Below are 72,089 nucleotides of genomic sequence, written 5' to 3'. Positions count from 1 at the left end.
GCTCTGAAAGGTCGTTCTGGCACAGCGTCTAGTGTGGCTGAAAAGGCCGATTCGGGAGTGACAATCCCTTCCACACCGGGAGCAAGTGCAGTCTGTCCCTGGTCTGTCTCCCTGGCTATGGGCCTTCCTTCTTAGCCTCAGACTGTTGGCCAAGTGTCACTTCAAACTGGGAAAGGCCATGTTGCACAGCCTGCCTCCAAGCGGGCCGCTCAGAGGCCAAGGTTTCCCACCTGTTGAGGTCCACTCCTAAGGCCTTCAAATCCCTCACCCACAAAACATTTATTGTGTTTTCAAAAGTTGTAAAGGGAAGGAGGTTGGAGAGAAAACGATTTATGTTTTCTTAATGCTCCTAGTGTAAACTGGCCATTTCTGACTTCCAGGGACCCAAGTTTATGTCACTGAATTTTATCGTATTAAATGAAGAACAAAGAATTTTGACATTTGCCCCTCCTTTGATTTCAACTTTAACGAGCCCCTGAAACTCGATTTATAGGCTTGACTTGGGAGAATTTCACTGGCATCTGCATGCAGGACATTTTTAGGAACTGAATGGGGCTTGTATGGAGGTGTGATGGGTAAGTTACACATGGTAGAAACAAAAATGTAATGCGGACGCAATGAGGGCATTTATACCTGAGAACTGAGAAACTGGAGATATGTAGTTTATAATAAAAACAAGGGGACGGGGGAATCTCTCTACCTGTGAACCTGGAGGTTCATCGGTTCCTGTAACGTACCTTTCTGCCAGTGTAGCTGAGATTCCAGGGCAGCTGAAGAAACAAAAGGAACAGAGAGTAAGCATCACACTGTCCTGCTGGTAACAAATTTTGTAACGAAACTATCAACTCCTAACAGGATCCCCCTAACACTTCACCCCCTGCCCTATTTCAAGGGAAGAATTAAGCAGAAACTGAAAGAGATGATTGGATCACATTATAATAAATACAGAGGTATTTAAATATTCTTAATAATATTTTTATTATTGCTACTCAACCAGCATATTCAGCCGAAAAGCAGTATATAAATATTCTTTAATAAAAATAATAATGACCGTGATAAAAAGCTACATCACTGCCAGCTTCATATGCCAACATTAACGGATGTCAGTGTGGAAGATAAACTGTTTTCCAAGAACATCTGTGCACAAAATGGACAGTTTCTAGGACTCTGGTCTAGCCTTAAACTCTTGTGCATATGATCTCTCCCCCTCCACACACACACAATCGGAAGAAGATAATCTCACTTTGTAATTCTTTCTGTGCACCCTGTCTGTCTTTACATTTTGAATTTGCCCTTAGTGAATGCAACTTCAGTAATCCCTCTATTTTGTATCCAGCCACCTGCACTTTACCTGTTGTACAGCACCTTCATTCTGAGGTTTCGTTATGTAAACCTCATCTGAAACCTTGGCGAGGGCCAGGTTTGCTGCCATCCCAGATTATTACGATAACAATTGGCTTCTAGACTGCAGAAAAGATGGTATTTGGGCATACTTCAGGGGTGTGTGTGTGAGAGAGAGAACCAAAAGCCCTTCCTATGGCAGCAAATCTACCAAGGGTTTTGTGCCCATATCCCCCCCTACACACACACACATAGTGTGCCTCAAGGCTATACTAGACCACCACAAATTCCTACCCTAGAACTTGGCTTTTGCTGTACATTGATGTTTCTAGTGGGCAACCTCAAGATCAACATAGACAAAATCTTGTCTATTACGCACTGATGGTTCAGTGTGCACCTCTGTGTATTTAAATTTAGGATTTCTTACTTACACCTATGTCATCACTCTGCAAGCACTGAAACTGAAACAGATTTCCTATTTTGTTGCCCATTCACCTTCTTGGAAGAGCTTGTTTTGGAAGAGCTTCTTACTTCCCGCCATTGGAAAAACTATCCATCAGGGATGGGCACTCAACTTGGGGTGTCTCAACTTGAGATGCACTTAAATTGCTGCCCTCGAGGATTCAAGTTGACTTGAGTCATGGCTGTCACTGACCCTGACTTGACTGATGACTCATGGACAGTGACTAGAAAATTGGCTATAGACTAGAAATGACTTTGAGTCCCTGTGTGTGTGTGTGTGTGTGTGTGTGTGTGTGTGTGTGTGTGTGTGTGTGTGTGTGTGTGAGAGAGAGAGAGAGAGAGAGAGTATGAGTGCATTCGAGTGTGTGTTCTTGCTGTGATTTATCCATCATTAGGTCTGCTGAAGTGTCAGCCCTGCCTGTGCACCTCTGGGTCATGCCGGTTCACACCTGTGTGCCATTTAGGCTTCAGTGTGCAGTTCTATATCCACAGTTACCTGGGAGGAAGCCTCATTGACTATAATGGGACTTCTGAGTATACCTGCAAAGGATTGTGTTGTAAGTCTTCCAGCTTCTGTGGGCTACCCTCCCACCTGCCCTTCAGTCCCCTCCCACCTTACCGACATCTGATGCCTTCCTGATGGTCTGTGGTGTGCTGCTTGCCGGGCTGGTGCTCCTTCTGAAGGCAGAATTGTAATGTGAAAAGGGGGAGGGGCTGCTGGGGGTCAGGTGGAACCAATAGCTTTTTGGAAACACTATAAACTCAAATAACTGCACAGCTTTGGTTTACACAAATCAGGGTTGAAGTAAAGAACTTCAACACATGGCTGACTAAAATGCAGATGGGATCAGCAGTTGTGTTAAATGACAATTCCCCCCCACCCCTTCCCTTTTTTTGGCTTGAGGACTTGAGACTAATGACTCAAAGTAACCCGTGATTCAACAGACGGGTCAATTTTCTCAGGTCAAGTCACAACGGTTGTGCACTATAACTCGTTAGTTGTGGTCAGTGATTTGCAACTCAAGTCATGACTTGAGCTTATTTGACACATCCTTGCTATCCATATATTTCTCTTCCCTGCTACCTGTTCTATTCCTGGTCCTTAAGAAGAAATATACTTTTCCCATGCCAGATAAGAGTCCAGCAAGATGTGGGCAACAAAAAAGAGGAAACTCAGATGGCCTCTCACTTGAGGAACACTTCAGGCCCAGTTCACATTCAACTTCATTCTTCATTACCTTTGAATTGTTCTATGGCACCTTTCAGAGACGAATTTAGATCACTGATTTTCTGGTTCTCCCAGTTCAGTGTAAGAGAAGCCACAGGATCCTCAACTGTTTTTCTCTTCTCACAGCTGGGGAAGAGAACCACTGTTATCCCTCCATATTTTCAATTCCATCCCATCACATCCAATCCCACCAGAAAAAAAAAAAAAGAAAAACAGAACAACCTTTGCAGGTGTGGATCACTTTAAAACGGCTCTTCTGGCATTTTGAAGACATGCGTTCTTTGAGGTGCTTTATGAAATCTTAGACTTAGAAATGTGGGTTAAGCTTACTAGAGCATCTGGCGAAAAGAAGAACTCGGGTAACACAAAAAGAGAAATAGTTATGGCACAATCCTATTCTTTGTTTATGCCTATTCTTCGTTTATGTCAGTGCAGCAAACATGATGTAATTTTATGAGGAAGAGCCTGCAGAGGCTGTAAATGGACATTTAGAGATTCTTGTAGGTATTAACATCGCAAGCACTTTTGAGACCTTCAGTTTTAAAAAAAGATGAATGTGGCAGAGTAAATACAGGTTGCGTATCATGATTCGTGAGGGTTCTGTTCCCAGAACTCAGGTGGATGGCAAAAACTGCAGTATAGCAAATCAATTTAAAAAACAAAGTCCCTTTGCTCAGGTGACTTAAAACAGCTAATCTTTGTGATGTTAAGATAGAGTCATTTTCTTAATGACTCATTTTCTTGATAGAGTCAAGATAGAGTCATTTTCTTAATGACAGTCCAACAATCAGTCTCTCTCCAGGCGCTTAGAAAGAATTATCTTTCTATCAGGTGATGGGGGGGAAGGGAGGGGGGTCGCTTGGATTGATGGATTTTCTGCTGGCTGCCCTCTAACTATTGTAAAAGACTGTTTCCCTTCAATTTAAAGGGTCCTTCTCATCATGTTGAGATAAAAATCTCTACAACAGTAAGAAAAGCATTTTGTTGGCATCCTTCAGTCTCGGAAGACTATGGTGTCACGCTCTGAATGGTGGTTCTGGAACAGAGTGTCCTCTCCAGTGCGCGAAGCCTGGGTAAAGTAGGTATGGAGGATAGGCTGTTACCCATGCAGCAAATCCCCCCTCTCCACGTCGCTGAAATGGTCCAATGGAAAGGCAGAAGCCAATACAGTGTTCAGCCATGAACTGCCTCAGGGACTCCAGCTCCGGATTTTGCCTGGAGGTTGACTCCTGAAGCCTTTTCCATAACTGGATGTAGCCACAAGGCAGTGGAGGTTTGGGATCAGAGTTTTCCTTCTCTCAGATGAGCTGCCTTCCCAGGCTGACAAGTCCCATCTACCCGGTGGCTGTTTAGTCGCCTCTTACAACAAGTACAGCCAAACTGAGGGCCTATTCTTATCCCCAGCCCCCAGGGGAAGAAAAGCATTTTAAAGGGGTGCATTTTCCCCCTTCTCCAGGGATCAGCATATTTCTTTTCATTTGCAGTGGCCATTCACATTGAGTCAAATCCGTGTATAAAAAAATCCATGTATAACAAGGTTGGACCTGTATATACAAAGAAAAGCAGGTACAGAAGCACCTTCAACTACACTCAGCAGAGGAGAGGAGACTCTGTTCTGGTGGAAGCGATTGACAGTGCACACATCACAAATTCAAAATATCACTCTATATTTGCACTACTGAAATGCTGGAGCAGGGATACCTCAGGGTATAGCAGGCCAGGCACTGGTTGAGGGCTCACACCCAGCTGAGAGATCATCTGGGAGGCCAACCGCTCAATCTTCTGTCTTTGTGGCAACATTAGCACCCAATACACCATCAGGGTGTGGGCAGGGTCAGTGCAAGGCTCTGCTTGGCCCTGGCCCTGTGCTGGAGGGTGTGGAGATGGACCCTTCCTCTGGAGCTAGGAAGACCGGGCTCTTCACTTGCTATTTAGACCATTCATAGAGCATGAAATGAGTGGGCTCCACTTACCTCTGTAAGGTGTTTCCAACATCCTAGAAGGGAAGATAGACAGAGAGCTCAGTGCCTGCCGCAAGCCACATATGGAGACACTTCAGAGGCCCTGGAGGGTAATACCTTTCAGCTCCCTGATGTATTCAGGGAAGGGTCTGCATAACACATGCCACTCAAGAATTTGGAGGAAGAGCATATCATATAGCAAGCAGGGATGGAAAAACCCAGTGCAGCTTGACTCAAGTTGAGTCTAGAGTCACCACTCCCCTGCAACTCGACTTAAAAATGAGTCATAACGGGGGCACTTTCCAAGTCACTCTTTTGTGACTCGAAAAGACTGGAGTCGAGTCGCTCCCTTTAAAAAGCCAGCTGTGGGGGAAAATGGGGCTGCTGGCAGGGTGTGTGTGTGTGTGTGTGTGTGTGTGTGTGTGTGTCAGAGTTCTTCTTTAATACTCCCCTGATGTCCCTGTCCATCTGTAAACAGGACAGGAGGGGTGGGAGGGACTGCATGAGTGTGGGGACAGAAGCGGCAAGAAGGAGGAGGGTCACATGCAGCCGCTGCGAGGCTTCCAGGACAATCCAATCCTTGGCAGCTCTACTCAGAAACAGTCCTACTGCAGCTGGTCATTAAGTGAGGCTTCCCCCTCTCAAGTAACAATGGAGCCCATAAAAGCCACGAGGTTGGAAAGTGTGATTGCTACAAAACGTCCCCCCATCTCCTTTTTCCCCTCCAGCCAATCCTAAGGCAAGAACCTCCTTGGCTCATCCTTCTGCCCTCCCTCAGCCAAAGAAAATATTAGATATCGATCCTTTGTCCAGTGACCATTGGTTCTTTCAGAGATGGGCAAGATGGATGCTCCTGCCTCCCTTGCCCTCCCTGGGCTTCTGGAGCCAATCATAAGGCAAGAACTCCTTTGGCTCCTCCTTCTGCTGTATGTTAGCCAAAGAAAATATCTGAACGCTCATCCTTTGCCCAATGATCATGTGTTTTTTTTCTTCCTATCAGAGATGGGCAAAAGAGCTTGCTCCCATGCAAACATTAACCCTTTTCTCCTTCCTGGCTGGAACCTCCCTGCTGCTTGCCCGGTCTGAATAATGGCCCCATGAGGTTTTTCATGCCACAAAAACAGCATGCAAGCACACCGAGACACAGACAGACTCAAGTCTGCACACATGGGGATGAGTGGCAAGTCAGGGAGCCCTTGACTTGAGTGTTTTTCTGAGTCTTCTTTGTGTGTGACTCATGAGTCAGTGAAAAACGTGCATTTTTGCAGCTTGAGTCCAAGTCACCTGACTCGAGTTTCCATCCCTGAGAGCAAGAAAAAATATTTGCAAGGTAATGTAAGCAGCTGATAAGGTGGAGTGCCATTCAGAATAGCCCGTTGGATGTTAATACATAAAGCAGATGACTACAGATATTGGCTGAAACAATCAAACAGGTAAATCCTAACAAAGGTTTGTATTCTACTCCTTCAGAGGGTGCTGGAGTATTTATGCCACCCTCTTACCTTCAGGAGTTCACTTGGGGGCTGCTGACACTTTTCTTTCACCTTCCAGATGAGGCTGTCAAGGGAGGAGAGCTCCCTAAAGAGTCTGGCCAGGAGCACATCCCTTCTCCTTGCAGTCTCCTCTTCCACCTCCTTCAAATGGGCCAGAAGACGATTCTTTTCTTCTTCCAGAAACTGGTGCAGTTGCATGAATTCAACCACTGTCTTTTCCCTCTCTGCCTCTGTTTGTGCCTGCAATAAATGGGAAGGAAGTGGAGAAAAGAAGATCAATGACAGAAAGAGACATTGTCAGTCCTTGCAGCATTAAGACCTATTCGTTGGATGTGATAGGAAGGTCACTGCTGACTTTCCACAGAGCTTGGATCACCTGTGAGCAGGGAAAGGCTGACAAGACCCACATTTGGAAATATCTTTCATGAACAATTTTACATGAAATTTGATCCTTTTGAGACTTTTGCAAATTATATTTATTTTATTTATGTATCTAAGAAAATTATATTCTGCCTTTCCCATGTTGAAGCAAATGCATAAGAACATAAGAGCAGCCCCACTGGATCAGGTCATAGGCCCATCTAGTTCAGTTTTCTATATCTCACAGTGGCCCATCAAATGCCCCAGGGAGCACAAAAGACAACAAGAGACCCGCATCCTGGCGCCATCCCTTGCTTCTGGCATTCTGAGGTAACCCACTTCTAAAATCAGGAGGTTGCACATACACATCATGGCTTGTAATCCATGATGGACTTTTCCTCCAGAAATTTGTCCAATCCCCTTTTAAAGTAGCTAAGGCCAGATGCCATCACTACATCCTGTGGCAAGGATTTCCACAGACTAACTACACTCTGAGTAAAGAAATATTTTCTTTTGTCTGTCCTAACTCTACCACACTCAAGTTTAGCAAATGTCCCCTGGTTCTGGTGTTATGTGAGAGGGAAAAGAGCATCTCTCTATCCACTCTATCCATCCCCAGCATAATTTTATATGTCTCAATCATGTCCCCTCAGGTGCCTTTTTTCTAAAGAGCCCCAAACACTGTAGCCTTTCCTCAAAAGGGAGGTGCCCCAGCCCAGTAATCATTTTACAATGCATTTTACTATCTTGAGCTGAAACAGGCAGGCCAGGAGGTCTGTGCTGTATCCAATGCAAGACAGGGGCCCAAAGTGGCTCAGTTGGAGGTAAGGGGAACTCTTCCCCTTACCCCCAGGTAAGCCACTGCAGTCCCGATGGGTCTCCTCAGACTTGCGCCACTTCAGGAGATTGCATACATCTGAGGCAAGTGGAGCTATAGATGTTTAAAAGCATGGGGGACAGAATAGAACCCACACTCTAATGGCCAGAGCGCCAAGCAGGTGTCACCCAGTATCACCATCTGGGACCAGTCAGCCAAGAAGAGGAACCACCACAAAGCAGTACCCCCAAGCCCCAAGTCAGCCAGCAGACCCAGAAGGACACAGTGGTCAATGGTATCAAGTGGCACTCCCCCTGTCTAGTCCTCGGCATCCAACAGGGCAACCAAGACTGTCTCTATAGCCTGAAGCTGTCCTGAAAGGGGTCCAGATATTCTGCCTCATCTAGGATCCCCTTGAGCTGAGATACCACCACACATTCAATCACCATACCCAAGAAAGGAAGATTGGAAACCACTCAATAATTATTTAAATTGGTGGAATCCAGTGATAGTTTCCCCCCCCCCCCAGGAGGGGACATGCAATAGGCATCTTCAGGATGCTAGGCATCACTTCCTCCAGCAAAAATGAATCCACAATGGGTTCCACCCAAATGTCCAGACCAACCCATGCAGATCATATCAGCCAAGCTGGACAAGGGTCACGCAGGCATGAAAACAGTCTATCGCTCCAGAGAACCCTGTCCTCCATAAGCTCCACATACAAAATTATGCAGGGGAGACATGATTGAGACATACAAAATTATGCAGGAGAAGGATAAAGTGGATAGAGAGATGCTCTTTTCCCTCTCACATAACACCAGAACCAGGGGACATCCACTAAAATTGAGTGTTGGGAAAGTTAGAACAGACAAGAGAAAATATTTATTTACTCAGTGTGTGGTTGGTCTGTGGAACTCCTTGCCACAGGATGTGATGGCGTCTAGCCTGGACACTTTTAAAAGAGGATTGGAAAGTTTCTGGAGGAAAAGTCCATTACGGGGTACAAGTCATGATGTGTATGCGCAACCTCCTGATTTTAGAAATGGGTTATGTCAGAATGCCAGATGCAAGGGAGGGCACCAGGATGAGGTCTCTTGTTATCTGGTGTGCTCCCTGGAGCATTTGGTGGGCCGCTGTGAGATACAGAAAGCTGGACTAGATGGGCCTATGGCCTGATCCAGTGGGGCTGTTCTTATGTTCTTATGTTGTAAGCTGTCCTTATGCAGCTCAGGCTGCATAACGTGAAAATAATTCATAATAGTGCAACTGACAGAGGCTGTAGGGACAGCTTCTGGAACGGTTAATTCAGAGTCCAAGTCATGGAGAATATAAGCAATTTTATCCGCAAAGTGTCTTGCAAACCTGTGGCAGCAGAGACTTGAGCAACTCACTTGCTAAAGAAGCTGAGTGGGGCAGATCATGAAAAAGCTCCTCTGGTTGTCTTCTTGCAAACACAATGGTGGCAGAGAGAGAAAAAACAACCTTTGTCACTGCCATGGAATAGGCCCTAAAATGGGCTCGAACCCGTATTTGATAAGACTTATGGATTTTGCTCCATCATCACTCTAGGGATCAGGTGATTTTCTCATTACCCACAGCTGCTTAGTAAACCAAGGAGCTGACCTGGCTCTATGGCAAGGTCAACACCATTCAGAGGCAATCTGATCCAAGGCTATAGCATTCTCCCCATACCAAAGGGCAGTGAGAGTATCAGATCAATTGCCAACCTGGGCATCTGGAAAATCCCCCAGATCCATCAATCTCCAGGGACAGACCATATAATTTGGCCCTCTATCTCAGAGGCATAGATAAACCATTTGACACCCAGGCCCCATAAATTTTTGATACCCCCCCCCCCAAGACGGGTGGTTTGCCTATGACCAACTCTCCTTCTCCTGGAATGACCAGGCCAGACCCCATCGCCATATCACCCCTGGCCCATCGCTCTTCAACTTTTCCAGATATTAATTTTAGTAGTTGTTCACCTCTAAGCAACGGTGACACTTACAAGCAGGTTTTCGCTTTCCTCTTCTGTGGCTGCTTGATATGCCAGAATTTTCTTTCTCTCCTCTTCTAGAGCCTCCAGAGATCTCCCGAACTGGCCCTGAAGCAACAAGAAAAAATTCCTTTCTGGTGATGAGGTCATTCCATTTAAATGCACATCAAATTGGTCACAAAGCAGGAAAGAGTAACTGAGATTTGCTCCTGGTCCCATGTTCCTGTGGGGCCTTTTGGGGGTCCCCTGAATTTGCATCTCAGTCTACAAGAGGGTTATTAGATCCAAATACTTTCTACATTTAACACTTCCTGAGATGGGGAAGGTGAAGAATACACCTCACCTTCCTCACATGCCCAACCCCTACACTGGGGAAATTGCTGTATCCAGGCATTTTTGACTTCTAGGCACCTGAAGGGACCCTGCGGGAAACCACAGAAGAGTGTCACAAAGGGAACCAAAATCAGCAAATGACATTCTTGGACAGCTACTGGGACTCAATATCACTATTGATATCTATCCTGACCACCAAAGGAATATGGATCCAGCAATCAACCAGTGGCCACCAGTTGCCTGGGCTCACTATAACATGGCTGCAGATGTGGTGGCAGACATTGGAAAAAAGAGAAACTTGGAGGGGGCGGGGCCAGAGGCGGCTGAGTAGTCGTGTTTTTCTGAGCTCCTGGAAAGCTCTTGGAAAGCACGCTATTTCTTCCCAAAATCGCGGGTCTGATGAGATCCGAGGATCAGTGGTCAGGAGAGGCCTCGATCCTACGGATGGTGTACAGTTTTGGAGAAGAAGGGTCCAGCCAGGGACTGTTTTTCTCCAAGGGAACCCAGCCATCTATGTCGGTGATGGTGAGGATTCAATGTTGAAATTAAGCCGAATGCTCCAAGCAGGGAAGGAAGTTGAAAGAAGCAAGTGAGTGTTGTTCCATTGTGTGTGTCTGGCATTAATTGACTAACTGTCTGCCTGATTAAGCTTTTGCCTGAGAGAAGGAGAAGGAGGGGCAGACTTTCCCCCTCCTGGGAGAAGAGGAAGGAGGGGGAGGCTTTCTCTGCTTATTTGTTTGTTGATGTGAGAAGAAGCTTTGGAGGAGATCTGCTGAGCTTGTTATGGAAATATAAGTGCATAACTTTAACTTTATAAATCTAAAATTTGTTGGATTACAAATTAATTGTCTTGGAATACAATTGTTGTTGTGGAGTGTTCAGTTTTGTTTTCCTGTGGAGAGCTTGTTGAGTGCCTTTGGAGAGCAATTGGAGACCTGCATTTCTTTGTTTTGCAAAAGTGGTTGATTGTTTACATTCCTTTGATTATCTCCTGGAAAGGAATGTGGATGACATAGAAACGGATATAAATAATAGAAATAAGACATAAACTACAGAAATAAGAACCTCAGGGACATCTAGTGGACTAAAAAAGACACTACAAGGACAAGAACAGAACTTGACAAGTGAAGTAAGAAGAAAGAAGATATGAGAAGGAAGAAAAAGGATGACAGGAAAAGGAGCGAAAGTCAGGAGCTCTCCTGCGCCGGAGTTCAGCTTGGGAAAACTAACACAAGAGGAACAGAAAGGGAAAGAATGGAAGCAGACAATACTAGACAATGCAGAGAAATTAGTGGCGATGGGACAGCAACAAACAAATCAATATCTGTGGGTTCAAGCTAGTTTGGATGCATTAACTACACAACTAAATGATCTTAGTGTGCAACTCAAAAATGTTATATCCGAATCACATGAGAAAAAACAAAGGATTATGGAAAAAGTACTGGAAATGGGAAAGCAACAAGCAAATCGATATTTACAAATCCAAATTAGCCTGGAAATCTTAATTCAACAGACAAATGAGTCTAATATGCAACAAACAGGCGAGGATCAACAAAAGAGCAAAGAAATGGAAGATAAATCCAAACCACTGGAGACAGGACAAAACAAGCAATTGGAAGAGACAATGTTAATGGAGATAGCTTGGATGATAAAGACTCAAAAGTCACCAGACCAGAAAGGAGAAGAAATACTTCAAGCAATTGACATAGATTGGAATGATCAAGTGAAGGAGATGACTCAAGATGTTGATTTAGCAAGAAGAGCAAGTACATTAAACTGTGATCTGTTAAGAGGAATTCATGTGAAATTTATTAGAAAAAAAAGATGGAAAATTAAAGTCTAGAGAAGAGATTTGGCAGACCTGTGGCTATTTAGATTGGAGATAAGGGAATAGATAAAAAGAAAGACAGTAATGTGTTAATTTTGTATGTTAGAGATTAAAGTTTATTAGATGTTAATGAGAATTATATAAGCTTTATTGGTGATATGTAATATGTATAAAAATTTTAGTTAGCTTGATATTAATAGATGTTAGAATTTTAGAGGATAGTTTTAATGAATTAGAATTAATTTTAGGTGATATTGTTTTGGATTTTTACGTATATGTTTATGTATTTAGTCATGAGGATATTTTAATTTTGGATGTTACAGATAGAGAAATGATATATGTTAGGATATTAAAAGTTGTTAGAATTTAGTATGTTAGATATTGGATTATGATATTACTTGTGAGGATTTTATATGCTAGATATTGGAAGGACACGAAGATCTCAATAAAAGATGAATTAATAGGGAAAATAACGAATGTGGCGGAAATTGATAGATTTTTAGATCTTTGATCAACAGTGAAACCGATATAGTTTGAGTAATGGAAATTATTTTATGCTTGGTTGAAATAAAGTTGTAGAAGAATAAGATAGGGTATTTAGATGAATGTATTATATATATATGATATATTATATATATGATATGATAGATAAATGATAAATGATATTAAGAGGCTAACGTAGAAGAGGAACTGGATTAGGAAATATGTAATGATTTATTAGTTATAGTGATGTATGATATCTTGCACCCTCTAATATTGTGTTTATGTATTGTGTGTATTGTATTATGTGTTATGTGTGTTTGTTATTTTTGTTATTGGGAAAAAATAAAAAAAAATTTAAAAAAGGAAAAAAGAGAAACTTGCACCTCTGTGACACTGAGGGCACAGTCCTAGCATGCTCTTGGGACTTGCGCTGGCCCAGGAGGATAGCAAACATGCCAAATGGCACTTTGTGCCTCCTCGTAAGTTGGCTGGGCTGGTGTTTAGAGATGCACCAGTCAATGGAGGCTGAATTCAGCCTCTGCGCCAACGGAGAGAGTGAGCCGTACGTCAGCCAAACTTGGCCAACGCAAGGCTCTGTGGAGGGTGGGGAGGAAGCAGGAGGGAGGTGTTCCGGGGTGGACAGAGGGCGGATGGAGGGTGGTCCTGGGGGCAGGCCAGGGGAGCGAGAGGCAGGGCTCGTGCAAGCCTCTCTGCTCTCCTCAGACTTGCGCCACCTCAGGAGGTGGTGCAAGTCCGAGGAGACCCATAGGGGCTACAGTGGCTTACCTGGGGGTATGGGGAAGAGTTTCCCCTTACCTTCAGCTGAGCCACTGTGGAACCTATCTCATGCTGGATACAGTGAAAGCTTCCTGGCTTGCCTGTTACATCACAAGATAGGATTGCACCCTCAGTGGCATGAGAATCGGGGGGGAGGGCACTGCAGCACAACTTGCAAGAGCTCCTTAAAACCAGTCCTCTATCAGGGGAACCGTCCTGAAACCAGCTTTGGCAGGGTGCAAAATAACATCATATATGAAAAAAAATTCAAGTGAAATTAAGTAATATTCCTCTTTATGAACGGAATAGTAAAGCATGTTTCAAATGGTTGATGAAGAGTCGGAAACGAGCTTATTGGGAGACAGCGAGTTGGTTCACACCTTCTTGACTGCAGGCTGGGAAAGGTGAGAATTACGTAATCACTAATGAACATCATTCCTGAGGGAAGATAATTTCTGGATCTTCCAGGAGGATTTGTTCTCTATAGAACAATATTTCTCAGCGTTAGACCTCCACCATTCCACTTCACATGGTCCATCTATTTGAAGTACCACCAGAAGTAACTGGTGATGACATCATCACCAGTTACTTCTGGGTTGGGAAGGCCAGGTGCAAGACAACGACCACTAGTAAGAGGCTCAAGGTGGTAGGAGGGCTTTATTGAGCACAGAAAAGCATGCTTTGGAACTCTGCCCACTGAGCCTAGCCTCCTACCACTGTTCGTTGTGTCATGTTCCTGGTCTCACTGCCAGGTGTTTGGTATCCAGCGGTCCTGCGAGTACCACCAGACACCACCTCAAGTACCACTGATGATACCCATACCGCTGGTTGAGAAACACTGCTATAGGAGAGAGATCTTGGGGTGGTGGTGGACAGGTCGATGAAAGTGTCGACCAGTGTGCAGCGGCAGTGAAGAAGGCCAATTCTATGCTTGGGATCGTTAGAAAAGGTATTGAGAACAAAACAGCTAATATTATAATGCCGTTGTACAAATCGATGGTAAGGCCACACCTGGAATATTGTGTCCAGTTCCGGTCGCTGCATCTCAAAAAAGACATAGTGGAAATGGAAAAGGTGCAAAAGAGAGCGACTAAGATGATTACTGGGCTGGGGCACCTTCCTTATGAGGAAAGGCTACGGTGTTTGGGCCTCTTCAGCCTAGACGCCTGAGGGGGGACATGATTGAGACATACAAAATTATGCAGGGGATGGAGAGAGTGGATAGGGAGATGCTCTTTACACTCTCAAATAACACCAGAACCAGGGGACATCCACTAAAATTGAGTGTTGGGAGGGTTAGGACAGACAAAAGAAAATATTTCTTTACTCAGTGTGTGGTTGGTCTGTGGAACTCCTTGCTGCAGAATGTGGTGACAGCATCTGGCCTGGATGCCTTTAAAAGGGAATTGGACAAGTTTCTGATCCATTACAGGTTACAAGCCATGATGTGTATGTTCAACCTCCTGATTTTAGAAATGGGCTATGTCAGATGCAAGGGAGAGGGCACCAGGATGCAGGTCTCTTGTTGTCTTGTGTGCTCCCTGGGGCATTTGGTGGGCCGCTGTGAGATACAGGAAGCTGGACTAGATGGGCCTATGCCTGATCCAGTGGGGCTGTTTTATGTTATGTTCTTAAGGTTTTGGTTATCAAAGAACTAAATGATCCTACCTTGTATTCCTTGGCAGCCTCTTCCAAGAGAAGGGTGGTATGTAATTTATGTTCTGGGGATCGGTCACAATACACGCACACCAACTCTGCATCCTCTTTGCAGAACAGATTGAGTGTTGCATTATGTCTCCCGCACTTTGCCTCTGTTTCTGTCTTGAATGACAAACCTTTAATTTTTTCTGCTGCATTTGCCATTTGCCAGTTTGGTCGAAAATTTACTTTCTTGATTTTGGCTTTGCAGAGGGGACATGTCAAGTCCTCTTCCAACAGATCTTCCCATTTCTCATAGTAGATGGTGATGCAGTTCTTGCAGAAGTTGTGGCCGCAGTCCACGGACACCGGATCTGTCAGGTAGTCCATGCAGATGGGGCACAGGAGTTCTTCTTTCACGTCTGTCAGCGAAGCTGATGCCATGGCAGATTAAGCCTCTGTGGAAAGGTTCAGGCCCATTGTGAGACCAATACAAGGACAGCAGGAGGAACATGGGTGAGAGAAGGAAGAAAGCCTCTTGAGGAATAACAACTGCACTTCACAAACTTTCCCTTGCAGAAGATCTGTGAAATCTCACCTGTGAAAATACCTGTTCATGAAGCTAGTAAATATCCTGAATGCTGCCAACTGCTAAGGAGCTCACTATTTATTATTACTAAGTATACCTATATGTGCCTTTTCAATTATAAAATTCACAGAACAGTTTTCATAGCAAAAGAAGTGAAAAGATGATTACCTGACTCAAAACATACTCACATCAGCAACAATTCAAAAGAGAAACACCACCACTAGCGGGGAGAGAGAGAGAGAGAGAGAGCTGGGGGCTAGCAGCCCTCTTTAGGACATAACAAAGACTGCCTCTCTAGGAATCTGATTTAACCTGTGGTGGCAATGGGTAGAAATGCTTCATCTGCCGTTTACCTTTTTTACCTCTGGATGAATGACTGACTGAGTCGATGGTGTTGTCAGGAGAGATTCTGGAACTAAAGACTGCACTTCCTGGATGAAGAACTGCTGGCAGGAGATGGCCTACAGCTCACAAAGATGGAGAAGAACCTTTTTGGCAGAAGCAGGGTGAATCTGATCAGGAGGGCTTTACACTGAAGGCTGGGGGGGGGGGGTTGGAGACATCAGTCCAAATCTTAATACACCGGTGTTCCAAATGGGAACCCTCAAGAAACCTCTGCAACTAGGAAGCATTTGTAGAAGCCCAGCCTAATTTAAAGGAGCTTCATGAGGTCATAACCTCCAGGGCTTGCATTATGTATGTATATAAATGCACAGAGTATGGGAAATAAGCAGGTGAGCTGGAACTTCTAGCAAGCGAAGGCACATTTGACTTGATAAGAAAAACTGAGTCCTGGTGAGATGACTCTCAGGATTGGAATCCACAAGTGGAAGGCTATCAGTCGTTCACGGCAGTGCACATGAAGCATGGTAAGGAAGGAGATGATTTACTTCTGGCTCGAGCTAGCAGGACACATCATTGTGACTTGCATTGATGGTGGGTTGGACGAATGTGGTGGCAGCAGACTCAAGTGGAAAGCACCTGAAATTTGTTACCCCCTTGAACTCCTTTTAACCATCATAAACAGTGGTGGACCTGCCATTCACTTGATGGGGCAAATGCCCCGGGGGGGGGAGCCCTGCAAACCTTTAGGACCCTGTAGACGCCTCTCCGACGCTCCCAATGGGGTCAGAAACTTTACTTCCGGTTTGCCAGAAGCACAGTTTATTTATTTATTTATTTATTTATTTATTTATTTATTTATTTTATTTTATTTTATTTTATTTTATTTGTATTCCGCCTTTCTCCCTGAAGGGCACCCAAGGCGGCCAAGTTTGAAGCGTCGGGGAACCTTCAGGATGTTTCCCTGACATGTCCTGGAGTCACACGAGGCTCTATGCACTCCAAAGAAGTGGGGGAGGGGGGTCGGATGTGTGCATGAGGAGAAGAGTGGCATCCAGCAGGGGGGCACCATCATGGACCTTTGCCCTGGGGCGCAGGGCTAGGGAGTACCGCTACTGATCATGAACGGTTATAGTATGACAAATGTTTCCTACCAATAGGAAGAGATGTTTCCTACCAATACTACTAGAACATGCAATGAGGGCTTCCGATGAAAACGACCTCTCGTAGGTTGCTCACCCAGAACTCTGCTTCGCTGCATCCATACTTTCCTTTGGTCTTTCAGTGCCAGTCCTCTGCATACTGGCAGAAAACTAAACTTTCAAGCAATGAAGGGTGGTGGCCACTTAGCTGCACAACTGCCCTACTCTCTCTCTCTCTCTCCAGCCAATGGTTTGGGCTAGAAAGCAGGGCACAAGCACAGCAATGGAAGGGGCAGGTTGACTGGCAGAGGTTTCAAGGGGCAGTTGGATTAGTATCATTCACAATACTACCTAAATGGAACCTCCATGTGCAGGAGCAGCCTGCTTCTCTGACTGCCAAATGCCAAGCACAGACTAAAGCAGGGGAGCCACTTTCATGCTGGAAGCATCTAGAAGAGCACTCGCAGGAGACAGAACAGAGGCCTCGATGATTGAGTCTAAGGCTGCAATCCTGAACACCCTTACATGGGAGTAAGTCCCATTAAACACGACTGGACTGAGAAGCCATGCATGGAATCATCCTGCAAGGGAGCTCTTTGCAAGAGAAGCGCCTCCTGCCCCCTTTCCGTTCTGTGCTATGCCTGCAGTGCTATCAACAATAGGAGGAATATAGACCCCCAGGAAGGGAACTTGTTTCTCTTTACCTCTTCAGAGGGCAGATCCAGACAGAAACCTGCTAACAAATCTGTTCCGGAGCCTTTTTTCTTGCTAGGAGAGTGGCCGGACCGACATGGCTGACGCTTGTTTTCCGCACCTGGTTGAAAACCAAAACCCTTCCAGTCTGGGAGGGAGCAACAGCTGTGCTTTCTGTCAGTCACAGCCCCCAAAGAGCCCTCTCTCAGCCACCCTCCATACTGCAGTGAAGCCGCTGAATGTGAGAGGGTGCAAGGCACTGGGAAGCTGGAGTTGCAGTGCTGGGAATCCCAACTGCCAGCTGCGTTGGGGATTTCAACGCCTTCTCCTGTGAGGATCCTGCATGAGTTTCCCTGCACACACACACCGAGTCCTCTCAACAACAAGACCCCCACCCCAGTCTTTGGATGATTCAGACATCAGGGGGAACATTATCTGTTCACTGAAGCAGTGACACCCTACTGGCTGCTGGCCAGTGACACCCTTCTGGCTGAGCCTGCTTCCTGACCGGGGGGGGGGGGGCTGATTTGGGCCTGGTTCCTGTTACGAACACCCTCTCCTTCCGAAACATGTGTGCTGTTCAAGCTAACTCCATCTTGGTTTCAGAGCCAAGCAGGCCCCCTGCTCTGTCACAGGGCAGGCTCTGGTCATGCTGACTCTTACAAAGGAAGGCTGTGACCCTGGGGGCATCCAGAGGCCCAACTCTAGAGTCATTCAAATTTGGGTGCTTAATTCTGACTAAAGGACAGCCAGCAAGAACAAAGTCCTGCCTGAACATGAGCTCCAATTGCCCAACTGGGCAGTTCATTTTAGACTCTAGACCAGCCATTTTCAACCACTGTGCCGTGAGTGGTCCATAGGTGTGCCACAGGAATTTGGGTGAAGATCATTTATTAATAGGGCCAATGGGAGATGTGAGCCCCCACTTGCAGCATGGTGTGCCTTGTCAATTGTCAAAAACCTGGTGGTGTGCCTTGACCATTTTAGTGCCTTGTCAGTGTGCCATGAGATGAAAAAGCTTAAAAATCACTGCTCTAGGCTACGAAGTCTCCCAACCTGAACCAGAGGCAACACGCCCTGCCCTGACTGTTGTCCAGTATATTGACCAGCCATTCAGCCTTTTCAGTCTACCTGGAAGAACACATTCAAGCCCAATCAAGCCCAGGAAGCTCAGGCTGCATAGCTAAAGAAAGGATCCAAATTCCTTTGTCCAACCAAAAATTCCTTTGTAAAAAGTACTATAACTTCCCCTGCCCTGGAAGCGGAATTTTTGGTCACTGGCGTCCATGCTCCTTGGAGGTTTTGTTTTCCCTGCTGGAACCTTCTCCATTTTAGGTCACTCCTAGACCCTAGAGGAGTGTCCATTCTGCACTTGGAGGTTTCTTCCCCAGTAGAAAAAATAACCTCTCCATTTTGAATATTTTTCTTCTCTGGAATCTGGACTCTTGCAGCCCTGCCCTGCTGCTCAGAAAGACTTTGAAACCAAAAACTCAACCAACAGACCAGGATAGGTAACCTCCCTCCCACCTTTTGATCTTCATAGCAATTCTCTCTCTCCCCCACCCTCCAAAAAAAGCTTACCCCCTCCAACTAACTCCCAATGTCCAAACACAGCTATTTGCAAGTATCTCTCTTACAATTTTAAAGCTCTGTAACCAACTTCTTGAATAAAGTAATTGAAAGTAAACATGCCTTTTTCTGGTTATTTATACAACTTTAATAAATTTTATCTTCTTTGAAGAAGCTCTGACTTGTGGTTATTCATAACCTATTTTTGAGGCACTTTGACACTTTGCTCCACTCATCCATGTCATCAATCCCAAACCTGTCATATTGCTGAATTTAACCTCTTGCTTGCTAATTTTCCCAATTTCAATTATTTTGTGTGTATGTGTGTGACACAAATAGGACACACATGGACATGGGAATGAGCAGTGTTGGCAACATTCCTCAATGGGACAGGGGAGTCAATGACTCTGCCATCAAACACAGTCTCTCTTGACTGATTTCTCAACCTGGATGAGAGCCCCCTGGAATGGGTCATTTCTTTCTGTACAGTCTCAAAAGAGTAATCAATAGCTAATTGATAGAAAAACCATCACACACACACATACACACACTCTGTGTCAGTCCAACACAGGAAAAGGGATACAGTCAAGAAGTAAGTGTACAGCCAATGTGACTACAAGATGCAGGAAGAGGGTTCGGTGGGCCGCTGGCAAGGGGGCTGCCCCACTGATCAAGGTTACTTGACCTGTTGTTGCAAAAAATTTTGTTTTGGGATATTGGGAGATAGCAAAGGCAGCCAGCAGCTGTGGACACCACACTTGATATATAGATTCAAACATTTGCTGAAGTACATAAACAGAAATGAATAAGTGTGGAACTTTGAGGAGAGGGCTTAGCACTTAAAAGGTAGATTTTAGCCAGATCACAGAATAAACCCCCCTTCTGGTCACTCAGATAGGCATCTTGTACGTAAGTGCTTATTGATGCCAAAACAAGATGAGTGAAGGTCAGGAGAAAGCTCTCCCTGGCTGCCAGCCTGCTCTCTCTGACTGACCCTCACAGCCTGCTCTGATAAACTACTGGCTGGCTGGCTGCCTGCCTCTGCCTGAGGGAGCCGGCTCCTTTTACAGCCCCTCTGCAGGAGCTTCTGGCTAGCCAAACTCCTTCCTAGATATTGACCCCCTTTGCCTTTTCTTCATGATGCCCCTCAGACTGGGTTTTAAATATATTTCTGAGGTAAATGTTTTTTGGGCAACCCTCTGACATAAACCTTTTTCATACCAACTAGAGGCTCCAAGGTTTTCCTTGGGTCAGGTAACTGGGTTTCCGGAAGGGAAAACTTTTCCTGCTGACTGAGGGAGGTATTTGGCATTGGAGTTTTTAATCTTTTCTCAGCACTGTCTGCACAGTTGGGGGACCTGGCTGCAAAAGGCCGGCCTACAGGCCTGGACAAGTGGGGTCTCAGAAGTAGGAAAGGGGCTCTTAGAAGGCCCTGTGTACTGGAAACACGGGGTTAAAGCCTGGGCTTCCAGCAGTAGGTGTGCTGCACAGCTGCAGCCACTAGAGGCAGACACCCCCCTAAGTGGGCTATAAGGCTATAAGGAACACCTGGAGCAGGCTATAAGGAACAGGCTATAAGGAACACCTGGAGCAGGGAGCGTTGTAGCTGGAGAGAGGAGGAGATGGAGACATGCTGGCTAAACTGACGGACTATTTGGCTAACTGACCTACTGGCTTGTTAACTCACGGCTCTGCTTATTGACCTAGATTTTTTCTAGATTTTAAAATTTTAAAGATTTTAGATCTAAAAACTAGATTTTTAGTTGGTATGAAATAACTAGGTCAATAGGGCAGGAGGTCTGGTCTAGAGGGTTGAGCCTCCGTTTGCCTGAAGATAACATCCAAAGGTCGCCAGTTCGAGGCCACCGGCACCGTGTGACCTTGAAGCAGCTGACAAGCTGAAGCCGAGGTATTCCATCTGCTCTGAGCATGGGAGGATGGAGGCCAGGATGGAGGCCAGATCAGAAACATCTGAATTGTTGTAGCTCTTGAAAGATAGAGCCTTCTTTCAATTCTAAAAATCCCTACGGGGATTTAAATTGCCTGCCCATGTAAACCGCCTTGAATAAAGTCTGAGGAGAAATCTGAGGATCAAGAAAGGCGGTATATAAATACCTGTATTATTATTATTATTATTATTAATATCGAGGTCAATAACTTATGGACTGACTCTGTGGGGACCTCCCTCCCTCCCCCCAGCACACCTTCCCCTGCCCTCTCCTCAACATGCCTCCTCCCTGCCCTGTGGTTAAGCTGGGGAACTAATTAGCCTTAAAGTGGGCATAGGTTCTCTAGGCCAAGTTCAAAGCAGGAATTTGGCAAGACACTGAGCATGCAGGGGAGGCTGCAGCCTTGAGGAAAACTGGACACAGGAGCTGGGCTGCCCTTCTTCCCAGAGCAAGTGCCTGAGCAGGCAGCAGTTGGCTTCCACTGAGATTACTGGAGAGAAGAGAGAGATGGAGAAGGAAGCCGGGGGGGGGGGTTGCAGGATGTTACTGCCATGGGTACTGGTTGGCACAGAAGCTGGAGCTGGGCTGCTTGACGTAGCACCTGTGGGCAAGAACTCCCCCAACAGGCAGCAGGGAAGAAAGAACGCCTTAGTACAAGGACAGCCCTTGGCACATCAAAAACAGTCCCAGAACCTGCTCAACAGACACGTGGTGCAATAGGAGAAACAGTGGAGCTCTTCCAAGCTGGGCCACCAGCAACAGATCATCTTGCAGAAGAATGCTGCACCTGGGAGTATTCCCTCGCTTTGGAGTCACACTCCTGTCGGTTGGCTGAGTTTAAGGTGTGTGTACACACAGTCTGGATTTCATTCTCCTGCTGGAATGCATTTGCTGAGGGACTCTGCTAAATGACAAGCAAGTGAAGCTCTCTGAATACAAAGTATTGCCAGGAATGTCACATATGCCTCCTTAAGTGGCAGCAATGAATGCATTTGGAATGTCTACACAGACTTCCAGCTGTGGGGCTTCGTATGGGATTATCACACATTGGAGGTGCAGATTCTACAGCTGCTTCACATGACATCCTCATCCATTCCATCCACGATCCTCCCTAACCCTTTCGGCTGCTACATGGTCTCTTGGATTAACGGAGATATTGACTGTTTGGTCTGAAGGTGGAGCAGCAGAGAAGTCATGGCAGCTGAGGAGGAGTTTTGGCGCTAATGGGTCATTTGGGGGGGGAAGATGCGGCTTTTGCCTGAGGAGTGACCTTTTGGGGGTTGAACGCAAGCCATATCTCTATACTGTTTGCCAGAAATCTGAGTATTGTGACTACTATTGAATGAAAAGCTAGTGAAAAAGTTGGTCTCCGTGGACACTCTGTCAATACTATCTGCTCAGAATCAAAAAACAGACCCCCCTCAATACATACACCCCAGTTCAGCCAAATATTTTTTCCACCATCTGCCCCTGCCAGAAGCCCCTCTCCTGCCCCACCCCAGGTTCTGCCAATCTTCATCCTAAATCACAAAAAGTTATCTCTCGTTGCAACCCTCTTTAGCTCTGGAGTCACTTTCAAGATTTCACCCGCCCTGATCTTTTCCAACATCATTTCACATCAAACTACTACAGCTTCCATCACCTACAGTAGTCCTAGCAGTCAAATGAGCGGCCCCCATGGTGATCTGCTGTGGGATCCGTGCTCCTTTTCGTGGACCGTTCACACTGGACAAGAGATCGCTGGAATATGCAATGATATCTGAAAAATGTAGTTGTGTTGGAAAGCTTTTTCTCTTGGGCTGCTTGAAGGAGATATGGACAGTTCTATCATAAAGTGTTTTTCTCTCCCTGCCCCTCAGGTGCAAATCTTGGGGAAGAGGGTCAATTTGCATTTGTCCTCCACAGTGCAAGAGAACAACAGAGAGGCAGCCCAGGGCTCAGCATGGAGAGAAAGAAAGAGGAAAAAAAATGCAGTTGTTTAATCCCAGTGGAGGGCCAGTGTAAGTGCCTTTCTGATGAAGTTCACATGGGAATCAGTGACTGCCCTATTAAAGTAGGAACAAACTCCACAAGCAGAGGATGGAATGTGCATATTCCTTCACCCTCAGAATGTGGTTTGAATATTGTAGGCCAGGACCCCTTCCCATATGGGTTGTTTCAAGAATATATGGGATGGGGTGCAGTTAAGATCATAAAAAGAGCCCTGCTGGCTCAGACCAAGGGCCCTTCTAGTTCAACTTCTTGCATCCCAGTGGCCCACCAGATGCCTTAGGGAGCACACAAAACAAGATAGAGTACCTGCATCCTGTTGCTATGCATCTGACATTAAGAGATATTCTCTAAGAAAGCCTAGATGCCTTTTGAAGAGGATTGAACAGATTTATGGAGGAAAATTCCATCACAGGTTAAAAGCCATGAAGGGTATCCACAGTCTCCTGGTTTTTGAAACAGGCTATCACCACATCCTGTGGCAAGGAATCCCACAGATTAATTACACACTGGGTAAAGAAATGCTTTCTTTTGTCCATTCTAACTCTCATGAACACTCAATTTTAGTGGGTGTCCCCAGGTTCTGGTGTTGTGCAAGAGGGAAAAGTACAGTTGCCCCACAGATTTATCTCAAAGGGAGAGGGTAAAGAAGGGGTCATTACCATCAAACTTTTGCACAGCCCTTTCAGAGCATGCACAGCATGTCACATGTATTCTCTTACTACTGTCCTGACAACCACCTTGTAAGGTAAGGATTAGTACCTCCATATTGCAGCTGGGGAGCTGAGGCTGAAAGGGAGTGCTGTCTACTGAGTTCTTGGCACAGGAAAGATTAGAACCAAGGAAGTCCAGCTTCACAACTCCTGCTTTTAGCCATGATGCTACACCATCTCTTAGAATGTAGGCAGCAACCAACAGGTGAGTCAAAGAAGTCCTGTTGATGTTTGCAGAGTTTGGAACCTGCAGATTTGTCCCAATGCGGGTTCTGAACCCATTTGGAGGGCCTACAGAGGACCTCCAGATGCAATTGGCAGTGCTGTCCAGTCATGTATGGAGATGCTCCGAGGCACATCAAGGCCTCAGAGATACCAGAAGTGCCTCTCAGAGGCCTTCTATGGAGTGAAGAGGTCGCGTGCCAGCACAATGACAGCTACACCAGGGCAACAACAATATTGCCACCATAGCCTCAATTACATCGACTATGTGCCTCAAACACTGGTGCAGCTTCAAAATAGGTACCATATAAACATCTATTTTCCTCTTCTAAACAAAAGCCAATGATCTGACATTGTAATTCATGTGGCATTTTAACTGTTATTTTTAATTGATGTATGACCTGCAAGTCAAGGGGGTTGCAGCAAGAGGTTTGCACACCTCCAGGTCCTGCTGCCTCTTGATTTCACTCTCCTAGTTTAGTCTGGGGCAGTCCTGTTCCACCTGCAGTCTTCACTCACAGTTAACTGTGGGAAGGGGGCTGATCATCACTGTTGCATAAGAACCTGGGCAAGGTTGTCAGAGAAACTTCAGAAGACAAGGCAAGTAAGACAAAACATTTTATTCAGCCAATTTCACAAACAGAGCAAGATTGCCAGTCTCAGACATTATTACCTCAACTAACATTCATTATTCCTTTATAGACAGGAGACTCTGAGGTATGACAGCAAGAAGTAGAGAACAGAGTAAGTATGATTCCTTCTGTAGCTCTGTTAACTCCAGCAAGTGAAGGATGAAAAAGGCTCCCCCCCCCCCCCCGCAGAGTCAGCTTCCGTATAGAGGCTGGTTTGCACAGGGCCCTGACAGGCTTCTTGCTGGTCCTCATGTGGCATAGTTTTCCCTCTGGTTCTGCTAACCATGAACTCTTTAAAAAGGATATTACTTCCAACATCTTTCATTCACACAATCCCTTGAAATCAATCTGAAGTCCTGTACATCTGGAATTGAAGAAACTGCCTGAGGAGTACAGAAAGGGGCTTGTGCATGTGCCATGTGTGTATGTTTGCATGCAATGGTGGACTCCGGGCAGCATCGGGCGGTATTCTGGGTCACGCCATAACTTGCCACACTGCCTCCTCTAAAAAGAAAGGAGGTTGATCCAGAGTGTTTGAAGAGGCAGACTCTTGTATCAGCATCGACAAAGGCCACTCAACCACTATGACAAATCCTCATAGTCATAAGAACAGCCCTGTTGGATCAGGCCAAAGGCCCATCTAGTCCAGCTTCCTGCATCTCACACCAGCCCATCAGGGGCACACAAGACAAGAAGCTATTTGGCTGCATCTCGCTGCCACTCCCCTGCATCTGGGATTCTCCTCCAAGCAAAGACACCAGACTGCCCTTGGGTTTAACTTGGGCCACTTTATTAAACACAAGTGACCAATTTTTAACTGAGCACACCTTACCTCCCTCATCAGTCTGGGGTATGCAAAAAAATTGCCATTCTCTGCCAATTTGGATGATTGAAGAAAATTCCTACCCAGCCCTTATGATGAGCGACCAGCATGCCCATCATGGCTTCTAACCTGTGGTGGAGTTTTCCTCCTGAAATCTGTTTTAAAGGCATCGAGGCTATATGCCATCACCACATTCTGGGCAAGGAGTTCCACAGACTAATTACATGCTGAGCAAAGGCATTTTCTTTTGTCTGTCCTAACTCTCCCAACACTCAATTTTAGTGGATGTCCCCTGGTTCTGGAGTTATGTGAGAGTGTAAAGAGCATCTCTCTATCCACTGTATCCATCCTCTGCATAATTTTGAATGTTTTAACCATGTTCCCCCTCAGGCGCCTCTTTTCTAGGCTGAGGAGGACCAAACGCTGTAGCCTTTCCTCATAAAGAGAGGTGCCCTGGCCTGTTAATCATTTTGGTTGCTCTCCTCTGCACTTTTTCTAGTTCCACTATGTCATTTTTAAGATTTGGTGACAAGAAATGAACACAGTACTCCAGGTGCAGCCATGGACTGCAACGACATTATAATATTAGCTGTTTTATTCTCAGTCCCCTTTTTAATGTTCCCAAGCATAGAAGTGGCCTTCTTCACTGCTGCTGTACATTGGGTCAACACTTTCATCGAGTTGTCCACCAGTGCCCCAAGATCTCTCTCCTGAGCTGGCGCAGACTGTTCAGAACCCATTAGCCTATAAGTAAAGTTTTGGTTCTTTGCCCCAATGTACATGACTTTACACTTACTTACATTAAAATGCACCTGCTATTTTCCTGCTCACTCCTTGAAGAGTCAGAGGCAGAACCATAGATTCTTATGAACCCAGAACTCCCCTTTATGCTCGTATAGCTATTGGTGCTGTCTTTATTGCTCACAGTGTCTTCGCTGAAAGACAGTTGTTGCAGCTCAGAATAAGATGGGTTCAGAAGATTATATTTTTCAACCTGTTTCACATTTCTATGATCTTCAGGCAGCAGGAATTTGAAATCAGCTGAGTTTGTATCCAGAGCCATAGTTGATGTTAGTGGGAGAAGGACAGAGAAGAGAAAAACAATCAGCTAAGGGTGACAGTTGTCATGATTTTAGAGGCATAAAGAAATAAGGAAAAAAAACACTCCTCATAATTATGACCCAGGTTTAATTTATTTGAGATACTGTATTTATATCCTGTCAAAACACCATAAACAAAAGTTGTGGGGGAAGAAGAACAGACAGAAAAACTGCAAAAAAAAAAAAAAAACCCCTCTAAAGCCAGAGAAGGTGGGGTACCTGGCTAGCTCACCAGCAGGGCGACAAAGGAACATGACTGGCAGGCTTGATACTACTTCACCCCAAGTGCATTTGCTCCCCACAGAATTAATTCCTGGACTAGGCTGTTGTCATGCCTTCATTATAGTCTGGATTTTGGATGGTACCTGTGCAGACCTTGAAACTGGTTCTGCAACTGTTGGGGGCAGCAACTTGGGGGTAATGCTCTTGTGCCCTCCAAAAGCATCTTTTGCGTTTTAAGAAACTTTTGCGAAAGGACCCTACAGAAAGGACCATTGTAATGATGACTGCATTCTTTTTGCACTAATTTTTGGGCATTAGGAGGGCATGACTTGGGCATGATCACAGAAGCAGACTGAGGTCACCCAAATAATCTGATGTCTGGAATATGGAGACAAGATTGGAGTTTGGAGGTTTAGAAATATAAATGAGGCAGTAGAGGGACCTTTCTTTTTCTGTGAATTTGGACCTTTGTCAGTTTATGAAGTTTACTATTGTAAACTTCCACTTAGGTTCAGACTGCAGAGTCTTTGTAAGAGATTTGAAAACATCAGGTCTTGTATGTGAAAAATGGCACCCTGGTTTGACACTGCTTCTGGGAGGGCCACCTACCTTCCTGGAGATGGTGAATCTACCAGGCTTCTAGTGTTAAACCATGTCCCCAAGTTGACCATGAAATTGCACAAAAAACACCACAAATCCCTATCATGGAATTTGCCTTTTCCCACCATTCTTGCCCAGTGAGTTGGGCTGATCTTTCCCCATTACTATCCACTACAACCTCAAGATCTCTTCTCCAATTAGTCTCTGTCACTTCAGACCTCATTTGTTATTTTTTTTCCCCACCAATGTGCATCACTCTGCAAGCACTGACAATGAAACCACTGCCGTTTTGTGGCCAGCTCTCTGCAGTCTGTTTAGATTTTCACTGTTCTGTACAGTCCAACAAGCTGATGGCAGCAAAACCAGGGGTCCCTCCAGGTGGCCTTGCCCAGCTGGGATCTATGAAATAGATCTTCATATTTAACCTAATTATTCATTACCTTTGAACTGTTTAATTTTATTCTCCAGAAAATTGTTTATTAAAGAGAATTCCGAGCTTCTGCATTTCAACCCAACAGAAAAAGCCTCAAGATTCTCAAGTGTTGTTCTTGTTTTGTACCTGCAGGAGAGAAAAAAAGATTATCCCACTAACCCAGAATTCTTGAGTGGAGCCATAAAAATGAATGGAAGAGCAGAAAGTCACCAGACAGGAACAGGACTATAACTGCGACCACAACATGAAGCATCTGAGAACCAAACAAATAGAAGACTTTTCCCCCATCTCCCCAGTAATTTCTAGTGAAAGAACACCTCATTTTCATCATGCTCAGTGATTCCATGCTCTAATGCTACATCATCATGTTGCACATTTTCTTTCTATGATTCTGAAATGTTTTAGCACTATGACCCACTTTTTAGAATGACAGTCTGTCAAGATCCACCAGAAGTGACATCATCAAGCAGGAAAATATTTAGCATCCCCCATATGACAAAATCAAATTGATAAGGAAGTTCACAATGAGTTTAAAAATTTATTTAAAATAAAGAAGAACCTTCCCAATCCTCCCAAGCAGTTGCTGATCTGTTTAAACAAATTCCCCAAACATCCCAAAGACTGCAATTCTATCCACACTTACCTGGGAGTAAGCCCCATTGACTATCATTGTTAAAAGCATATACGTATATAGTAGCCTGTTCAAAGTACAGGTCTGAAACATTTCCCCAAACGCAAGCACATACCATGGCAGCATCAAGTCCAATCATATTAAAAATAAAATACACCTTGAAATGAATGGGCACCCACCTGAAATTGGCTTGCAGTCCACCTAGTGGGTGCCAACACATAGATTCAGAAACACTGCTTTAGATAGAGTTCTTCACCTGGGGGATCCATGAACTGGGTGCCAAAAAGATTGTGTGTATCTATGTTTATGTGCATTTTTCTGGGGAACTTTAAGAATCACTGCTCTAAATATTCCTGGAGAGACTTGGAAGAGATAGAGGGTTGCCACTGTTGATGACAGCCAAATATTCCTCATAATTATATATTTTGATTCTGAGCAGCACTTTTCAGGCAATGAAGTAGCAAGAACAGGGCACGCCCACACCATCAGTCCTGCTGAATAGCTTCAAGGGTGCTTCACACAACAGGCAGAGAACCAACAATAGGAGGTGAGGCTGTCATCATGGTGTTCAGCACTATTTATTACCTTTCCTTCTTCTGGGGGAAAAATAAAAACCTGAAGTTCTTTAGATTTTAAGGCAAAACCATGTCAGGTACAGAAAACCCTAGCCCGGATTTTCTCAGTCTTTTTTGACTGGCAGCTCTCTTGACCTGCTGGGCCATTGGCAGGGGCTCCCCTTTAGTGTTACTATCTTATACATTGTATAGGGCAGCTGATTTTTTTGCAAGGATTCTGTGGCTCCACTGGCTGGTTGCGACAGCTCTCTGGGGAGCCATTTCTCACAATTTGGGAACCATTGCCCTAGCCCGCCTCTTCTCTCATTCTGAAGACATGAGTACTTTGAGGTATATAGTGAAATCATATACTGGTAACCAAGGGATAAGCTTTCTGCAGTGTCTGGTTAAAGCAGAACTCAAGCAACAAACAAAAGAAAAACCTGCACTGAGAGAAGGTCACTCAAATTGTCCCTGTTTGCCAGGGACACTTTTTATTTTCTAGTTCCTGGTAAGTCGATGTCCTATTTTGTCTTTTCAAACACGGGGGAGGGGGAGATGCCTTTCACTTTTTTAAATAAAATGTGTGTCATGTATAAGTACATGTTAGGCCTAGGTTGGCAGTGGAAGCCTGAACCAAACTAACACAGTGTAACTGAGAAGTTGCTAGCAGTTCCCAGCTGCAGGAATGTGAGTAAATAAACAACCACTGATCAGAAATGAGAGCAATCCTCCCAAAGGGAGACAGGAGCACCTTCAGTCTAGTGCATATGCCATTTAACACAGAGACAGACATGCCAATATTCCACTTTGATTCCATCCCTTCAATTACTGCCAATCTAGTTACTACGCCTTGATGAATATGTTTGAGCTACAGCTGCTTTGCAATATGCACATCCAGATCCATCCCCAAGATGAAAAATACCCTTGAAGGATCAATAATATTACTTATTATTGCTGTGGTTTGAGACTTCATCACCTGGCAAAGTTTAGTGGATTGAGTGAGATTCACTTACTTCTGCAAGGTGCTTCTAACATCCTAGAAGGAAAGAAGGAAAGAGAAGAGGGGAATAAGTGCCTGCTACATATGATGCTGTGAAAACCCTTCACAGACTCCAGAGCCTAATGATCTTTCTCTCCCTGATGTGTCCCAGGGTGAGGGCCTGCATAGCACACAGCACTTAAGGACTTGGGAAAAGAGGGTATAATCATCAAATGGGCTTGGCAGGGGGGTTTGGAGACACTGGGCATGGTTACACAGGTGACAGGTAGGCAGACACACAAGGTTTAACTTCCTTCACAGGTCAGATCAGGGAAGGGAAGGGGGAGAGAGGAGGCCTTCCATTATGGAATGGGTATGTATGTATGCATGCATGCATGCATAAATAAATAAAGGCATCAGGAAAGAAATCATTAGCTAAGCAGTGTGTTTGACCACAGATTCCATCAGCATTAAAATGAACCCCAGGGGACAATAAACTGAGTCCTTTTGGTTACTGCATAGGCAAAGGAGACACCCTGAGGTCTGTGTGCTCCTTTAAAGGAATCTGGGTATTTCTGCTGACACCTTACCTTCAGGAGTTCACCTGTTGGCTGATGAAGCTTTTCTTGCATCTCCTGGATGAGGCTTTCCAGAGAGGACTGCTCCTCTGAGAGTCTGGCCAGGTGCTCATCCCTTCTTGCAACAATCTGCTCCTCTTCCTCTTCCATCTGGGCCAGCAGAAGATTCTCCTGTTCTTGCAGAAATTGCTGGAGTTGTCTCAACTCAGTCATTGCTCTCTCCCGCTCTGCTTTCACTTGCTTCTGCAATAAGCAGGGGGAAAGGAGATAAAAAGCAGATCAGAATGTGGTATACTGAGCCTTTGTAGCATCAAAAAGCAGGACTTGGAGGTCTGACAGGAAGGTCTCTGCTGACTTTCTGCAGAGATCAAACCAGCTGCAAGCAGGAAAACACTGCCCACCCTTTCAAAAGTCTTTCATGGACATTTTAATGGGAGATCCATCCATCTGGTCTCCCCTGCATTTTACAATAAGGTTTTCCAGACACTGGTTCTAGTAGCCGTTCTCCTCCAGATAATAGTGGCACTTACAAGCAAGTCTTGACTCTTGTTTTTTGCAAATGTTTTCAACTCCGGAATTCTCTCCTGCTCATTCACCAACATCCTCAGGTGATCCTGGAATTTGGCCTGAAGGAAAACAAAACCTTTTGGAGGAGAGCGTGTTGGCATAACATAACAGACTGAGTTTCCTCTTTCCCCACATTCCCTTCAAGGAGGTTACTTTAGAGCAGAAGATAATTAGCCTCAACCCTCAAGGGAGTCGGTTTCTGGATTTAGCTGGAAGAATATTCATATTCCACAGAATTCTGTTCAACCAAACAAGATTCTCATAACAAATAGCTTAACAACTTAACAACAACAACAACAACTTAACAAATAACTTAACAAATAACAAAGGAACAAATGATCCTACCTTGTATTCAGCAGCAGCCTCTTCCAAGAGAAGGACAGTATGTGACTGATGTTCTGGGGATCGCTCACAAAACAGACACAACAGTTCCTTATCCTCTTTGCAGAACAGATGGAGTCTTTCCTTATGTTTCAAACATAAATCCTCTTTTCCTGGATTAAGTGGTAGAAGTTTGATTTTTTCGACTATATTTGCCAGTGAAAAGTTTGACCGGAAATTCCCTTTCTTGATTTTGGCTTTGCAGAGAGGACACTCCAAGTCCCCCAGATCTTCCCACTTCTCACAGTAGTCAGTGATGCAACTCCTGCAGAAGTTGTGGCCACAGTCCAGGGTCACTGGGTCTATCAGGTACTCCATGCAGATGGGACACTGGAGTTCCTCTTCCACTGAGGCCGATGCCATGACAGGTAGTTCCCCTACTGCTTTGTTAGAAGAGCAGTTTGCAAGACCTGAAGGAAGACATCAGGGTGGGAATGAGAAAGAAGAAATGCCTCTTGGGGAATCACTATTTCACCATCCATCTACTCCAGAAGCTGCATGTTTTCTCCGCTATAGCATCCAAACCAAATTAGATCCTTCCAGCCACTCCAGTGACTAACTCTACCTGAAGCCGAAGACCTTCCTATACCAGAAAGTGGTTCTGTATGACCTCAAAATTGTTTTCAGCAAATACTTTTTTCAATGTGCTCTCAAAAAAGGACCTTTTGTATATTATGGGTGATTTCAATACAAAAGCAGGCCAAGGAGAAGTTGAAAGAACAGTAGGAAAGTTTGAGTTAGGGGAAAGAAATAAAGCTGGTGAACACCTACTGCAATTTTGCAAGGAAAATCATCTCAGCATAATGAATACGTGGTTTACACAACCAAAGTGACTTTTTAAGCCCTCCCTGCACATTGTATTAGATAATTACCGGCCAGTCTCTAACCTCCCATTTCTGGGCAAGGTGATCAAGCAGGTGGTGACATTTCGGCTCCAGAGGTTCTTGGCTGAAGCAGATTCTGGATTCATTTCAATCTGGTTTCAGGCTGGGCTTTGGGACAGAAACAGTGTTGGTCGCCCTGCTAGATAACCTATGCCGGGGACTGGACAGGGTCCCTGTTGGTCCTGCTGAAATGTTCTGCCCAATTAACCAGAAACTGAAAACACAACTGCCTTATGGAACAAAAAGTGGATTTTATTAACTCAAATCTGACCTATGAGACTGATTGTTCTGAGAGTCAATGACATATTATGTTATTGACATGTTGCAATGACATATTATCATGATACAGCATGAAACCAATAATATGAGTCAGCTCTCATTTCCATGTATCATACAGTTACCGCTGCTAACTGGGTAAAAAAGCACTTTTTCAAGTGGTGCCCCTCTTATACCTAGCAGGAGGAGAATAACCATCCCTCTTCACCCCAGCACAGAGTCATGAACTGATCAGGGACATGCTTTTTATTTATTTAATTAACTAACTTTGATTTTGTGGGGGGCTACAAATCTTCTTTCACCCCAGGTAGCAGATAGATGCCTTAGCTATGCCACTGACTGGGGGGAGGCAGCAGAGCAAGTGGGTGGCAAGCTGCTGGGGGGAGGAGGTGGGTTCCTCTCAATTTTCACTGTTTTAAAAGCCCATGTGTGATGCCTCTTCCTGTTGTGATATCACTTCTGGGGCAATGTTTTGAGCCGGGCACCGGGCTACAAGATCATTAGCTACACCACTGGCTAGAACACAGGGAGGAGGGAACCCAGTGAAATTCAGAATACTCACCCACAACTCCGCATGCACACTTTGCTTTGTTCCTTTGGCCTACATCCTCTTCCTCTGCACACTGGCCGAAAGTGAAAGCTTCAGAGTGGCCACTACCTCTTTATCTGCATCCGTCAGATAGCAGAGCATAAGCACAGCATGGGAGAGTAAGGAGACAAGGCTGATGTGAGGCTCCCTGCGAAACTTAGTGCTTTGCCCCCCTCCAGCTACGCCCCCGAGTTGCAGAGGGTGCCGCTGGACTGGTCTGATCCCAACAGTGCCTGCCCTGAGCCTTCAGCCTGCCTCTCTGAGCGCCAGATGCGGGGCACGAACCAACTGGGTAGGCGTGCCAGCCTGGTGGAAAGTCCAGCGGAGCACGTGCTGGAGACAGAAACGGGGCCTCGATGTCCCAAGGCTGCAGTTCTGTTCACACGTGCATGGGAGTAAGTCCCACTTAACGCAATGGCACTTACTTCCGAGTAGACACGCAGAGGATCGGGCTGCAGGGGACTCTCCTCTTGCCTCCTGTGCCACCTCGCCTCCCTCGACTCTCAGTGGGGCGCAGCTCCCCGCCCGGGGAAGGAACTGTAGCTCTTCAGGGGGCCGATCCTGCCAGAACTCTGCCAACGGAGCTTCCTGATCGTGCTGGGGCTGGAGAGCAGCCGAGCCTGGGCTGCGGGCTCTGGTTTTCCGGACTCAGCGAGGAGAGGAAGGCCCCGACCCTTTCAAGGAGGGCGGCGACACAATGCATTTGTCAGTCACACGCTGCGAGCCTCCCCTCCGTCATCTCCTTCCTGCAGCCACCCTGGAGCCACGCAGGCAGGGCGAGAGGGTGCATGTGCCTGAGATGGGGGGACGGGGACTGACGGGCTGGAGGGGATTTCAACAGCCTCCCCTGCGAGGCTCCTGCGGGACCCTCCCTGCACACACACGCCCCACCTGTTGTCGATGCAGCATCCAGGAGAACGTGTGTGCAGGCTGGAGAAGCGGAGAGGAGAAGGGCAGGGCAGGGCAGGCTGTGATCGGAGTCGCAAATTAAGGTTCTCCGCCCATCTACACTGGGAAGCAGCGAGTAGTCACTGGATCCCAGTGGATCATTGGGTCTGCTTGCCCAGGAATCGAGAGGCACACACAGCCCCCCCCCCCAAAAAAAAAAACCAACCCTGCAGTTGGCCATGCTGTTTCAGGAATCTCTCTTAAAGAGACAGGCTGCAAAGGAGGGGAGGGGGATTGGCCTCTGTGGTCAGTGGTCAGCAATGGAGTGCTGGAGCTTCTCAGACATTTTCCCCCATAGCCACATCCCACTAGAAAGACACAACAAATATCCACGTTTCTTTCTGGACGGTTTTCGTCTCCCGCCACTTTTTTCTCCTTTGAAACTTAGGCTTCATTTCTGGATGCAGACGGCCGCAGAATCCTCCCCTGCCCACATTGAGCTACTTGTAATGTTTTTAACTAGGTTCTCAAAACTTTAACGCCGGAACCCACTTTTTTAGAATAAGAATTTGTCATTACCCACCAGAAATGAGGTCATGACCGGAAGTGACATCATCAAGCAGGACACTTTGTAACAATCCTGGGTTGCAATCCTACCCACACTTACCCAGGAGTAAGTCCCACTTATCATTGTTTAAAGCATATGCATAGTAGCCTGTTAGAAGTACAGGTCTGTAACATTTCCCCAAATGCAGTCATATACCATGGTAGCATCAAGTCTAATATATTAAAAATAAAATATTGAAATGAATGGGGACCCACCTGAAATTGGCTTGCAACCCACCCAGTGAGTCCTGACCCACAGTTTGAGAAATACTGAACTAGAACATCAATAATGCCCCTTGTTGGATCTTCTTTCCACTTACCTGTTCTGTAACCCATCATGTAGGAAAGCTGCCAAAGCTAAAACTTCTAATTGTGGCGTTGGGAGAATGACTGAACATCATTTACTCATTCATGTTTGCTGATAGTTATTTGATAGGGAGGGCAGGTATCAAAATGCATGCATGCACACCCAAGATTCCAAGAGTGAGCTTCTAGTAGGTGAATAAGTTGGATTCGCAATTGGTGTGGTTCCTTATTCAACTGTGGATCCACACAGGGGGGAGAGAGGAGTAGGAATAGAGTGAACAAGCTAACCACTAGGCCCTACTGTCCTGATCAGCTTGCAGCTGTTCACAGCCCTCCCTCTACCCCCGACAATAGGCATCCTTAAAATTAGAATATTCACCCAAGATGAACAGTGCTAGAGTTCACCCAGAGACAACTTGAAACAAGATTGATCCATAAGAACATAAGTGTCCCACTGGATCAGGCCAAAGGCCCATCTATCGCACAGCGGCCCACCAGATTCTTGTATCACACAGTGGCCTACCAGATGCCTCAGCACATAAGACAAAAAAAGTGCCTGCATCCTGGTGACACGCCCTCGCACCTGGCATTCCGAGGTAGCTGACTTCCAAAACCATGATGTTGCTTATATTCATCATACCTTGAAATCTATGATGGACTTTTCCTCCAGAAATTTGCCAAATCCCCTTTTAAAGACATCTTGGCAGTGTGCCATCTCCACATCTTGTGGCAAGGAGTTCCACAGGCTAATTACATGCTGGATAAATATTTTTCTTTTTATCTGCCCTAACTCTCCCAACACTCAATGTTAGTGGATGTCCCCTAGTTCTGGTGTTATATGAGAGGGAAAAGAACATCCCTCTCCAGCCCCTGTATAATTTTGTATGTCTCATACATTATTATTATTATTATTATTATTATTATTATTATTATTATTATTATTATTATTATTATTATTATTATTATTATTAACAGTATTTATATACCGCTTTTCAACTAAAAGTTCACAAAGCGGTTTACAGAGAAAAACCAAATAACTAATGGCTCCCTGTCCCAAAAGGGCTCACAATCTAAAAAGATGCAAAACAATACCAGCAGAGAGCCACCAGAACAGACACTGCTGGAGTGAGATGGGCCAGTTACTCTCCCCCTGCTAAAAAAAGGAGCACCCACTTGCAAAAGTGCCTCTTACCCAATTAGCAGGGGTTATCCCCTCTCAGGCACCTTATTTCTAGACTAAAGAGCCCTGAATGCTGTAGCCTTTCCTCACAAAGAAGGTGCCCCAGTTTGGTAATCTTTTTGGTGGCTCTCTTTTGCACCTTTTCCATTTCCACTATATCCTTTTTGAGATGTGGCAATCAGAACTGGACACAATACTCCACAATACGCCTTACCATCGATTTGTACAACAGCATTATAATATTAGCCATTTTATTCCCAATACCTTTTCTAATGATTCTAAGCATGGAATTAGCCTTCTTCACCACCACTGCACGTTGGGTCAACACTTCAATTGAGCTGTCCGCCAGCACCCCAAGATCTCTCTCCTGATCTGTCACAGACAGCTCAGAACTCAGCTCAGCTCAGAACAGCCTGTATGTGAAGTTTTGATTTTTTTTTGCTCCAATGTGCATTACTTTACACTTACTTACATGGAAACGCATCTGCCATTTTGCTGCCCATTCTCCTAGTTTGGAGTTCTGGTCTTCACCCGGAAATGTTTAGTGTCATCTGCAAATTTGGTCACCTCGCTGCTTATCCCTGACTCCAGCACATTTATGAACAAGCTCTCTGCTTCCTGTTGTTTAACCATTTCCTGGTCCATAAGAAGACCTGTGCATTTCGCTTGCAAGTCGAGCCCAACAAGATGACAATAACAAAAAAGAGGGGTCCCAGATGTCCCCCTATTGAAGAATCCTTCAAGCCCTTTCTAATTTCACATTTGACTTCTTTATTCATTACCTTCAAATTATTTTATGACACCCTTTAGATGGAGATTTATACCACAGATTTCTGAGTTCCTCCATTTCCTCAAAGGAAAAAAGCTACAGGATCTTCAAATGTTTTTCTCTTCTCACACATGGTAAGAAGAACAAATATCCAATCATCCATTTAACTCAGAATTTATTCCCTTTCCCCACCAGAAAAAAAAAAACAAAACAAAACTCAAAAGCGGCACAACCTTAGCAGGTATAGATCAAAGCTATAAAACACTGCTTTTCTGTCGTTTTGAAGACTTGTTCTTTGAGGTGTAGTGTGCAATCTTACACAAATAACTGTGGGTTAAGCTTACTTGAACATCTGGTGAAAAGCAGAACTTGGGCAACAGAAAAAGAGTGTTATAGATAACTCCCTTATAACTGGGAGGGACCTGGGAATGAATGAGGAGGAATAGGCAAGGACAAAAGAATCCAGAGGATGATTGGGAAAGGGATAAGTGTTTTATTTAAAGAATCAGAACAATATAATATCCAGCAGGCACATCAATTCACTGGTGTCACCAGGGGGGTGCGAGGGGTGCAGGCTACATGGGGTGATGTGCCGGGGGGTGACGCGCCCAGGGGAGGTGACACACTAACTTCGCGGTGTTAGGAGCTACCAGGTCATGCCATACACCATTGGATGCGGAATGGCCAGCGGAGAGAGACTAATTGCCTGGAGAGAGACTAATTGAGTGGGATAATGCAATGAATAATACAATGAAACAAACCACATTGAAATATATGTGTTATAACAAAAGGCACAGCCAAAAAACCAGTGGGGGCGGGGCAATGGTACATCACCACACCCACCTGGGGTGTTGCCCCGCCCACTACATGGGGTGATGCACAGGCCTCCCGCACCGAGTGACGTGAATCCTAGTGATGCCACTGCATCAATTACCTAATTCAACACCTCTCCCTGTTCCCTATCTACAGTCCCAGTCTCCCACTACCAAGTTCCCTAGTATAGTCCCTTTCCTTTTGCACATGGCACTATGTGTTTTTATGCTATACCTCTAACTGCCAATTACCAATCTGATCCAACTACCAATCAACTCTTACAACTCTGAAACATTAAGGCTTTGACGGTAATAAACCAGCTCTCTGAACAGGGTCCAGAAGCAGTCTGGGGTCAACAATGCAATATTGTTTCAAAACAATATGCTTGAAAGCAGCCATATGCTGCCTGTCTGCAATTCAGTGCCAACTGTCAGAGATGTTAGAGTACAGAGTTCTGGCCTAAAATGACACACCAGCCTCTCAGCCTGGAAAGGATGAATGGGGAGAAGTGGTGCCTCAACAGCAGGGGAATGTCTGAGAAATGGAAGGGAGAAGGAAAAGCAACATTAACACAGGACTGAAGGTCCTATTGGCTGAAGCCAGTGAAACACCAGTGTAGAAAATTACCCTGCCTTTGCCAAGACTGATGGTCCAATCCCATTGGGATATACAGTTGGCAGAACTAGTGTTCTGGGGGTGGCAGATGCTTTACGGTGTTGTAAATCACCTTCTGGGAGCATGTGGATCCACTTAGGGGCTGCTGTTGATAGGGGGAAGACCCCACACACATAAGAACAACCCTGCTGCATCAGGCCATAGGCCCATCTAGTCCAGCTTCCTGTATCTCACAGTGGTGTCACCAAAGTGGCATACAGTGATGGTCGCAAGGATCCATGCTGACTTTGGTAAGCCAGAGAGGGGGGGGGCATAATGGAGTGGGGAATGGGAGTGGATTTGAGAAGGGCCGGGGCATGTTGGAGGCAGAAGGGTGTAGTAGCTGGCACTAGCCACTTGCATCAGCTGCTCTCCCCACTGGAGCCAGTCAACATATCCTCTTTGTCTCAGATTTCCGCCAGATAAAATGCAGTGCAGGTCCAAGGAGACCCACTGGCGATTGAGCGGTTTATGGAGGAGTAAGTGAAAATATTTTCTCTTTCTGCTCACAGACCTTCCCATTGCCTGCAGCACAGCCTGTTTTGACACAGCTCCATACAAAGGCAGGGAAAAGAACAGGATTGGGCTGTATACCTGGTATTATTTATGATTATCACTTTAAGACAAAATTGCAGAGGGAAGGGCAAATTTGGGAAACAAGGAGAGAATGTATCCTACATCTGAGTTAGCATTGGTGAAAGGAACTAGAAGCCTGTAGAGCAGTGTTTCTCAAACTGTGGGTTGGGACCCACTAGGTGGGTCGCAAGCTGATTTCAGGTGGGTCCCCATTCATTTCAATATATTAGACTTTATGCTACCATGGCATGTGATTGCATTGGGGAAATGTTACAGAACAGTCCTTTTAACAAGCTACTCTGTATACGCTTTTAACAATGATAGTCAATGGGACTTACTCCTGGGAAAGTGTGGGTAGGATTGCAGCCTAAGATAGTTAAAATTTGTCCTACTTGATGATGTCACTCCTGGTCATGACATCACTTCTGGTGGGTCCTGACAGATTCTCATTCTAAAAAGTGGGTCCCGATGCTAGAAGTTTGAGAACCACTGCTGTAGAGGCCTTGGCAGAGCAGGAAAGGGGGCTCTTGGCTGGTCAATATCTGGAAATTGTTACCAGGGGCCTGTGAGGAAGATTCTGTGACTGGCTCAGGGACAGAGTGTCAGGTTGACCGCTTCTGACATATAAAAGAAGGGAAGGACAATCTCTCCACTGAATGAGGCTCCCAAGTATGTGTAGATATGGACTCCAGTATCAGCATCAAAAAAAGGCCACCTTCCCCTCATCACAGTTCAGAGTCACTCGGATCCTCTTGAGCTCCTGGCTCAGGGTTCGAGGAGGATTATAAGGTGGTTGGACAACTCTGTACTTACCTCTCCACTTCCCCACAGCCCAGATCCCTTCCTCAGGACTCAATTCAAACTTGTCCTTTCTCCTCACAGACCCCTTGGCAACTCCCACAGCCTATGCTTCTTCAGTTCCCCCATCAATGTCCCAGAAGTGTTTGCCTGCAATGAATCGCTCATGTCCCAGCACAAAACTCCATCTGTCAAACCTCTATGGATTGTCAGGCAGATCTTGCCGTGTGCCTCCCCATCTCACACTTTTGCAGTCCTCAGACAAGATGAACCCTGTCTGGATTCAGAGTTACATTTGCTTTCAGGGTGGATGGAGGTGAGGAAAGAGAAGCTGGATCAATTGGGAGACCAAATGACATCCTGAGCCGTTACCACACATAGCACATGTATGTTAACATGCACAAACTAGGGAACAAATGTGCATGGAGTTTTTTGGTCATAGATGGCCAAATGTGCATGGTGTTTTTCATGTCATATTATTATTAATTATATTAAGTGAGGAACAAGGAGTCAGCAATTATTTTTCACTCAGCTGAAAGAATTTTTGAAGTTTGCCCCTCCTTTGATACCAACTTTAATGAGTCCCTGAAACTCATCCAGGCATGACTTCGGAGAATTTCACCAGCATCTGCATTCAAGGAATCGACTGGGGCTCGTATGGATGCTGATTAATGCATACATGACAGAAATATAAAAGTAATGTGGACACAAAGAGGGCTTCCCAAAGCATTTTTACCCAAAAACTGCTAATGGAAATGGGAGATACAGTTGGACCTCAGTATCCATGGGGAGATCTGTTCCCAGACCCCTTGTGGATACCAAAACCCACAGGTAAGCTAACCCGTGGGTTGGGTCTAATAAGACCTCTGCATGCCATGTTCTGAGGCCCAGAGAGGCCATGCGCCGAGAACACCTCCGGTTGCATCCAGGAGATCAGCAGAGGCCCTCCACCATGGGTTCAGAACTTGCAGTGAGTCAAATCCATGGGTTCCCAACCCATAAGTAAAGATGGCCCACCTGTATGTAGTTTATAAGAAAAATGAGAGACAGGGCAAATCTCTCTTCCTGTGAACTTGGAGATTCATCAGTTCCTGAAACTTACCTTTCTGCCACTGAAGCTGAGATACCAGGGCATCTGAGGAAGCAAAAGGAACAGAGATTCAGCACCACACAGTCAGGCCCGTAACGAATCTCGTAACAAAGTATCAGCTCCGAACATGATTGCATCTTCACCCCCTGCCTTATTTCAAGGGAAGCATTAAGCAGAAGCTGAAACAGATGTTCAGATCACATTATAATAAAGGACACTATAGCAGTGTAAAGGTATTCTTAATAATATTTACTGTTGTTGTTCAACCAATATATAGAGGTTGAAAAGCTGTATGTAAATATTAATAGCAATAGCAACAACATTATAGATTCTGATACCAAGCAACATTCCTTCCAGCTTCTTATGACAACATCAGCGGATGCCAGCGTGCAAGATGAATGACTTTCCCAGCACTTCTATGCACAAAATGCACAGCAAAGTCTCTATTTCTGTGACATACAGGACATGTTTCTAAAGGACTCTGGTCTAACCTCAAACTTTTGTGCACATGATCTCTTCCGCCCTCCCCACAGTCCCACATCCTGGAAGGAAGAAAATGATCTCATGTTCTGTCTCCATTTAACAAAACTTTGCAATCTTTTCTATGCATTTCCTGTCTGCCTTTGCACTTTGCATTTGTCCTTAGTGAATGCAACTTGCCTCTAAGTGTGTGCAGAGTGCAACTCCCTTTAGGGCATGTGTGGCACTGTCCTCCCTTCTTAATTCACTCAAACTGTCTGCCTGTGCTCAATTTGGTGATTATGAAACTGAGATCCTGGGAGGGGGGCTGAGGAAGAGTAGGGAAGAAAGGATAGCAAAAGCTGAGTGATATGTGTTGGGGTCTGCTAATCTGGAGGATGCTATTTTTGTGTGAAGGGAGAAATGTATTGGGGGATGCTCTGATCGGTTGGGGAATGGCTAACCTGGATGAAATAATAAATAATAATTGTTATAATTTTTATTATTTATTAATTACTATTAAATAATTACCTTATGGAGTGTACCAAAATTTTATAGGCAACGGGTGCCAAATGGCCTTCATACACCACTGCTCCTGAGTGCTTGTATATATGAACTCTAGTATCAGCATTGAAAAAGACAACCTTCCCCCCCATCACAGTTCAGAGTCACTCAGATCCTCTTGAGCTCCTGGCTCAGGATCTGAGGAGGAGAATAAAGGTGTTGGACTATACTTACTTCTCCACAGTCCAGATCCCTTCCTCAGGACTCAATTCAAACTTGTCCTTTCTCCTCATAGAACCTCTGGCAACTCCCACAGCCCATGCTTCTTCAGTTCCCCCATCAACATCCCAGAAGTGCTTGCCTATGTCGAATCCCTCACATCCCAGCACAACAGGCCTAATGTCAAATCTCTCAGGATTGTTAGGTACAGCTTGACATTTATCTCCCCCACATTTGCGATCCTCAGACGGGATGAGCCGTGTCTGGATCCAGAGACACATTTGCTGTCAGGGTGGAGGGAGGTGAGGAAAGAGAAGCTGGATCAGTTGGGAGACTGACTGACATCCTGACTGTTACCATAGAACAGCTGTGTTAACATGCACAAACTATGGAACAAATGTACACAGGCAGCTTTGCAGTGGTTCAGGCATACCCCAGCAAAGGAAAGGATTCACCAAGAGGTGGAGGAGACCAGATCTAGGTGCAAACACAATAATATTTATCATGGGGAGAAACGTGTAATAAAGAAGAGAAAAAAACAAGAATTGATAGATAACTAAGGGCCCAATCCTATCCAATTTTCCAGTGCTGGTGCAGCCATGCATGCACTGCATCCTGTGGTGGAGAGGCAGTCACAGAAGCCTCCTCAAGGTATGGGAACATTGGTTCCCTTACCTTGAGGCTGCATTGCAGCAGCACCGGTGCTGGAAAGTTGGGTCCTCAGTCAGTCCTTCAAATTATTACTGATGTTGCTTTCAGCAGGGGTCCAACATTTGAAGCTGGGGAGGAAAAAAGTGTTGTAAGGAAAGGCAGGGGAAAGGCATAAGGGTTGAAAACTGCTAATGCAGGGGTGCCAAACAAACAGTCCGCGGGCTGGATGTGGCCTGTGAAGCCATTTCAGGTGGCCCCCATCCTCTGGTGGGGTTCTGGGGTTGACCCACCCCCGCTCACTCTGACCACAACCGGAGCTCTGCTCCGGTTGCAACCAGAGCTCTGCTCCAGTTGCAACCAGAGGAGAATTCTGAGGGCCAGGAATGCCACGCACAGCCTCCCCGGCCCTCAGAATGAAGTTTTGAGGCCTCCGGTTTTCTGAAACCGTTTTTCTCCTGTTTTCACATTCACAACGAATCACATGAAAACACCAATGAGGAGATGGATGGATTTCAAGAAGGAAGCGGGTTAGACAAGCTCCCTTTGACTGGGTGTGGTTTGTCTTGGGAGCAAGAGGGGAGTACATGTAGAAGAAGGGACACTTTGGGGGTCTATAATCAGGCATTCTATGGTGCTTTTTGGCCATAGACCTACATGGTCTTTTTTGTGGGCTGAGCTCAGCCTAGATTTACTAATTCTTAAGAGACAGTCCTTGATGAGTTTTGTTTGCCCATCCTGGGTTTGCCCGGATGTGGGTAGCCCTATTTCTTTTGTAGGGGACTAGAGCAGTGCTTCCCAAAAGTTTTAGCAATGGGACCCTCTTTTTAAAATGACACTCTGTTCCAACCCACTGAGCAAAAAAAAAAAAAAATCAGAAAGAAATATTTATACGTATTATTAATAGCTAACAACAACAACAACAACAGGGGTGCTTGCAAAGTTGGTTTTTTGTTTTAAATGTTTTAGAAACTTTTTACAACCCACCAAAAAATCAGCTCATAATCCACTGGTGGGTCCTGACCCACAGTTCGGGAAACACTGGATTAAGGGCCCAATCCTATCCAACTTTCCAGCACCAGAGCAACTGCAATGCAGCCCCAAGATAAGGAAACAAATGTTCCCATACCCTGAGGAGACCTCTGTGGCTGCCTCCCCACCACAGGATGCAGCACATGCCCCATAAGCACGGCTGCACCAACAGTGGAAAACTGGGTGGGATTGGGACCTAATTTATTAAGTATGGTATAGGACAGCCAAGGATTGGCATCATGGCTGTTCTGCAGCACCAAGGGCTGCTTTACAGTGCAGGAATCTCCCAGGGATAGGCTGCTTTTTAATCGTTTCACAAGTGAATGAGATGGCTATGCCAAAGTGTAGTGTGGTCACAATGTTTCAGACCTCATTGATAAATTAAAGATCAATAAGTCACCAGGCCCGGATGGCATCCACCCAAGAGTTATTAAGGAATTGAAGAATGAAGTTGCTGATCTCTTGACTAAGGTATGCAACTTGTCCCTCAAAACGGCCACGGTGCCAGAAGATTGGAGGATAGCAAATGTCATGCCTATCTTTAAAAAGGGAAAGAGGGGGGACCCAGGAAACTATAGGCCAGTCAGCCTAACATCTATACTGGATAAGATGGAATGCCTCATCAAAGGTGGAATCTCAGAACACAAAGACGAACAGACCTTGCTGAGGGAGAATCAGTATGACTTCTGTAAGGGTAAGTCTTGCCTCACGAACCTTATAGAATTCTTTGAAAAGGTCAACAGGCATGTGGATGCGGGAGAACCCGTGGACATTATATATCTGGACTTTCAGAAGGCGTTTGACACGGTCCCTCACCAAAGGCTACTGAAAAAACTCCACAGTCAGGGAATTAGAGGACAGGTCCTCTCCTGGATGGAGAACTGGTTGAAGACCAGGAAACAGAAAGTGGGTGTCAATGGGCAATTTTCACAATGGAGAGAGGTGAAAAGCAGTGTGCCCCAAGGATCTGTCCTGGGACCGGTGCTTTTCAATCTCTTCATAAATGACTTGGAGACAGGGTTCAGCAGTGAGGTGGTTTGCAGTCGACACCAAACTTTTCAGAGTGGTGAAGACCAGAAGTGATTGTGAGGAGCTCCAGAAGGATCTCTCCAGACTGGCAGAATGGGCAGCAAAATGGCAGATGTGCTTCAATGTAAGTAAGTGTAAAGTCATGCACATTGGGGGGAAAAATGAAAACTTCACATATAGGCTGATGGGTTCTGAGCTGTCTGTGACAGATCAGGAGAGAGATCTTGGGGTGTTGGTGGACAGGTCGATGAAATTGTTGACCCAGTGTGCGACAGCAGTAAAGAAGGCCAATTCTATGCTTTGGATCATTAGAAAAGGTATTGAGTACAAAACCGCTAATATTATAATGCCATTGTACAAACTGATGGTAAGGCCACACCTGGAGTATTGTGTCCAGTTCTGGTTGCCGCATCTCCAAAAGGACACAGTGGAAATGGAAAAGGTGCAAAGAGAGTGACTAAGATGATTGCTGGGCTTCCTTATGAGGAAAAGCTACGACATTTGGGCCTTTTCAGCCTAGAAAAAAAGACGCCTGAGGGGGGACATGATTGAGACATACAAAATTATGCAGGGGATGGACAGAGTGGATAGAGAGATGCTCTTTACACTCTCACATAATACCAGAACCAGAGGACATCCACTAAAATTGAGTGTTGGGCGGGTTAGGACAGACAAAAGGAAATATTTCTTTACTCAGCGTGTGGTTGGTCTGTGGAACTCCTTGCCACAGAATGTGGTGATGGCATCTGGCCTGGACGCCTTTTAAAGGGGATTGGACAAGTTTCTGGAGGAAAAATCCATTACAGGTTACAAGCCATGATGTGTATGTGCAACCTCCTGATTTTAGAAATGGGCTATGTCAGAATGCCAGATGCAGGGGAGGGCACCAGGATGAGGTCTCTTGTTATCAGGTGTGCTCCCTGGGGCATTTGGTGGGCCCGCTGCGAGATACAGGAAGCTGGACTAGATGGGCCTATGGCCTGATACAGTGGGGCTATTCTTATGTTCTTAATGGAAATTTACAGGAGTGTCTTCAAGCAATGGGGGAGGAGACCATGTAGCAATAACAAAAACCACACTTTGGCCTTTTCGTTGGAACCTCCATCCTGGGCACCGACTTTGGTCAAGGGACACCTGGGGTGCTGGCTTTTCTCACATTGCATTATCCAGCAGACACTGGTCCAGTGCTGCCATTTGCATGGGGACTTGGATAACAGAACTAGAGCCATGAAGTCAGAAAAAACAACCTCCTCATTTCTGTGCCCTATTCAGTTATTTCTGTCCTGCTTTTCCTGTCCTTTATAGCAGCTTCAAAGCAGCTCAACACTCATAAAACATTTACTGTATTTCAAGCAGTCATGGAGGAAGGGAGGTTGGAGAGAAAAGGATATGTGCTTTCTTAACGCTCACTGTGTGAACTGGTCAATTCTGAATTCCAGGGACCCACCTTTAATGTAATAGAGTTGTGTTATATTAAGTGAGAAACAAGCAGTCAGCAATTATTTATCACACAGCTGAAAGATTTTTGAAGTTTGCCCCTCCTTTGAGTCCAACTTTAATGAGCCCCTGAAATTCAGTTTCCAGGTATGACTTCGGAGAATTTCACCAGCATCTGCATTCAAGGAATCGACTGGGGCTCGTATGGATGCTGATTAATGCATACATGACAGAAATATAAATGTAATGTGGACACAAAGAGGGCATCCCAAAGCATTTTTACCCAAAAACTGCTAATGGAAATGGGAGATACATTTCCTCTTCTCCTTCCCATCCCCTCTTCATTTATAAGGTTACTAATTAGATGGTTAAAAGGGAGTATAAGTGTGAATAGTCAGCTGCCTTGATGAAGATCAAAAGCTGACAAAGAACCACCAAAGGGAGCTAAATGATGGCTCTAAATTGTAAGAACAAAGCCCCCTGGGCCCCTGGAAAAAGCAAGTACAACCACTTCCTTACCAGTCTAGCGAAGTTGTAATGTTCAGGGAGGCCTCTAGAAGCCAGATGTAAAATTAGCAGGTGTACCAGGAAGGATCCAAACAGCAATGGGTCAACTCAAGGCTGTGTGAAAGCAGGCAGCAAGAGTTCTGTGCACCATCCCTCCCTTGAGAAAGTAGAAATGGGATCTTCCAGCCCAAAGGAAAAGGCATGGATATCATACACAAAACAGCCATCTCAGAAGCAACTGCTCCAGGGGATTGAGAGAATGAACACTAATCCAATGAAGGACGATTCTTTGCTGGATCTCTCCAGCCAAGGTTGCGTCCATCATCAGATCTACAACACACTCTAGCAGGCGTGTTAGGAATGATTGTGTGACAATGTGGGGGTGTGAGAATGGGATGACTTTCAATCCAATTCCCACATGGCAATGCGAGGGCCACACTCCATCTCACATGGGAGACCTGCTGGAGGTCTCTCTGGGGTAAGGGGACACTTTCCCCCTTGCCCCGGTTTAAACCTCAGCAGTGACAGTGGGTCAAGTCTGTGTTCATCCTTGCAGGCAGATCAGGTCTAGGAACGGGGTAGAGATTTGGCACGCACTGCCACATGTGCCCTCCCTTCCAAGCCAGATCCACCCATCCTGCCCCATCTCTTTGCTGCTCTGCCCTTCCGCTGCTCCATTCAACTCCTCCCTGTCCTTCATCCTCTCAGTTCTACCCCCTGTGCCAGGCTTATCTGCTCTGGCGGACCTCCACCAATGTGGGAAGGCTCCCACCTTACTGCCAGCGTACCAGCTCCCTGCACTACCGTAAAGCACTTTACAGCGTTTTTGCAGCAGCCAGAGGCAACAGAAAACATATCCGGCTAGCGCTTCCTTTGCATGGGACTGGGCTGGTAATTTTCTTTTTTTAAAAAGCACTGAGTAAACATTGTAGCAAAGACCCACTCATGTGGCATTTCAGTTTTAAAACAAGCCCATGTGATCTGCTGAATGACAGTGGGTATGGGGAACAACCTCAGCAGTTAAATCCCTAAGGCAGTGTTTCTCAAACTGTGGACCAGGACCCACTCGGTGGGTTGTGATCAAATTTCAGGTGGGTCCCCATTCATTTCAATATTTTATTTTTCATATATTAGACTTGATGCTCCCCTGGTATGTGACTGCATTGGGGGAAATGTTACGGACTTGTACTTTCAACAAGCTACTATGTATATTCTTTCAACAATGATAGCAAATGGAACTTACTCCTGGGTAAGTGTGGGTAGGATCGCAGCCTAGAACGGTTAAAAATTTTCCTGCTTGTTGACGTCACTTCCAGTCATGACATCACTTCTGGTGGGCCCTGACAGGTTCTCATTCTGAAAAGTGGGTCCCAGTGCTAAATGTGTGAGAACCACTGCCCTAAGGAAAGGGGATTGAGAGGAATCTCACACTCACAGATGAGATCGTTTGCTGTTTGTAAAACAATAAAAATGTTTTGCTTGGTTGAATATTTATTTTCACCTGCTAACTGGGTAAGAGACACTTTTACAAGTGGGTGCTCCTCTTTTATTTAGCAGGGGGAGAGTAACTGGCCCACCTCACCCCAGCAGTGTCTTTTCTAGTGGCTGTCGGCTGGTGTTCTTTTGCATCTTTTTAGATTGTGAGCCCTTTTGGGATAGGGAGCCACTAGTTATTTGATTTTTCTCTGTAAACCGCTTTGTGGACTTTTTGTTGAAAAGTAGTAGATAAATACTGTTAATAATAATAATTAATAATAATCTTCCTTCCAAAAAGGGCTCTCAGAATGACACAACTGAAAAAGAGACGATAAAAGTGCAACCCAGCAGAGAACAAAAAACAACAGTAAACATATTTGAGTAGCTGAGGCATACGACCAAGACTAGAAAAAAAAAAAACATTTCTTCAAAATAAAACAAATAAGAGGTGTTGATGTTTTTGATGTCAATGCTTTTATTTATTTTTTTTAGGTCTTTTATGCTAATTTTTAGTTTACATTACATTTGTTATTCAATTCATTGAGTTATAATTTCTATCATGTTTGTAAGATGCCTTCAATTTCAACCTTTTTCATTTCTATTTTTTAAAGGAAAGCAAGTTTTAAAAATCTCACTATTCAACAAATTTTAACTTTTTTTTTTTTTTTTACAAAAACGAAGTTAGCCATTCTTTATAGATGTTTGGTCACTGAACATGAAAATCACAGTTAAAATCCTCTCCTAGCTCAAATTTCTGAGCAAATTGACCATTCCTGTTTCACATATATTTCAATGGGATGTCCAAATACAGCACACGTGTGCAGCCCAAGATTTATCTTCATCTCCCACACGACACCCAATATAAAATGAAATACGCTTTTTTCATTGCTGGAGTCAATGGTCGCTTCCTCGAGCCACAAATCACGTTGCCACAAATGAAACAAAAGTTATCTGGATTGTTAATGCATTTCGGGGCATTATCACTGTAGTGAAAACCTACAGTCGAACAGAAACACAAAAAAGTGAATGAAATAAAATTCACTTATTCAAATAAATTTACTAATCATAACACACAGTGCAGTAACACTGATGCAGTTTGATACATACACTCCCGTGAACAAAAGAAACTGGATGGATCCGGTTCCAACCGCTTCTTCGCTATGATCATGTGATTCATGAGGCAAAGACATGTCATCCAACTCACCTGGACCAGAATCTAACGTTTGCCACGCTGACTTATGAGTGTCACTATTATAACATCCCATTGAAATATATGTGAAACAGAAATGGTCGATTTACTCAGAAATTTGAGCCAGGAGAGGATTTTAACTGTGATTTTCGTATTCAGTGCCCAGAAATCTATAAAGAAAAACTACGTCCATTCTTGTAAAAATTTCATTGCTGAACAGTGTCTTCTAAATGAATCAACAACCAGTAGTGCAATTCTAGGCATGTCTATGCGGAAGGAAGCCTCACTGGGTTTAATGGACCTACTCGCAAAAAGTGAATAGGATTGCAGCACAAAGCTGGGGTGCTGTCACCAAGAAGGCCCCATCCTCCATTCCCATTAAATACACTTCTGATGGCAATAAAAGGAGAGGGAGTAGAGGCTCTTCGGAATACTTCAGCAGGCAGGCAGGATCATGTGGTTCTTGGAAGAACTTCGCTGTTTAAAACTTTAATGGTGATAAACCAGCTTTGAACTGGGTTCAGAAGCAGACTGGAGTCAACTAAGCAACACTGTATAACATGCTCTTAAACACCCACATCCCACCTGCATTTCTGTGCCAACTACAGCCAGAGATCTTAGAGTACAGAGTTGTGGCCTAAAATGACACACCAGCCTCCCTGCCTGCCAAGGATGAATGTGGGGAGGTGTTGCCTCTTTTGCAGGTGAGGGTCTGAGAAATGAAAGGGAGAGGGAATAGCAATATTAACACCAAGAGTAAGGGTCCTATTGGCTGGAGCCAGTGAAACATCAGTGTAGAAAATTATCCAGCCATTGTCAAAACGGATATCCCCATCCTATGACTCCCTACCACCGCCAGTTCTAGTGTTTTGGAGGTGGTAGATGCTTTATGGTGTCGTAAAACCCCTTCCAGAAGCACGTTGAGCCAAATGCTTACGGGCTGCAGCCACAGATCGTATGGAGGACCTCTGTGTGATCTGTCCTGAATTTGGTAAGTCTGTGAAGTGGGTGAAATGGGACAGGAGGGTGGGAGGATTAGGGGGAGAGCTAAGGGAATGTTGGAAGAGAAAGGAGCTGGCATCTGGCATGGACAACTTGTACCAGATACTATCCTCTACAGAGCCAGGCAACATGCCCCCTCTGTCTCCTCCAGCACTGAATAAAGTCCCCCTTAACACTGTGGAACCTCCTGAGCCCCTGGCTCAATAATAGAGGAGGGTTATCAGGGTTATGGACAACCCTGTACTGACCTCTCCAGTTCTCCATAGCTGGGACCCCTCCCTTAGGACTAACATCAAAATAGTCCTTTTTCCTCACAGACCGTCTGGCAACCCCCATATCCGGTGGTTTCTCCATTCCCACATCCTGGTCTGCAGTGAATCCCTCATTTTCCGGCACAGCAGCCTTAGCGCTAAATCTCTCAGGATCGTCGGGCAGATCTTGACGTTCCTCTCCCTCTCTCACGTTTATACGATCCTCAGAAAAGATGAGTTCAGGATGAGCTGTGTCTGGATCCAGAGCCGCATTTGCTGTTGGGAGTGGAGGGAGAAAAGGAAAGCAAAGAGAAAGAGTCAGTTGAGAGACTGACTGACATCCTGAACTGCTACCATACATGCTGGAGAACGTGTGATAATCTGCACAAACCACAGCACAAATGCCTTTGCATTTGACTGGTGGCACACCCCAGCAGAGGATGGCATTGACCATTGAATGTAGGTCCCTCATCTCAGGTAAAGAGAGAGAAAGAAATGAAGAAATGTGGGGCAGAGGAATGATCATAGTCTGGACACAGACACTCGCTGGTTCGATTTCTTTGAATGATGGGAGTATTGATGGTACGAAAACACCAATGAGGAGGCGAGAATGGATTTCAAGCATGAAGCAGGTTAGACAAGCACCCTTTGACTGGGTGTGGCTTGCCTGGGGAGTGAGATGGGAGCACATGTAGGAGAAGGGACACTTTGGGGGGGGGGGATCCACGCTCAGATTTTTATGGGGGTTTTTTTAGCCAGAGACCCGCATGGGCCCATTTGTGAGCTAAGCTCAGACTGGACTTACCTATTCTTAAGAGATGGTCCCTGACGGGCAGTGCTTTTTTTGTAAAAAAAAAAAAAAAAGGTGCAGGAACTCACAACTTGTTAATCTTTTATTTATTTATTTATTTATTTATTTATTTAAAATAAAATATTTTATTTACTATATATAAATATAATATAAATATAAAAATATAAAACATATTTTTTTATTTAAAATAAAATAAATCTTTTATTTCATTTATTTATTTCATTTATTTATTTCATTTATGTATTCATCTCATTTCTCTCTCTTTAAATCCCCATTCCCCAGCTACTTAAGAACTAGAAAATGAGGGGAGATCTTCAAGAGAGAAGAACAAAAAGAGACGGACCACCTTGGGAGCGCACACCAAAGATTATATCAAGGCTTGTTGCATGTATTTGCAAATATGTAACAACCAAAAAATTTAATTAAAACTTTTAAAACATTTAATAAATATTGGTTAAAACAATTGATGAAGGCAAAATATAAAAAATGATTACATTACATCACTCTACAGATTTGTTTGAACCCAAATCAATTAGCACACAGGGGAGAGGGGGCACAAAAGATGGGTTAATTAATTGATTAATAAACAAGTTATGGATCAAAAATCATGTCGTTACACACCTTCTATCGGCTCAAGACATTGAAACATGATTGGTGCAAAAAAAAAAAAAAAGAAATATGTGATCAGATAACAATGAATGTGCAATATAAGCACACAAGGGGGGAGCATAAGAATAAACACAAAAGATGAGTTGTAAAATAGATAAATTATATACCGGAATATAATAATAATAATATAATAATATACAGTATTTATATACCGCCTTTCTTGGTCTTTATTCAAGACTTTATTCAAGGCGGTTTACACAGGCAGGCTTATTAAATCCACGCAGGGATTTTTACAAATTGAAAGAAGGTTCTCTCTTTCAAGAACCACCACATTCAAGATGTTACACTCCGATCTGGTTTAACATTCTGGCCTCCATCCTCCCACGCTCCGAGCAGATGGAACAGCTCAGCTGCAGCTTGCCAGCTGCTTCAAGGTCGCACGGTGCCGGTGGCCTCGAACTGGCGACCTTGTGGATGTTAATCTTCAGGCAAATGGAGGCTCTACCCTCTAGACCAGACCTCCTGTCCTGTAAAATAATCTATTTTACAACTCATCTTGAACCAATAGAGGGTGTGTGACCACATGATTTTTGATTCATAACTTCATAACTTAATCAATTCATTAACCCATCATTGGTGATTCCCCCCTTTCCCCTGTGTATGATGTCCCCATTCCCCATTATAATAATAGTGATTAAATATAGTCTAAAAAAACCAAAAATTAATAGACAACAGTGATCTGACCTACTGCACAGAGGAATACATATTTACTAAGTGTTATTATAATGCAGCAAGGACACTTAAGCTTCCCCATTTATAGTTAAAAGCCTAAATCTCCTGTTGATGACATTACAAAGCTACTAAATTTTAGTAATAATTTTTGCTTAATTAATTTAGATCAGCCAAGCCCTATATTAATAACTATAAAAATGAATGAATTACTTGCTTCTGAGTAGACCTGCATGGGTTTGGGCTGCAATCCCATCCATATTTTCCTGGGAGTAAGCCCCACTGAACACAAGGGGACTTACTTCTAAGTAGACATGCATAGGCTAGGGCTTTCAGGCTGCAAGGCTATGCAGCCTTTCCCAGGAGCAAGCCCCACTGAACATAATGGAACTTACTTCTGAGTAGACATGCATAGGCTTGGGCTCTTGGGCTGCAAGGCTATGCATGCTTTCCCAGGAGCAAGCTCCACTGAGCACAATGAGACTTACTTCTGAGTAGACATGCCTAGGCTGTCTCAAGTGCAGGGGCTGCACCAGCCAGCTTCCTTCCCCCCCTCCTCTGCCAAGCCAGTACCTGGGTGCTGCAGCCTGTCTCCCTGGCTGGCTGGCTGTCCCTCGTCGTCGTCCTCGTCCTCCTCCTCCTCCGCACATGTCCCTGCGCCCTCCACCAGCTTTGAAGCAGAGCGCGGGGAGAGGAAAGGCAGGCTGGGCTCAGGCGAGAGCTGTGAGTGCTGTGAGGCAGGGGCAGTGCTTTTTTTGTGTAAAAAAAAAAAAAAAAAGTGCAGGAACTCATTTACAAGAACAAGTTTAAGATTAACAAGTGTAATCTTTTCATATTTATTTACCTCCCACCTAAAAAAAAGAGAAGAAAGAAATTTATTCTTTCTGGGGATTTGAACCCCCAACCTCTAGCTCCATAGACTAGCACTTTAGCAACTAAGCCACAGGAAGTCTTAGGTTCAAAGTGTTTGGAACTAATACTTGAGGCACTGATGGCCACCAGCTGGGCTCAAGACCTTATATATTAGTTCTGAATACTTTAACAATAGGCTTTCCTATAGCCAATGGAGAGAGTGCTGGGCTGTGGAGCACGAGATTGGAGGTTCAAATCCCTCCCTAGCCAGCAGTGCCAGGTGAGGAGGAGGGAAAAAAGGTGGGGGCCAAAGCCCTGCTGATGGGTTTGGACTGCCTGTCCTGGGTTTGCCAGGTTGGGGGTGGCCCTATTTCTTTTGCAAGTCAATTACTTTGCAGTGTGGAGGACAGACAAGGGCTGTAATCAGGGCCATTTGCAGCACCATGGGCTCTTTTACAGTGCAGGAATTTTCCATGGTTAGGCTGGTGTTTTACTGTGAATTCACAGAAGCATCTTCAAGGTAAGGGGCTCTTGAAGCAACGACAACTGGAAAACAATGCCTTGGACTTTTCCTTAGAGCCTTCGTCCTGGGCACCAACTTTGGTCAAGGGACACCTGGGGTTCCTGGCCTTTCTGGCATTTGCTGAATCCAGCAGACATGGTCCATGGTTTGCATGGGGACTTGGGAAACAGAATTAGAGCCACAAGGACAGAAAATACAACCTTCTCATAACTGCAATCCACATTTTGTCTGAGACCCTGCCTATCCTGTCCTTTATGGCAGCTTCAGAGAAGTTCAACACTCACAAAACATTTATTGTGTTTTCAAAAGTCGTGGAGGGAGGGAGGGAGGTTGGAGAGAAAAGGATTCATGTTTTCTTAATGCTCCCAGTGTGACTGGCCATTCCTGACTTCCAGGGACCCAAGTTTATGTCACTGAATTTTATCGTATTAAATGAAGAACAAAGAATTTTGACACTTGCCCCTCCTTTGATTTCAACTTTAACGAGTCCCTGAAACTCGATTTATAGGCTTGACTTGGGAGAATTTCACTGGCATCTGCATGCAGGACATATTTAGGAACTGAATGGGGCTTGTATGGAGGTTGATGGGTAAGTTACACATGGTAGAAACAAAAATGTAATGCGGACGCCATGAGGGCATTTATACCTGAGAGCTGCTGAGAACTGAGAAAACTGGAGATATGTAGTTTATAATAAAAACGAGGGGACGGGGGAATCTCTCTACCTGTGAACCTGGAGGTTCATCAGTTCCTATAACTTACCTTTCTGCCAGTGTAGCTGAGATTGCAGGGCAGCTGAAGAAACAAAAAGAACAGAGATTCAGCATCACACTGTCCTGTTGGTAACAAATTTTGTAACAAAAATATCAACTCCTAACAGGATCCCCCTAACACTTCACCCCCTGCCCTATTTCAAGGGAAGCAGAAGCTGAAACAGATGTTTGGATTACATTATAATAAATACAGAGGTATTTAAATATTCTTAATAATATTTTTATTATTGCTACTCAACCAGCATATTCAGCCGAAAAGCAGTATATAAATATTCTTTAATAAAAATAATAATGACCGTGATAAAAAGCTACATCACTGCCAGCTTCATATGCCAACATTAACGGATGTCAGTGTGGAAGATAAACTGTTTTCCAAGAACATCTGTGCACAAAATGGACAGTTTCTAGGACTCTGGTCTAGCCTCAAACTCTTGTGTATATAATCGCTCTCCCCCCCCCACCACTACCTCCACACACACACACAATTGGAAGAAGATAATCTCACTTTGTAATTCTTTCTGCGCACCTCCTGTCTGTCTTTACATTTTGAATTTGCCCTTAGTGAATGCAACTTCAGTAATCCCTCTATTTTGTATCCAGCCACCTGCACTTTGCCTGTTGTACAGCACCTTCATTCTGCAAGTAGCTTATGTAAACCTCATCTGAAACCTTGGCGAAGGCCAGGTTTGCTACCATTCCAGATTGTTTCTATAACAATTGGCTTCTACACTGCAGAAAAGATGGTATTTGGGCATACTTCAAGGGGGTGTGCGTGCGTGCGTGTGTGTGTGTGAGAGAGAGAGAGAGAGAGAGAGAGAGAGAGAGAGACGGAGAGAGAGCATCCTGGTGTGACCATGGTTTGGAGGAACCAAAAGCCCTTCCTATGGCAGCAAATCTACCAGGGCTTTTGTGCCCATATCCTCCCCCCACACACACACACACACAAAGTGCGCCTCAAGGCTATACTAGACCACCACAAATTCCTACCCTAGAACGTGGCTTTTGCTGTACATTGATGTTTCTTTTGGGCAACCTCAAGATCAACATAGACAAAATCTTGTCTATTACACACTGATGGTTCAGTGTGCACCTCTGTGTATGTAAATTTAGGATTTCTTTGGCCAACAGACTGAGGCAAAGAGGCAAAGAAGGAAGGCCCATACCCAGGGAGACAGTCCAGGGACAGACTGCACTTGCTCCCGGTGTGGAAGGGATTGTCACTCCTGAATCGGCCTTTTCAGCCACACTAGGCGCTGTTCCAGAACCACCATTCAGAGCGCGATACCATAGTCTTTCAAGACTGAAGGTTGCCAACTACTACTTACACCAATGTCATCACTCTGCAAGCACTGAAACTGAAACAGATTTCCTATTTTGTTGCCCATTCACCTTCTTGGAAGAGCTTGTTTTGGAGCTCTTTGCAATCTATTTAGATGTTTCACCGTTTGAAATTGTTTGGGTATTGGTTGCATCTGGTCAATTCCCTGCATCTGGTCAATTCCCTGCTCACTCCTAACTGCAGATCATTTCTGCACAGGTTCAGTGGCATTGATCCCAAGTAATCTGGTTGGAACCCACTTCTTACTTCCCGCCATTAGAAAAACTATCCCTCAGGGATGGGTACTCAACTTGGGGTGACTCAACTTGAGATGCACTTAAATTGCTGCCCTCGAGGATTCAAGTTGACTTGAGTCGTGGCTCACTGACCCTGACTTGACTAGTGACTCATGGACAGTGACTAGAAAATTGGCTATAGACTAGAAATGACTTTGAGTCCCTGTGTGTGTGTGTGTGTGTGTGTGTGTGAGAGAGAGAGAGAGAGAGAGAGAGAGAGAGAGAGTATGAGTGCATTCGAGTGTGTGTTCTTGCTGTGATTTATCCATCATTAGGTCTGCTGAAGTGTCAGCCCTGCCTGTGCACCTCTGGGTCATGCCGGTTCACACCTGTGTACCATTTAGGCTGCAGTGTACAGTTCTATATCCACAGTTACCTGGGAGGAAGCCTCATTGACTATAATAGGACTTCTGAGTATACCTGCAAAGGATTGTGTTGTAAGTCTCCCAGCTTCTGTGGGCTACCCTCCCACCTGCCCTTCAGTCCCCTCCCACCTTACTGACATCTGATGCCTTCCTGATGGTCTGTGGTGTGCTGCTTGTGCTGGTGCTCCTTCTGAAGCACTAGGGGGGAGGGGCTGCTGGGGGTTGGGGGGAACCAATAGCTTTTTGGAAACACTATAAACTCAAATAAGTGCACAGCTTTTGTTTACACAAATCAGGGTTGAATTAAAGAACTTCAACACACAGCTGACTAAAATGCAGATGGGATCAGCGGTTGTGTTAAATGATAATTCCCCACCCCCACTCCCACCCCTTCCTTTTGGCTTAAGGATTTGAGACTAATGACTCAAAGTAACCCGTGGTTCAACAGATGGGTCAATTTTCTCAGGTCAAGTCACAACGGTTGTGCACTATAACTCGTGAGTTGTGGTCAGTGATTTGCAACTCAAGTCATGACTTGAGCTTATTTGACACATCCTTGCTATCCATATATTTCTCTTCCCTGCTACCTGTTCTATTCCTGGTCCTTAAGAAGAAATATACTTTTCCCATGCCAGATAAGATCCAGCAAGATGTGGGCAACAAAAAGGAGGAAACTCAGATGGCCTCTCACTTGAGGAACACTTCAGGCCCAGTTCACATTCAACTTCATTCTTCATTACCTTTGAATTGTTCTATGGCACCTTTCAGAGACGAATTTAGATCACTGATTTTCTGGTTCTCCCAGTTCAGTGTAAGAGAAGCCACAGGATCCTCAACTGTTTTTCTCTTCTCACAGCTGGGGAAGAGAACCACTGTTATCCCTCCATATTTTCAATTCCATCCCATCACATCCAATCCCACCAGAAAAAAAAAAGAAAAACAGAACAACCTTTGCAGGTGTGGATCACTTTAAAACGGCTCTTCTGGCATTTTGAAGACATGCGTTCTTTGAGGTGCTTTATGAAATCTTAGACTTAGAAATGTGGGTTAAGCTTACTAGAGCATCTGGCGAAAAGAAGAACTCGGGTAACACAAAAAGAGAAATAGTTATGGCACAATCCTATTCTTTGTTTATGCCTATTCTTCGTTTATGTCAGTGCAGCAAACATGATGTAATTTTATGAGGAAGAGCCTGCAGAGGCTGTAAATGGACATTTAGAGATTCTTGTAGGTATTAACATCGCAAGCACTTTTGAGACCTTCAGTTTTAAAAAAAGATGAATGTGGCAGAGTAAATACAGGTTGCGTATCATGATTCGCGAGGGTTCTGTTCCCAGAACTCAGGTGGATGGCAAAAACTGCAGTATAGCAAATCAATTTAAAAAACAAAGTCCCTTTGCTCAGGTGATTTAAAACAGCTAATCTTTGTGATGTTGAGATAGAATCATTAAGAAGACAGTCCAACAATCAGTCTCTCTCCAGGCGCTTAGAAAGAATTATCTTTCTTTCAGGTGATCGGGGGGGGGGGGGGCCCTTGGATTGATGGATTGTCAGCTGGCTGCCCTCTAACTATTGCTCTAACTACAAAAGACTGTTTCCCTTTAATTTAAAGGGTCCTTCTCATCATGTTGAGATAAAAATCTCTACAACAGTAAGAAAAGCATTTTAAAGGGGTGCATTTCCCCCCTTCTCCAGGGATCAGCATATTTCTTCTCATTTGCAGTGGCCATTCACATTGAGTCAAATCCGTGTATAAAAAAATCCATGTATAACAAGTTTGGACCTGTATATACAAAGAAAAGCAGGTACAGAAGCACCTTCAACTACACTCAGCAGAGGAGAGGAGACTATGTTCTGGTGGAAGCGATTGACAGTGCACACATCACAAATTCAAAATATCACTCTATATTTGCACTAATGAAATGCTGGAGCAGGGATACCTCAGGGTATAGCAGGCCAGGCACTGGTTGAGGGCTCACACCCAGCTGAGGGATCATCTGGGAGGCCAACCGCTCAATCTTCTGTCTTTGTGGCAACATTAGCACCCAATACACCATCAGGGTGTGGGTAGGGTCAGTGCAAGGCTCTGCTTGGCCCTGGCCCTGTGCTGGAGGGTGTGGAGATGGACCCTTCCTCTGGAGCTAGGAAGACCGGGCTCTTCACTTGCTATTCAGACCATTCATAGAGCATGAAATGAGTGGGCTCCACTTACCTCTGTAAGGTGTCTTCAACATCCTAGAAGGGAAGATAGACAGAGAGCTCAGTGCCTGCCGCAAGCCACATATGGAGACACTTCAGAGGCCCTGGAGGGTAATACCTTTTAGCTCCCTGATGTATTCAGGGAAGGCAGAATACATTCTCCAGACTGGCAGAATGGGCAGCAAAATGGCAGATGCGCTTCAATGTCAGTAAGTGTAAAGTCATGCACATTGGGGCAAAAAATCAAAACTTTAGATATAGGCTGATGGGTTCTGAGCTGTCTGTGACAGATCAGGAGAGAGATCTTGGGGTGGTGGTGGTGGACAGGTCGATGAAAGTGTCGACCCAATGTGCGGCGGCAGTGAAGAAGGCCAATTCTATGCTTGGGATCATTAGGAAGGGTATTGAGAACAAAACGGCTAATATTATAATGCAGTTGTACAAATTGATGGTAAGGCCACACCTGCAGTATTGTGTCCAGTACTGGTGGCCACATCTCAAAAAAGACATAGTGAAAATGGAGAAGGTGCAAAAGAGAGCGACTAAGATGATTACGGGGCTGGGGCACCTTCCTTATGAGGAAAGGCTATGGCGTATGGGCCTCTTCAGCCTAGAAAAGAGACGCCGGAGGAGGGACATGATTGAGACATACAAAATTATGCAGGGGATGGACAGAGTGGATAGGGAGATGCTCTTTACACTCTCACATAATACCAGAACCAGGGGACATCCACTAAAATTGAGTGTTGGGCGGGTTACGACAGACAAAAGAAAATATTTCTTTACTCAGCATGTGGTTGGTCTGTGGAACTCCTTGCCACAGGATGCGGTGCTGGCGTCTAGCCTAGACGCCTTTAAAAGGGGATTGGACAAGTTTCTGGAGGAAAAATCCATTATGGGGTACAAGCCATGATGTGTATGTGCAACCTCCTGATTTTAGAAATGGGTTATGTCAGAATGCCAGATGCAGGGGAGGGCACCAGGATGAGGTCTCTTGTTATCTGGTGTGCTCCCTGGGGCAATTGGTGGGCCGCTGTGAGATACAGGAAGCTGGACTAGATGGGCCTATGGCCTGATCGAGTGGGGCTGTTCTTATGTTCTTATGTTCTTAAGGGTCTGCATAACACATGCCACTCAAGAATTTGGAGGAAGAGCATATCATATAGCAAGCAGGGATGGAAAGACCCAGTGCAGCTTGACTCAAGTTGAGTCTAGAGTCACCACTCCCCTGCAACTCGACTTAAAAACGAGTCAAAACGGGGGCACTTTCCAAGTCACTCTTTTGTGACTGGAATCGAGTCGCTCCCTTTAAAAAGTCAGCTGTGGGGGAAAACGGGGCTTCTGGCAGGGTGTGTGTGTGTGTGTGTGTGTGTGTGTGTGTGTGAGAGAGAGAGAGAGAGAGAGAGAGAGAGAGAGAGAGAGTTCTTCTTTAATACTCCCCTGATGTCCCTGTCCATCTGTAAACAGGACAGGAGGGGGTGGGAGGGACTGCATGAGAGTGGGGACAGAAGTGGCAAGAAGCAGGAGGGTCACATGCAGCAGCTGCGAGGCTTCCAGGACGACCCAATCCTTGGCAGCTCTACTCAGAAACAGTCCTACTGCAGCTGGTCATTAAGTGAGGCTTCCCCCTCTCAAGTAACAATGGAGCCCATAAAAGCCACGAGGTTGGAAAGTGTGATTGCTACAAAACGTCCCCCCATCTCCTTTTTCCCCTCCAGCCAATCCTAAGGCAAGAACCTCCTTGGCTCATCCTTCTGCCCTCCCTCAGCCAAAGAAAATATCAGATACCGATCCTATCCAGTGACCATTAGTTCTTTCAGAGATGGGCAAGATGGATGCTCCTGCCTCCCTTGCCCTCCCTGGGCTGCTGGAGCCAATCGTAAGGCAAGAACTCCTTTGGCTCCTCCTTCTGCTGTATGTTAGCCAAAGAAAATATCTGAATGCCCATCCTTTGCCCAATGATCATGTGTTTTTTTCCTTCCTATCAGAGATGGGCGAAAGAGTTCGCTCCCCCCTCCCCCCCTCCAGCTCCGATGCAAGCATTATCCCTTTTCTCCTTCCTGGCTGGAACCTCCCTGCTGCTTGCCCAGTCTAAATAATGGGCCCATGAGGTTTTTCATGCCACAAAAACAGTATGCAAGCACACTGAGACACAGACAGACGCAAGTCTGCATGCATGGGGATGAGTGGCAAGTCAGGGAGCCCTTGACTTGAGTGTTTTTCTGAGTCTTCTTTGTGTGTGACTTGAGTCCAAGTCACCTGACTCGAGTTTCCATCCCTGAGAGCAAGAAAAAATATTTGCAAGGTAATGTAAGCAGCTGATAAGGTGGAGTGCCATTCAGAATAGCCCACTGGATGTTAATACATAAAGCACATGACTACAGATATTGGCTGAAACAATCAAACAGCTAAATCTTAACAAAGGTTTGTATTCTACTCCTTCAGAGGGTGCTGGAGTATTTATGCCACCCTCTTACCTTCAGGAGTTCACTTGGGGGCTGCTGACACTTTTCTTTCACCTTCCAGAGAAGGCTGTCAAGGCAGGAGAGCTCCCTAAAGAGTCTGGCCAGGAGCACATCCCTTCTCCTTGCAGTCTCCTCTTCCACCTCCTTCAAATGGGCCAGAAGACGATTCTCTTCTTCTTCCAGAAACTGGCGCAGTTGCGTGAATTCAGCCACTGTCTTTTCCTTCTCTGCCTCTGTTTGTGCCTGCAATAAATGGGAAGGAAGTGGAGAAAAGAAGATCAATGACAGAAAGAGACATTGGCAGTCCTTGCAGCATTAAGACCTATTCATTGGATGTGATAGGAAGGTCACTGCTGACTTTCCACAGAGCTTGGATCACCTGTGAGCAGGGAAAGGCTGACAAGACCCACATTTGGAAATATCTTTCATGAACAATTTTACATGAAATTTGATCTTTTTGAGTCTTTTGCAAATTATATTTATTTTATTTATGTATCTAAGAAAATTATATTCTGCCTTTCCCATGTTGAAGCAAATGCATAAGAACATAAGAGCAGCCCCACTGGATCAGGTCATAGACCCATCTAGTTCAGTTTTCTGTATCTCACAGTGGCCCACCAAATGCCCCAGGGAGCACAAAAGATAACAAAAGACCTGCATCCCGGTGCCCTCCCTTGCTTCTGGCATTCTGAGGTAACCCACTTCTAAAATCAGGAGGTTGCACATACACATCATGGCTTGTAATCCATGATGGACTTTTCCTCCAGAAATTTGTCCAATCCCCTTTTAAAGGTAGCTAAGGCCAGATGCCATCACTACATCCTGTGGCAAGGATTTCCACAGACTAACTACACTCTGAGTAAAGAAATATTTTCTTTTGTCTGTCCTAACTCTACCAACACTCAAGTTTAGCAAATGTCCCCTGGTTCTGGTGTTATGTGAGAGGGAAAAGAGCATCTCTCTATCCACTCTATCCATCCCCAGCATAATTTTATATGTCTCAATCATGTCCCCTCAGGTGCCTTTTTTCTAAAGAGCCCCAAACACTGTAGCCTTTCCTCAAAAGGGAGGTGCCCCAGCCCAGTAATCATTTTACAATGCATTTTACTATCTTGAGCTGAAACAGGCAGGCCAGGAGGTCTGTGCTGTATCCAATGCAAGACAGGGGCCCAAAGTGGCTCAATTGGAGGTAAGGGGAACTCTTCCCCTTACCCCCAGGTAAGCCACTGCAGTCCCGATGGGTCTCCTCAGACTTGCGCCACTTCAGGAGATTGCATACATCTGAGGCAAGTGGAGCTATAGATGTTTAAAAGCATGGGGGACAGAATAGAATCCACACTCTAATGGCCAGAGCGCCAAGCAGGTGTCACCCAGTATCACCATCTGGGACCAGTCAGCCAAGAAGAGGAACCACCACAAAGCAGTACCCCCAAGCCCCAAGTCAGCCAGCAGACCCAGAAGGACACAGTGGTCAATGCTATCAAGTGGCACTCCCCCTGTCTAGTCCTCGGCATCCAACAGGGCAACCAAGACTGTCTCTATAGCCTGAAGCTGTCCTGAAAGGGGTCCAGATATTCTGCCTCATCTAGGATCCCCTGGAGCTGAGATACCACCACACATTCAATCACCATACCCAAGAAAGGAAGATTGGAAACCACTCAATAATTATTTAAATTGGTGGAATCCCGTGATAGTTCCCTCCCCCCACCCAGAGGGGACATGCAATAGGCATCTTCAGGATGCTAGGCATCACTTCCTCCAGCAAAGGTACATCCACAATGGGTTCCACCCAAATGTCCAGACCAACCCACGCAGATCGTATTAGCCAAGCTGGGCAAGGGTCACGCAGGCATGAAGACAGTCTCAAGCTCCAGAGAACCCTGTCCACAAGCTCAGGCTGCATAAGGTGAAAAAAATTCATAATAGCGCAACTGACAGAGGCCGTAGGGACAGCTTCTGAAACTGTTAATTCAGAGTCCAAGTCGTAGGGAATATAAGCAATTTTATCTGCAAAGTGTCTTGCGAACTTGTGGCAACAGAGACTTGAACAACTCACTTGCTAAAGGAGCTGAGTGGAGCAGATCATGAAAAAGCTCCTCTGGTTGTCTTCTTGCAGACACAGTGGTGGCAGAGGAAAGAAAAAAAAACCTTTGTCACTGAAATGGAATAGGCCATAAAGTGGGCTCAAACCCGTATTTGATAACACTTATCATGGATTCTGCTCCATCATCACTCTAGGGATCAGGTGATTTTCTCATTACCCACAGCTGCTTAGTAAACCAAGGAGCTGACTTGGCTCTATGGCAAGGTCAACACCATTCAGAGGCAATCTGATCCAAGGCTATAGCATTCTCTCCATACCAAAGGGCAGTGAGAGTATCAGATCAATTGCCAACCTGAAAAATCCCCCAGAGCCTTCAGGAAACTGTCCGGATCCATCAATCTCCAGGGGCAGACCATATAATTTGGCCCCCCCATCTCAGAGGCATAGATAAACCATTTGACACCCAGACCCCATAAATTTTTGATACCCTCCCCCCCCCCCCAAGATGGGTGGTTTGCCTATGACCAACTCTCCTTCTCCTGGAATGACCAGGCCAGACCCCATCGCCATATCACCCCTGGCCCATCACTCTTCAACTTTTCCAGATATTAGTTTTAGTAGTTGTTCACTTCTAAGCAACGGTGACACTTACAAGCAGGTTTTCGCTTTCCTCTTCTGTGGCTGCTTGATATGCCAGAATTTTCTTTCTCTCCTCTTCTAGAGTCTCCAGAGATCTCCCGAACTGGCCCTGAAGCAACAAGAAAAGATTCCTTTCTGGTGATGAGGCTGAGCTCATTCCATTTAAATGCACATCAAATTGGTCACAAAGCAGGAAAGAGTAACTGAGATTTGCTCCTGGTCCCATGTTCCTGTGGGGCCTTTTGGGGGTCCCCTGAATTTGCATCTCAGTCTACAAGAGGGTTATTAGATCCCAATACTTTCTACATTTAACACTTCCTGAGGTGGGGAAGGGGAAGAATACACCTCACCTTCCTCACATGCCCAACCCCTACACTGGGGAAATTGCTGTATCCAGGCATTTTTGATTTCTAGGCACCTGAAGGGATCCTGCGGGAAACCACAGAAGAGTGTCACAAAGGGAACCAAAATCAGCAAATGACATTCTTGGACAGTTACTGGGACTCAATATCACTATTGATATCTATCCTGACCACCAAAGGAATATGGATCCAGCCATCAACCAGTGGCCACCAGTTGCCTGGGCTCAATATAGTGGCTGCAGATGTGGTGGCAGACATTGGAAAAAAGAGAAAAAAGAGAAACTTGGGGGTGGGGCCAGAGGGGGCTGAGTAGTTGTGTTTTTCTGAGCTCCTGGAAAGCTCTTGGAAAGCCCGCTATTTCTTCCCAAAATCGTGGGTCTGATGAGATCCGAGGATCAGTGGTCAGGAGAGGCCTCGATCCTATGGATGGTGTACAGTTTTGGAGAAGAAGGGTCCAGCCAGGGACTGTTTTTCTCCAAGGGAACCCAGCCATCAATGTCGGTGATGGTGAGGATTCAATGTTGAAATTAAGCCGAATGCTCCAAGCAGGGAAGGAAATTGAAAGAAGCAAGTGAGTGTTGTTCCTTTGTGTGTTCCGTTGTGTGTGTCTGGCATTGACTAACTGACTGCCTGATTAAACTTTTGCCTGAGAGAAGGAGCAGGAGGGGCAGGCTTTCCCCCTCCTGGGAGAAGAGGAAGGAGGGGGAAGCTTTCTCTGCTTATTTGTTTGTTGATGTGAGAAGAAGCTTTGGAGGAGATCTGCTGAGCTTGTTATGGAAATATAAGTGCATAACTTTAACTTTATAAATCTAAAATTTGTTGGATTACAAATTAATCGTCTTGGAATACAATTATTGTTGTGGAGTGTTCAGTTTCGTTTTCCTGTGGAGAGCTTGTGGACTGCCTTTGGAGAGTGGTTGGAGACCTGCATTTCTTTGTTTTGCAAAAGTGGTTGATTGTTTACATTCCTTTGATTATCTCCTGGAAAGGAATGCAGTTGACATAGAAACAGATATAAATAATAGAAATAAGACATAAACAACAGAAATAAGAACATCAGGGACATCTAGTGGACTAAAAAAGACACTACAAGGACAAGAACAGGACTTGACAAGTGAAGTAAGAAGAAAGAAGATATAAGAAGGAAGAAAAAGGATGACAGGAAAAGGAGCGAAAGTTAGGAGCTCTCCTGCCCCGGAGTCCAGCTTGGGAAAACTAACACAAGAGGAACGGAAAGGGAAAGAATGGAAGCAGACAATACTAGATAATACAGAGAAATTAGTGGCGATGGGACAGCAACAAACAAATCAATATCTGTGGGTTCAAGCTAGTTTGGATGCGTTAACTACACAACTAAATGATCTTAGTGTGCAACTCAAAGATGTTATATCCGAATCACATGAGAAAAAACAAAGGATTATGGAAAAGGTACTGGAAATGGGAAAGCAACAAGCAAATCAATATTTACAAATCCAAATTAGCCTGGAAATCTTAATTCAACAGACAACTGAGTCTAATATGCAACAAATAGGCGAGGATCAACAAAAGAGCAAAGAAATGGAAGATAAATCCAAAACACTGAAGACAGGACAAAACAAACAATTGGAAGAGACAATGTTAATGGAGATAGCTTGGAAGATAAAGACTCAAAAGTCACCAGACCAGAAAGGAGAAGAAATACTACAACCAATTGACATAGATTGGAATGATCAAGTGAAGGAGATGACTCAAGATGTTGATTTAGCAAGAAGAGCAAGTACATTAAAACGTGATCTGTTAAGAGGAATTCATGTGAAATTTATTAGAAAAAAAAGATGGAAAATTAAAGTCTAGAGAAGAGATTTGGCAGACGTGTGGATATTTAGGTTGGAGATAAGGGAATAGATAAAAAGAAAGACTGTAAATTGTTAATTTTGTATGTTAGAGATTAAAGTTTATTAGATGTTAATGAGAATTTATATAAGCTTTATTGGTGATATGTAATATGTATAAAAATTTTAGTTAGCTTGATATTAATAGATGTTAGAATTTTAGAGGATAGTTTTAATGAATTAGAATTAATTTTAGGTGATATTGTTTTGGATTTTTACGTATATGTTTATGTATTTAGTCATGAGGATATATTAATTTTGGATGTTACAGATAGAGAAATGATATATGTTAGGATATTAAAAGTTGTTAGAATTTAGTATGTTAGATATTGGATTATGATATTACTTGTGAGGATTTTATATGCTAGATATTGGAAGGACACGAAGATCTCAATAAAAGATGAATTAATAGAGAAAATAACGAATGTGGCGGAAATTGATAGATTTTTAGATCTCTGATCAACAGTGAAACCGATATAGTTTGAGTAATGAAAATTATTTTATACTTGGTTGAAATAAAGTTGTAGAAGAATAAGATAGGATATTTAGATGAATGTATTATATATATATGATATATTATATATATGATATGATAGATAAATGATAAATGATATTAAGAGGCTAACGTAGAAGAGGAACTGGATTAGAAAATATGTAATGATTTATTAGTTATAAACACAGTCACAGTCCTGGAAACACAACACAACACAGTCCTGGAACGTGCTGGAATCCCTAGCATGTATGCACTACTGAAACAGAGACGCCTGCGTTGGCTCGGTCATGTTGTGAGAATGGATGATGGCCGGATCCCAAAGGATCTCCTCTATGGAGAACTCGTGCAAGGAAAGCGCCCTACAGGTAGACCACAGCTGCGATACAAGGACATCTACAAGATGGATCTGAAGGCCTTAGGAGTGGACCTCAACAAGTGGGAAACCCTGGCCTCTGAGCGGCCCGCTTGGAGGCAGGCTGTGCAACATGGCCTTTCCCAGTTTGAAGAGACACTTGGCCAACAGTCTGAGGCTAAGAGGCAAAGAAGGAAGGCCCATAGCCAGGGAGACAGGCCAGGGACAGACTGCACTTGCTCCCAGTGTGGAAGGGATTGTCACTCCCGAATCGGCCTTTTCAGCCACACTAGACGCTGTTCCAGAACCACCTTTCAGAGCGCGATACCATAGTCTTTCGAGACTGAAGGTTGCCAACTATTAGTTATAGTGATGTATGATATCTTGCACCCTCTAATATTGTGTTTATGTATTGTGTGTATTGTATTATGTGTTATGTGTGTTTGTTATTTTTGTTATTGGAAAAAAATAAAAAAAATTTTAAAAAAGGAAAAAAGAGAAACTTGCACCTCTGTGACACTGAGGGCACAGTCCTAGCATGCTCTTGGGACTTGCGCTGGCCCAGGAGGATAGCAAACATGCCAAATGGCACTTCGTGCCTCCTCATAAGTCGGCTGGGCTGGTGTTTAGAGATGCGCCAGTCAATGGAGGCTGAATTCAGCCTCTGCGCCAACGGAGAGAGTGAGCCGTACGTCAGCCAAACTTGGCCAATGCAAGGCTCTGTGGAGGGTGGGGAGGAAGCAGGAGGGAGGTGTTCCGGGGTGGACAGAGGGCGGATGGAGGGTGGTCCTGGGGGCAGGCCAGGGGAGCGAGAGGCGGGGCTGGTGCAAGCCTCTCTGCTCTCCTCAGACTTGTGCCACCTCAGGAGGTGGTGCAAGTCCGAGGAGACCCATAGGGGCTACAGTGGCTTACCTGGGGGTATGGGGAAGAGTTTCCCCTTACCTTCAGCTGAGCCACTGTGGAACCTATCTCATGCTGGATACAGTGAAAGCTTCCTGGCTTGCCTGTTACATCACAAGATAGGATTGCACCCTCAGTGGCATGAGAACCGGGGGGAGGGCACTGCAGCACAACTTGCAAGAGCTCCTTAAAACCAGTCCTCTATCAGGGGAACCGTCCTGAAACCAGCTTTGGCAGGGTGCAAAATAACATCATATATGAAAAAAAATTCAAGTGAAATGAAGCAATATTCCTCTTTATGAATGGAATAGTAAAGCATGTTTCAAATGGTTGATGAAGAGTCGGAAACGAGCTTATTGGGAGACAGCGAGTTGGTTCACACCTTCTTGACTGCAGGCTGGGAAAGGTGAGAATTACGTAATCACTAATGAACATCATTCCTGAGGGAAGATAATTTCTGGATCTTCCAGGAGGATTTGTTCTCTATAGAACAATATTTCTCAGCGTTAGACCTCCACCATTCCACTTCACATGGTCCATCTATTTGAAGTACCACCAGAAGTAACTGGTGATGACATCACCAGTTACTTCTGGGTTGGGAAGGCCAGGTGCAAGACAATGACCACTAGTAAGAGGCTCAAGGGGGTAGGAGGGCTTTATTGAGCACAGAAAAGAATGCTTTGGAACTCTGCCCACTGAGCCTAGCCTCCTACCACTGTTCAATGTCATGTTCCTGGTCTCACTGCCAGGTGTTTGGTATCCAGCGGTCCTGCGAGTACCACCAGACACCACCTCAAGTACCACTGATGATACCCATACCACTGGTTGAGAAACACTGCTATAGGAGAGAGATCTTGGAGTGGTGGTGGACAGGTCGGTGAAAGTGTCAACCCAGTGTGCAGTGGCAGTGAAGAAAGCCAATTCTATGCTTGGGTTCATTAGGAAAGGTATTGAGAACAAAACGGCTAATATTATAATGCCGTTGTAAAAATTGATGCTAAGGCCACACCTGGAGTATTGTGTGTCCAGTTCTGGTCGCCACATCTCAAAAAAGACATAGTGGAAATGGAAAAGGTGCAAAATAGAGCGACTAAGATGATTACTGGGCTGGGGCACCTTCCTTATGAGGAAAGGCTACGGCGTTTGGGCCTCTTCAGCCTAGAAAAGAGACGCCTGAGGGGGGACATGATTGAGACATACAAAATTATGCAGGGATGGACAGAGTGGATAGGGAGATGCTCTTTACACTCTCACATAACACCAGAACCAGGGGACATCCACTAAAATTGAGTGTTGGGAGGGTTAGGACAGACAAAAGAAAATATTTCTTTACTCAGTGTGTGGCTGGTCTGTGGAACTCCTTGCCGCAGAATGTGGTGACGGCATCTGGTCTGGATGCCTTTAAAAGGGGATTGGACAAGTTTCTGAAGGAAAGATCCATTACAGGTTACAAGCCATGATGTGTATGTTCAACCTCCTGATTTTAGAAATGGGCTATGTCAGATGCAAGGGAGGGCACCAGGATGCAGGTCTCTTGTTGTCTTGTGTGCTCCCTGGGGCATTTGGTGGGCCGCTGTGAGATACAGGAAGCTGGACTAGATGGGCCTATGGCCTGATCCAGTGGGGCTGTTTTATGTTATGTTCTTAAGGTTTTGGTTATCAAAGAACTAAATGATCCTACCTTGTATTCCTCGGCAGCCTCTTCCAAGAGAAGGGTGGTATGTAATTTATGTTCTGGGGATCGGTCACAATACACGCACACCAACTCTGCATCCTCTTTGCAGAACAGATTGAGTGTTGCATTATGTCTTCCGCACTTTGCCTCTGTTTCTGTCTTGAATGACAAACCTTTAATTTTTTCTGCTGCATTTGCCATTTGCCAGTTTGGTCGAAAATTTACTTTCTTGATTTTGGCTTTGCAGAGGGGACACGTCAAGTCCTCTTCCAACAGATCTTCCCATTTCTCATAGTAGATGGTGATGCAGTTCTTGCAGAAGTTGTGGCCGCAGTCCACGGACACTGGATCTGACAGGTAATCCCTGCAGATGGGGCACTGGAGTTCTTCTTTCACTTCTGTCAGCGAAGCTGATGCCATGGCAGATTAAGCCTCTGTGGAAAGGTTCAGGCCCATTGTGAGACCAATACAAGGACAGCAGGAGGAACACGGGTGAGAGAAGGAAGAAAGCCTCTTGAGGAATAACAACTGCACTTCACAAACTTTCCCTTGCAGAAGATCTGTGAAATCTCACCTGTGAAAATACCAGTTCATGAAGGTAGTAAATATCCTGAATGCTGCCAACTGCTAAGGAGCTCACTATTTATTATTACTAAGTATATCTATATGTGCCTTTTCAATTATAAAATTCATAGAACAGTTTTCATAGCAAAAGAAGTGAAAAGATGATTACCTGACTCAAAACATACTCAAATCAGCAACAATTCAAAAGAGAAACACCACCACTAGCGGGGAGAGAGAGAGAGAGAGAGAGAGAGAGAGAGAGAGAGAGAGAGAGAGCGAGAGCTGGGGGCTAGCAGCCCTTTTTAGGACATAACAAAGACTGCCTCTCTAGGAATCTGATTTAACCTGTGGTGGCAATGGGTAGAAATGCTTCATCTGCCGTTTACCTTTTTTACCTCTGGATGAATGACTGTCTGAGTCGATGGTGTTGTCAGGAGAGATTCTGGAACTAAAGACTGCACTTCCTGGATGAAGAACTGCTGGCAAGAGATGGCCTACAGCTCACAAAGATGGAGAAGAACCTTTTTGGCAGAAGCAGGGTGAATCTGATCAGGAGGGCGTTACACTGAAGGCTGGGGGGTTGGAGACGTCAGCCCAAATCTTAATACACCAGTGTTCCAAATGGGAACCCTCGAGAAACCTCTGCAACTAGGAAGCATTTGTAGAAGCCTAGCCTAATTTAAAGGAGCTTCTTGAGGTCATAACCTCCAGGGCTTGCATTATGTATGTATATAAATGCACAGAGTATGGGAAATAAGCAGGTGAGCTTGAACTTCTAGCAAGCGAAGACACATTTGACTAGATAAGAAAAACTGAGTCCTGGTGAGATGACTCTCAGGATTGGAATCCACAAGTGGAAGGCTATCAGTCGTTCACGGCAGTGCACAAGAAGCTTGGTAAGGAAGGAGACGATCTATTTCTGGCTCGAGCTAGCAGGACACATCATTGTGACTTGCATTGATGGTGGGTTGGATGAATGTGGTGGCAGCAGACTCAAGTGGAAAGCACCTGAAATTTGTTACCCCCTTGGACTCCTTTTAACCATCATAAACAGTGGTGGACCTGCCATTCACTTGATGGGGCAAATGCCCCGGGGGGGGGGAGCCCTGCAAACCTTTAGGACCCTGTAGACGCCTCTCCGACGCTCCCAATGGGGTCGGAAACTGTACTTCTGGTTTGCCAGAAGCACAGTTTGTTTGTTTGTTTGTTTGTTTGTTTGTTTGTTTGTTTGTTTGTTTGTTTGTATTCTGCCTTTCTCCCTGAAGGGCACCCAAGGCGGCCAAGTTTGAAGCGTCGGGGAACCTTCAGGATGTTTCCCTGACATGTTCTGGAGTCACACGAGGCTCTATGCGCTCCAAAGAAGTGGGGGAGGGGGGTCGGATGTGTGCATGGGGAGAAGGGTGGCATCCAGCAGGGGGGCACCATCGTGGACCTTTGCCCTGGGGCGCAGGGCTAGGGAGTACCGCTACTGATCATAAACGGTTATAGTATGACAAATGTTTCCTACCAATAGGAAGAGATGTTTCCTACCAATACTACTAGAACATGCAATGAGGGCTTCCGATGAAAACGACCTCTCACAGGTTGCTCACCCAGAACTCTGATTCCCTGCATCCATACTTTCCTTTGGTCTTTCAGT

General features: G+C 45.0%; 1 protein-coding gene and 1 pseudogene across 1 annotated transcript; both read right to left on the bottom strand.

Annotated features, from left to right (window-relative positions):
* Positions 1 to 24,714: 24,714 nt before the first annotated feature.
* Positions 24,715 to 33,814, bottom strand: LOC136642171 (tripartite motif-containing protein 10-like). Its single transcript, XM_066618450.1, has 7 exons — positions 33,603 to 33,814; positions 31,393 to 31,838; positions 31,011 to 31,106; positions 30,493 to 30,723; positions 29,937 to 29,959; positions 27,743 to 27,861; positions 24,715 to 26,421 (listed from the first exon to the last, which is right to left on the bottom strand). Exons 2-7 carry the CDS (start codon positions 31,789 to 31,791, stop codon positions 26,177 to 26,179), a joined length of 1,113 nt encoding a protein of 370 aa, XP_066474547.1. The 5' UTR covers positions 31,792 to 31,838; positions 33,603 to 33,814; the 3' UTR covers positions 24,715 to 26,176.
* A 5,743-nt stretch (positions 33,815 to 39,557) lies between these two features.
* LOC136639099 (E3 ubiquitin-protein ligase TRIM39-like) lies at positions 39,558 to 70,306 on the bottom strand (annotated as a pseudogene).
* Between the last annotated feature and the right edge of the window lie 1,783 nt (positions 70,307 to 72,089).

This window comes from Tiliqua scincoides, chromosome 2, assembly GCF_035046505.1.
Source record: "Tiliqua scincoides isolate rTilSci1 chromosome 2, rTilSci1.hap2, whole genome shotgun sequence".
NCBI classification, from domain to species: domain Eukaryota; kingdom Metazoa; phylum Chordata; class Lepidosauria; order Squamata; family Scincidae; genus Tiliqua; species Tiliqua scincoides.
This window is presented reverse-complemented; position numbering and strand designations above follow the sequence as displayed.

What these genes read in the sequence shown, in the direction of transcription:
- LOC136642171 (XM_066618450.1), bottom strand. Translation starts at nt 31,791, where the DNA reads ATGGCATCGGCCTCAGTGGAAGAGGAACTCCAGTGTCCCATCTGCATG. An exon ending in AGGCTGCTGCTGAATACAAG is followed by an intron (nt 31,107 to 31,392) that starts GTAGGATCATTT and finishes GTTTTCCTTCAG; the next exon opens with GCCAAATTCCAGGATCACCT. An exon ending in CAACAGGTGAACTCCTGAAG is followed by an intron (nt 29,960 to 30,492) that starts GTAAGGTGTCAG and finishes CTTTCCTTCTAG; the next exon opens with GATGTTAGAAGCACCTTGCA.